At 40.0% G+C, this 72,089-nt stretch overlaps 2 protein-coding genes across 4 annotated transcripts; both read right to left on the minus strand.

Moving 5' to 3' along the window:
- Positions 1-18,557: 18,557 nt before the first annotated feature.
- Positions 18,558-19,922, minus strand: LOC110601492 (peroxidase 5). The gene is made up of 4 exons (XM_021738645.2): positions 19,695-19,922; positions 19,378-19,569; positions 19,134-19,299; positions 18,558-18,990 (listed from the first exon to the last, which is right to left on the minus strand). Exons 1-4 carry the CDS (start codon positions 19,914-19,916, stop codon positions 18,575-18,577), a joined length of 996 nt encoding a protein of 331 aa, XP_021594337.2. The 5' UTR covers positions 19,917-19,922; the 3' UTR covers positions 18,558-18,574.
- A 24,489-nt stretch (positions 19,923-44,411) lies between these two features.
- On the minus strand, positions 44,412-50,868 carry LOC110625913. 3 transcript variants are annotated; one of them, XM_021771620.2, is made up of 6 exons: positions 50,766-50,868; positions 49,860-50,513; positions 46,742-48,312; positions 45,843-46,028; positions 45,528-45,705; positions 44,412-45,420 (listed from the first exon to the last, which is right to left on the minus strand). In XM_021771620.2, the coding sequence occupies exons 2-6, from the start codon at positions 50,500-50,502 to the stop codon at positions 44,645-44,647; spliced, it is 3,354 nt and encodes a 1,117-aa protein (XP_021627312.1). In that variant the 5' UTR covers positions 50,503-50,513; positions 50,766-50,868; the 3' UTR covers positions 44,412-44,644. The 3 variants fall into 3 exon arrangements, with proteins under 3 accessions (XP_021627312.1, XP_021627317.1, XP_021627304.1); XM_021771625.2 differs by lacking the exon at positions 50,766-50,868 and having other exon boundaries at positions 45,843-46,004; positions 49,860-50,536; XM_021771612.2 differs by lacking the exon at positions 50,766-50,868 and having other exon boundaries at positions 49,860-50,536.
- Between the last annotated feature and the right edge of the window lie 21,221 nt (positions 50,869-72,089).

Raw genomic sequence — 72,089 nt, forward strand, 5'->3', positions numbered from 1 at the left:
AAAACTTATTTAAAACATACAATGAGCTTAAGATCGGCTCTTACCTCTTAAAGATCGAGAGAGAGACGACCTAAAACTCGAAGGTGGGAGAGGTTGGATTCTTGAACCTCCAAGCTCCAAAACTTTGCTCAAAAGCTCAAATCTTCAAAACAAAGTTAAAACAATTGAAAAACTTGAAAGATCTAGAGGAAAAACATCAAAGATCGGTGAGGGACGGCGGAGAGCTCACCTTGGCTGAAAATGGAGAAAAAGCTCGCCCGTTTTCGGCTAAAGGACCCTTTTATAGTGGCTGGCCAGGCCACGTTCGGGGGCCGAATGTGCCTCCGCATGCATGCCATGTTCGGCGGCCGAACTTGAGGTTCGGCGGCCGAACCTGGACTTCCCTCACTTATGCTTTCGGGGGCCTAAAGCACACCCGCAACGCATGCATGTTCGGCGGCCGAACTTGAGGTTCGGCGGCCGAACCTGAGCTTTCCTCCAAGGTTGTTTTTGTTCAAAAACTCATTTTCTTTTCATTCAAAAATCATCAAAAACATTAAAACATTTCATGAAAACATAGTTTTACCCTTCTAGAGGTCTCCGACATCCGAGATTCCACCGGTCAGTAGGAATTCCGATACCGGAGTCTAGCCGGGTATTACAAATGGAGTTTCGATTTAACATTATATAATACACATTTTAAAATAAAAAAAATAAACTATTAAAAATTGAAAATAATAACAACTAATTACATACATTATAAATTAACTATTTTTTTTTATATTTTCCGAATCTAAGTCCTTCGCTTGATCATTTAGCGGATTTAAATATTCTTCACCTCTTCCTGATATCAATATGTCAGTCAATATACTCTTAAAACTATACAATAAACAATTCAATATTAAATTAAACTGTATACGTACCTCTTAATTTTCTATTTTCTCTCTTACAGTATTCTTCTTGCGAAATGGAAAGATATTTTTGCAGGTGCATCCAAGATGCATAATCCAATTTTTCATAAATATGAAAATAAAAATTTACTACATTAGAATAATTTCCTACTTTGCTTTTTACCCAAATAGTACCTGAAATTTTAAAATAACACAACGGAACTGTTTCAATCAAAACATCAACAATTTCTATGTCCCGCATGTTATAGCCAGAACAAATTATTTCTTGCAAACAATAGTTGAGCCATACAACGTATTAGAAAAAATTGCTCTGACAATCCATTCTTAATTTAAAGATTCCTTCCCACATTTTTTTCACTATATCTTTAGCTAATTTATCTCGTAAAACTTTTGGAACAACGTAAACATATGCCGTGAAGCTAAAAAATTTTGAGTAGGCTTTTTAAGGAGAAGGAAGAAGAGAGAAAAGTATTAGATAAAAAGAAAAAGAGTAGGGAGAAATGGGAGAGGAGTCGGTTTAAATAAGAAAGCCTGGCTTTAGGCGCTAGGACTGAGGCCTAGCGCCCCTTAAAGAGGCGCCAGGTGTAACAGCCCGGAAATCCGGACCGCTACCGGCGCTAGGATCCAGATCGACGTAAGGCCGCCGGGACCCGTAGCAAGCCTAACATAACCTGTAATCCTGTTTAATCCCATACATGATCAACAATACTCATAAACCTGTAAACAATCTCATATAACAACCAAGCTCAACCTGTACATAAACATAAACATAACATAAACCTCCACTGGAGCCCTCATCAAAATGCTCCAATGGGGTATCTCATCATACATAAGCTTGGCTGAAACATAAACTCATATTTCATATCATAAAGACCATGTACATACAAGTGGGATTAACAATCTGTATTGGTCAAGCACAACTCTATCCTCAATATTCAAATTACATAACATAACTTAAAACACTTTTACATTATATCATAATACAATTGTCATGTCCACAATCTAACTATTTCATAAACATGTCTTCCATACTCTGGCTAACCTCCTGATCTACCCTGCGCCTGCACATCTGGGGTTAGGGGAGAGGGGTGAGCTATAAAGCCCAGTGAGCAGAATAGAGAAAACATATATTAAATATTTCATGCTTCCATGAAATGCAACACATCACAAACATATCACATAAGGATGGTATTGTCCCCTATAGTCCTCAACATAGTCCAATCGTGCCAGGGGCGTAGAATGGGCCTCACTGGTCTTTCTCTTGCATACATAACATAACATAACATTCCAATATGCCAGGGGCGTAGAATGGGCCTCACTGGTCTTTCTCTTAACATAGTCCAGGGGCGTAGAATGGGCCTCACTGGCGATCCATACCGTATCATCATCATATCATACCATAGGAGGACTAGAGGATCATCCAATAGCCAATCCGCATCCACATCATATTATGCAATGCAACATATTCGTGAATACTAATGCAAACAACCTAAAATATCGCATGGCATATATGATGCATGAACATGCTCCAAAAAGTTATATTTCATTTATTTAAAAACTTAAGGTTCATTCCACTCACCTCTGGCTGAAGCTCTACAGACTTTGAAGCAGCTATCTCACTGCTGAGGTCCTCGGTTCCTCGGGTCCGAACCTACACAGGTGGACTCCAATGAGGGACCAATCATACATAAACATAACTCTAATAAACTCCCCAAAAACCCCTAAAACATCAGGAAAACATCACATAGAAATATGCATGAAATGGCTGAACAGGGCACTTTCGGCGGCACCTTCGGCGGCCGAAAGTCCTGGACAGATCCGAAAGTCGGGCACTTTCGGCGGCACCTTCGGCGGCCGAAAGTCCCAGACAGAGACGAAAGTCTCTTTTCGGGGGCAACTTCGGCAGCCGAATGCTGCCTCCACAAAGGGGGTTCGGCGGCCGAAACTCCCTTCGGCTGCCGAACCTGGTTTCTGCAAAAGGGCAGAAACTTGGTTCAAACGAACCTCTTGCCTCCCAAAACCTCTAATCATGCATAAACTTGCTCTACAACATGCATACATCACATACATCACACCTAGGGGTCTCAAACCATCATATACCCCATCTACAACACTTCCAACAACACATAAACAAGCTACATTGTTCATCAAAGCATCAAAACCCATAAACTCATCAATAAGCCTAAACATGCATCTCTACCCATAAATCAACTTAATGCTTGTTTAAAACATACAATGAGCTTAAGATCGGCTCTTACCTCTTGAAGATCGAGAGAGAGACGACCTAAACTCGGAGATCTAAGCAAATGGGCTCCTGAGTTCCCAAAGCTCCAAAACTTAGTTTAAATGCTCAAAACTTGCAATGTGAGTTTAAAACTCAAGAAAAATGGAAGAGATTTGGAAGAAGAACACAAGAGTTGCAAAGGGAAGGTCGGAAGCTCACTGTGGCCGAAAATGGGAGAAAGCTCGCCCATTTCGGCTAAGTGCCCCTTTTATAGGTGGCTGGCCAGGCCACGTTCGGGGGCCGAATGTGCCTCTGCATCCATGCAATGTTCGGCGGCCGAACTTGGCTTTCGGCGGCCGAACCTGGACTTCCCTAACTCATGCTTTCGGGGGCCTAACGTGCCTCCAAAACGCATGCATGTTCGGTGGCCGAACTTGACCTTTGGCGGCCGAACCTGAGTTTTCCTCCAATGACTTTTCATGCAAAAACTCATTTAATTTCATACTTAAAACCATTAAAAACATAAAAACATTTTATAAAAACCTGATTTTTCCCTTCTAGAGGTTTTCGACATCCGAGATTCCACCGGACGGTTGGAATTCCGATACCGGAGTCTAGCCGGGTATTACATTCTCCCCCCCTTAAGAACATTCGTCCCCGAATGTTCCTCAACTAGTACATGCATAGTAAAATAACATAACACACATACAAAACACATAGGGACAAACCTTAAAAGAGGTGGGGATATTGCTGGAGCATGGACTCCCGTGTCTCCCAGGTACATTCCTCCAAATTGTGGTGGTTCCACAGGACTTTCACCATCGGGATTTCCTTGTTTCTTAACTTCCTGATCTGGGTGTCTATGATCCGCACTGGCTGTTCAACATAGGTGAGATCCTCTTAGATCTCTACATCAGGCTCACTAAGAACCTTGCTCGGATCTGACACGTACCTTCTTAACATGGAAACATGGAAAACCGGATGGATTCTTTCCATAGATGCAGGCAAGTCCAGCTTATACGATACACTCCCAATCTTTTGCAAGACTTCAAAGGGTCCGATGTACCGTGGAGCTAGCTTACCCTTTTTACCAAACCGAACCACCCCTTTCATTGGAGACACCTTGAGCAATACTAGATCCCCCTCCTGAAAGTCTACCTGTTTCCTGTGGAGGTCTGCATAACTCTTCTGCCTGCTTGTAGCAGTTTTGATTCTCTCTCTGATGATGGGTACCACCCTGCTGGTGATCTCTACTAACTCAGGCCCTGCCAAGGCCTTCTCTCCTACTTCCTCCCAACAGACGGGTGATCTGCACTTCCTCCCATACAAAGCTTCATATGGAGCCATCCCGATGCTAGCATGATGGCTGTTATTGTAGGCAAACTCTACCAAAGGTAGATGCTGCCTCCAAGAACCGTCAAAATCCAGCACACACATTCTGAGCATATCTTCTATTGTCTGGATGGTCCTTTCTGACTGTCCATCGGTCTGGGGATGGAAGGCAGTACTGAAATCCAACCTGGTACCCATAGCACTCTGCAGACTCCGCCAAAACCTGGAGGTGAACTGGGGCCCTCTATCTGACACTATAGATACCGGGACCCCATGCAGTCTGACAATCTCATCAACATACACCTGCGCTAACTTATCCACAGAGTAGTTGCTCCTAACTGGAATGAAGTGAGCAGATTTAGTAAGTCTGTCCACAATCACCCATATGGAGTCTAACCTGTTGGACGCCGCCGGTAGCCCCACTACTAAATCCATAGCTATATTTTCCCATTTCCATTCTGGAATAGGTAGCGGGTTAAGCATTCCAGCCGGCTTTTGATGTTCCAGCTTCACCCTCTGACATACCTCGCAGGCTGACACAAACTGTGCCACTTCCCTCTTCATAGCTGGCCACCAATATACTCTTTTCAGATCTTGATACATTTTGGTGGCTCTAGGGTGAACGCTGTATCTTGCATTATGAGCCTCTCTCATAATGTCTCCCTTAAGCCCTATGTCATCTGGTACACATAATCTGTTCCCATAGCGGAGGATCCCCTTATTGTCAAATCTGAACTCACTATCTTTGCCTGACTGAACAGTCCTGGCAATCTTCACTAACTCTGGGTCCTCATGCTGTTTCTGAGCCACCTGCTCCAGAAACACGGGTGTCACTTGCATCTGTGCAATCAAAGCACCTTTACCAGACAACTCTAACTGTAGACCTTCATTCATGAGCTTGTAAAACTCCTTCACCACCGGTCTCCTCTCTGCCGTGATGTGGGATAAACTGCCTAGTGACTTCCGGCTTAGGGCGTCTGCCACAACATTCGCCTTACCCGGATGATACTGGATCTTGCAATCATAGTCACTCAGCAGCTCTACCCATCTCCTCTGCCTCAAGTTCAAATCCCTCTGACTCAAGATGTACTGCAAGCTTTTATGATCTGTGAAGATCTCACATTTTACCCCATAGAGGTAATGCCTCCACATCTTGAGTGCAAAGATTACTGCTGCCATCTCAAGGTCATGTGTGGGGTAATTCAACTCATGCCTCTTCAGTTGTCTAGAGGCGTAAGCGATCACCCTGTCATTCTGCATCAACACACAACCCAAGCCTACTCTGGATGCATCACAGAACACTGTGAAGTCATCATTACTAGTCGGCAGAGCTAACACTGGTGCTGAAGTTAACCTCTTCTTGAGCTCCTCAAAACTTTCTTCACACTGATCGATCCATACGAACCTCTGGTTCTTTCTGGTCAATCTGGTTAGAGGAGCTGCAATCTTTGAGAAGTCCTGAACGAACCTCCTGTAATAACCAGCCAAACCCAAGAAACTTCTAATCTCTGTCACTGAGGTGGGTCTAGGCCAGTTAGTCACAGTCTCTGTCTTCTTGGGGTCTACCTCAATCCCATTCTCTGACACTACATGCCCCAAGAACGAAATGCTCCTCAGCCAGAACTCACATTTAGAGAACTTGGCATACAAGCCATGCTCCCTCAAGGTCTGCAAAACTGTCCTCAGATGATGGGCATGCTCCTCTGCATTCCTGGAATACACTAAGATATCATCTATGAAGACAATAACAAAGTGATCCAGGTACTGTCTAAACACTCTGTTCATGAGGTCCATGAATGCTGCAGGGGCGTTGGTCAGCCCGAACGGCATCACAAGGAACTCATAGTGCCCATATCTGGTCCTGAAAGCTGTCTTTGGCACATCCTCTTCTCTGATCCTCAGCTGATGATACCCAGATCTCAGATCTATTTTGGAGAAACAACCCGCTCCTGCTAGCTGGTCGAATAGATCGTCGATCCTTGGCAATGGGTACTTGTTCTTGGTAGTGACTTTGTTCAACTGCCTGTAGTCGATACAAAGTCTAAGGGATCCATCCTTCTTTCTTACAAACAGCACTGGAGCACCCCAAGGTGAGGTACTCGGTCGGATGAAGCCCTTGTCTACCAATTCCTACAACTGTTCTTTCAATTCCTTCAACTCGGCTGGAGCCATCCTGTAGGGAGGGATAGAGATCGGTCTAGTTCCAGGCATCAATTCAATCTCGAACTCTATCTCCCTAACAGGTGGTAAACCTGGCAACTCGTCTGGGAACACATCTAAAAACTCATTGACCACTGGCACTGCGGCGGGCTCTCTAATCTGACTGTCTAGCTCTCTCACATGAGCCAAATACCCCTGACATCCCCTCCTAAGCAACCTACGAGCCTGAAGAGATGAGATCAAACCTCTAGGTGTACCCCTCCTGTCTCCTCTGAAGACGACCTCTGATCCATCCTGACCTCTGAACCTGACTACCTTGTCCCTGCAGTCCAAGGTAGCGCCATGGGTAGATAACCAGTCCATCCCTAGAATGACGTCAAAATCTGTCAACTCTAGAACCACAAGGTCGGCGGACATGCATCTCCCCTCAACAAAAACTGGACTACACTGACAGACTAACTCTGCCACTGATGGATCACACTTGGGTCCACTGACCCAGAGAGGACACTCTAACCCAGAGACCATTAATCCCAACCTCTCTACGGCCCTCGGAGCAATAAAAGAATGAGATGCACCAGGGTCCATTAATGCATACACATCAGAACACCCAATGACTAAATTACCTGCCACCACGGTGTTAGATGCATCTGCCTCCTGCTGTGTCATGGTGAAGATCCTTGCTGGAGCTGACGGACCCTCACCTCTGAACCCTGCTGAAGAAGAGGCTGACCCTCTCCCTCTGCCTCTACCACTGGCCTGTGTCATGGCTGGAGCTACTGGCTGTGCCACACTACCAGAAGCTGTCTGCTGAGACTGTGTCACAAAAGCTGCTCTAGGACATTCTCGTGCCATGTGTCCCTCCTGCCCACATCTGAAGCAGGCTGACGTCCCAACCAGACATACTCCTCTGTGCGGTCTCCCACATTTCTTACATACTGCATTATCTGCACCTGAGCTCGAGCCACTTCCTAATCCCAGACCTGACTTGATCTTGTTCCAGAACTTATTCTTCTTAAACTTCTTGGTGGTACTGCCCCACCTCTTGCTACCTGAGCTTAAGGAAGAAGGATCCACTTTTCCCTTTCCTGGGGTTCTGGAACCAGAAGGCTGTGCTGCTGACTATTTGACTTTTCCCTCGATGATAGCACTAGCCTCCATCCTCCTAGCCATGTCTACTATGGCGTGAAAACTCTCTCTATCTGCTGCCTGTATCAAGGAGGAATACCTAGAATGGAGCTTCATGATATACCTCCTTGACTTCTTCTGGTCTGTATTAAGGTCCTGCCCAGCAAATGGCAGCAACTCCATAAACCTGTCAGTATATTCGTCTACACTCATGTCATCAGTTTGCCTCAACTGCTCGAATTCTATCATCTTCAATTCCCTTGAACTATCAGGGAAAGCCCACCCTGCAAATTCATTAGCAAACTCCGCCCATGATAGACCATCCACCCTCGATTTCACATAGTTCTTGAACCACTCACGGGCCTTCTTGCATTTTAGTGTGAACCCAGCCATCTGAATGGCTCTACTGTCATCCGCCCCTATCTCATCCGTTATCGCCTTGACCCTCTCAAGGTACACAAACGGGTCATCACCGGTTTCAAACTGGGGAGCACCCAACTTCATATAATCAGTCATTCTGACCTTGCTCCCTCCAGATGAGCTAGGTTGAGGTATTTGGGTTTTTGGGACAGTAGGTGCTGCTGGTGGTGGAGGAGGTGCAGCATCCCCTGAGATAGGGTTTGCTGGATTTGGGTGATAGGGTGGGGGTGGATACATAGGGTACTGTGGGTATGGTGGGTAATATGGTGGGTATGGCATCTGTGTGGGGTAAGGGCTAAAACTAGGGTAATCCGATGTACCTCCCATCGAATACCCGGGATTCTGTGAGAAAGGTGGGTAATGAGGTGGCTGAACAAAACCCGAGGCCTGAGTGCCTCCTTGGGACTCTCCCATGCCTTCCTCTGACATACTCATCCCCAAACTGCCATCCCTCCTCTGGTCCACATCCATGTCATCTCCCACATCTTCTGACATACCACCTTGAACTGTTCCTCGTACTGATCTGCTTCTTCCCAGATCTAAAGACCTTCTAGGGTCTCTCGCTGCTCTTTCTCGATTAGACCTACTAGACATTGCCCTAGGCAATGCTGGAGGACGGGCGCTCATGCCCTCATCCTCAGGTGGTACTCCAGTCAATCTTGCTGATCGACGAGTTCCTCTCATCCTGTTTTCTGAAACACAGTACACATCAAGCAAGCATTAGCATCATATGGTTCATGTGGGCACACATGAACCCTCATCACATACATAGCATACATAACATATCATTTATGCACATGCATATAATCATGGCATATCACATCATCATGCAAGATAGGACTCCATATCCTATCCTAGTGGACATGACTTTTCCTACTGTGCTTGACCTGCTAAAACCTCTATGAGCCCGACACTCTAGGTCCGACCATATGAACCTAGGGCTCTGATACCACTCTGTAACAGTCCGGAAATTCGGACCGCTACCGGCGCTAGGATCCAGATCGACGTAAGGCCGCCGGGACCCGTAGCAAGCCTAACATAACCTGTAATCCTGTTTAATCCCATACATGATCAACAATACTCATAAACCTATAAACAATCTCATATAACAACCAAGCTCAACCTGTACATAAACATAAACATAACATAAACCTCCACTGGAGCCCTCATCAAAATGCTCCAATGGGGTATCTCATCATACATAAGCTTGGCTGAAACATAACCTCATATTTCATATCATAAAGACCATGTACATACAAGTGGGATTAACAATCTGTATTGGTCAAGCACAACTCTATCCTCAATATTCAAATTACATAACATAACTTAAAACACTTTTACATTATATCATAATACAATTGTCATGTCCACAATCTAACTATTTCATAAACATGTCTTCCATACTCTGGCTAACCTCCTGATCTACCCTGCGCCTGCACATCTGGGGTTAGGGGAGAGGGGTGAGCTATAAAGCCCAGTGAGCAGAATAGAGAAAACATATATTAAATATTTCATGCTTCCATGAAATGCAACACATCACAAACATATCACATAAGGATGGTATTGTCCCCTATAGTCCTCAACATAGTCCAATCGTGCCAGGGGCGTAGAATGGGCCTCACTGGTCTTTCTCTTGCATACATAACATAACATAACATTCCAATATGCCAGGGGCGTAGAATGGGCCTCACTGGTCTTTCTCTTAACATAGTCCAGGGGCGTAGAATGGGCCTCACTGGCGATCCATACCGTATCATCATCATATCATACCATAGGAGGACTAGAGGATCATCCAATAGCCAATCCGCATCCACATCATATTATGCAATGCAACATATTCGTGAATACTAATGCAAACAACCTAAAATATCGCATGGCATATATGATGCATGAACATGCTCCAAAAAGTTATATTTCATTTATTTAAAAACTTAAGGTTCATTCCACTCACCTCTGGCTGAAGCTCTACAGACTCTGAAGCAGCTATCTCACTGCTGAGGTCCTCGGTTCCTCGGGTCCGAACCTACACAGGTGGACTCCAATGAGGGACCAATCATACATAAACATAACTCTAATAAACTCCCCAAAAACCCCCTAAAATATCAGGAAAACATCACATAGAAATATGCATGAAATGGCTGAACAGGGCACTTTCGGCGGCACCTTCGGCGGCCGAAAGTCCTGGACAGATCCGAAAGTCGGGCACTTTCGGCGGCACCTTCGGCGGTCGAAAGTCCCAGACAGAGACGAAAGTCTCTTTTCGGGGGCAACTTCGGCAGCCGAATGCTGCCTCCACAAAGGGGGTTCGGCGGCCGAAACTCCCTTCGGCTGCCGAACCTGGTTTCTGCCAAAGGGCAGAAACTTGGTTCAAACGAACCTCTTGCCTCCCAAAACCTCTAATCATGCATAAACTTGCTCTACAACATGCATACATCACATACATCACACCTAGGGGTCTCAAACCATCATATACCCCATCTACAACACTTCCAACAACACATAAACAAGCTACATTGTTCATCAAAGCATCAAAACCCATAAACTCATCAATAAGCCTAAACATGCATTTCTACCCATAAATCAACTTAATGCTTGTTTAAAACATACAATGAGCTTAAGATCGGCTCTTACCTCTTGAAGATCGAGAGAGAGACGACCTAAACTCGGAGATCCAAGCAAATGGGCTCCTGAGTTCCCAAAGCTCCAAAACTTAGTTTAAATGCTCAAAACTTGCAATGTGAGTTTAAAACTCAAGAAAAATGGAAGAGATTTGGAAGAAGAACACAAGAGTTGCAAAGGGAAGGTCGGAAGCTCACTGTGGTCGAAAATGGGAGAAAGCTCGCCCATTTCGGCTAAGTGCCCCTTTTATAGGTGGCTGGCCAGGCCACGTTCGGGGGCCGAATGTGCCTCCGCATCCATGCAATGTTCGGCGGCCGAACTTGGCTTTCGGCGGCCGAACCTGGACTTCCCTAACTCATGCTTTCGGGGGCCTAACGTGCCTCCAAAACGCATGCATGTTCGGCGGCCGAACTTGACCTTCGGCGGCCGAACCTGGGTTTTCCTCCAATGACTTTTCATGCAAAAACTCATTTAATTTCATACTTAAAACCATTAAAAACATAAAAACATTTTATAAAAACCTAATTTTTCCCTTCTAGAGGTTTCCGACATCCGAGATTCCACCGGACGGTTGGAATTCCGATACCGGAGTCTAGCCGGGTATTACATCAGGCCTCAACACTAAGAGGCGCCAGGATTAAGGCCTGGCGCCTCTTAAAGAGGCATCAGGCCTCAACACTAAGAGGCGCTAGGATTGAGGCCTGGCACCTCTTACGCTTGGCGCCCCTTAAAGAGGCGCTAGGCCCTGGCGCCTACTTAACTGGCACCACACAGCCTTTCTGGCTGCCACTGGGCACCCCAACCCCAAATCCCCAATTTTCTTTCTCCCAACCCCAAATTTACAAATAAATTTTCTTATAACCCCAAATTGGCAAAAAGCCCACGTTTAGCTTTATCGAAAAGATCATTTAGTGCTTATTGTAATATGAATTTCAGTAACCGGTATAGTCAGATTTTGAAGTTCTCCCAACTTTTAGATTTCCCTTCACATAATAGAAACCAATGAGCCGATAACAAAAAAATTAATGGAAGTTCTCACTTGGCAAAGTTGGTTCTAAACAGGCTATGCTACATCTGACCCAGAAAAGGTATGTAGAAAATATATCACAAGACATGCAAGGTTTGGTTAATCAATCATCAAAAAGCAAATCAGCCAAGAGGCTGAGCAAGATGCTCAAAAGCTAAAACTAAGCCTATTGGCTTATGTAAATACTTACCACCTTCTTGAATGGGATTCAGAAAGGCAATAGCCAAACTTAAAATCCTACTCCTTGAGGGGAAAATTGACAACTCCTTAAGAATCAAAGAAGCGCAATCAAAGTCTCGAAAGGCCAACTTGATAGAAAAAAATGTACGTCAACAGGATCAACTTCAAGATTATTTGTTGACAGGGATTTTTTCTGGTTCAATTTGTTCCCTCTGTTTTAACAACAAAACCCATTTCTTTAAAGCTAAGGAAACCAAGTTAAACGACGGAGAAAGAGAGATATATAGGGAGAGGCATTATATATAATACCAGTTAGTAGCGAAAGCCAAACCAACGTCCTCGAGCTTGTAAGCAGAGAGTAGGTGAAATGTGCCTTTACTATGCTTAATCAACTTGAGTACCACTAAGTCAACTTGATTGATGGAGCGATACCGACTCCTACACCATTGTTGGATGTCGATTCGGGACCAACAGTAGGGTCCAACAATGCATTCGAACCAGGACTTGCACACCAAGGAGGCGTTTGACACCCTTTTGGTTAGGTGGGAGTCGAACTAGTATCAAAGCAAGTATTTCAGGGTTGAGGTCCTCCCAATGGTCACTATTCTTCTTAGCCATTATTTCTTCTTTCATTTTTTGAGATTTTTTTTAAATCATGCATAATTAAAAATCTATTTGTAATACCCGGCTAGACCCCCGGCATCGGAATTCCTATTTTCTGGTGAAATCTCGGATATTGGAAACCTCTAGAAGGGTAAAATATGTTTTTCTAAAATATTTTCATGTGTTTTAAGGTTTTAAGTAAGAAAGAAATTGAGTTTTTGAAAGAAAAGCACCAAGGGAGGAAAGCCAGGTTCGGCCGCCGAACCTCATGTTCGGCCGCCGAACATGGTGGAGTTTAGGGAGCACCTTTGGCCCCCGAAGGTGGTTTGGCTAGCCACCTATAAAAGGCCCCATGTCCGAAAATGGACGAGTTTTCTTCTCCATTTTTGGGCAAAGGTGAGTCCAAACCCTTCCATGGTTAGTTTTGATGTTTTCCTTCAAATCGTTCATGTTTTTGATGAGTTTTAACTTGGTTTTGAAGATTTTTGAGCAAAAATCGAAGTTGTGAAGCTTGGAGACCTTCGGAACTCGTTTTCCCCAAATCTCCAAGTTGGGTCACGCCTTCTCTAGATCTTCAAGAGGTAAGCGCTGATCCTCACCTTCTTTGATGTTTTGAGTAAGTTTTGAGAGGTTTTAAGGGGGTTTTATGCATGATTAGAGTAGTTGTTAAAGGTTAGGGTTTATGTGAGTTAAATGAAAAATGTATGTTTATTGTATACTATGTATTGATGTGGTTGGGGTATAGACTAGTTTTATGCCCCTAAATGCTTAAAAATGTGTTTATGCATGTTTTTGCATGGTTTGGTTTGAGTTTGGAGGGTTTGGGAGGCAAAATATGCATGAGAGGCTTGAGTTCTCCCATTCTGGAAGAACTCAGGTTCGGCTGCCGAAGCCATGTTCGGCCGCCGAACCTGCCTGTGGAGGCAGTTTGGCCGCCTAAACTCGCCCCCGAAAGTTTGGACTTTCGGCTCTGGGGTGGAGTTTCGGCCCCTGAACCTGCCGCCGAAGGTTGGTGACTTTCGGCTCTGGACAGACTTTCGGCCGCCAAACCCTGCCCCCGAAAGTGCATGACTTTCGGCTCTGGAGGGACTTTCGGCCGCCGAACCTGCCGCCGAAAGTGCCCTGTTCAGCCTTCCTTTGCATGTTTTCTATGACTGTTTTATGGCCTTTTAGGGGGGATTTTTGGGGAGATGTTTAGAGTCATGTTAGTGTATGTTTGGTCCCTCATTTGAGTCCACCTGTGTAGGTTCGGACCTGAGGAACCGAGGACCCCCAGCAGTGAGATAGCTGCTTCAGAGTCTGTTCAGAGCCAGCCTAAGGTGAGTAGAATGGATCTTTATGTTTCAAAGTAAATAAATTTTGAGCATGTTCATGCATCACGAATGCCATGATATAAATTAGGTTGTTTGCATTAGAATTCACGAATATATTGCATTGCATACTATGATGTTGATGTGGATGGATATTGGATGACCCATTAGCCCTTGATATGATATGATATGATATGGTATGGAAGTCCAGGTCGAGGCCCATTCTACGCCCCTGGCACAGAGTAAGAGAAAGTCCAGGTCGATGCCCATTCTACGCCCCTGGCACATTGGTTATATTATGTATGTTATCTTATGTTAAGAGAAAGTCCAGGTCGAGGCCCATTCTATGCCCCTGGCACCATTGGAATGTGTAGAGGGCTATTGGTGACAAGTCCATCCTTGATGTGATTTGTTTGTGATGTGATGGATTTCATGAAAGCATAAGTTTTAATACATTGTTTCACTATTCTGCTCACTGGGCTCTAGTAGCTTACCCCTTTCCCTTAACCTCCAGGTTTGCAGGTTCGGGATAGACTAGGAAGTCGGCAAGAGTAAAAGTTTATGTATGTAATAGTTAGCTGTGGATATGAAAGACATTGTAATGTAAAATATTGTACAAAATATAATGAGTATTAGTATTGTGCTTGACCCTAGTGTGTATAGTTAATCCCTTTTGTTCATGATCATTATGAAATATTTTGTATGTTGAGATATGTAAACCAAGCTTGATTTATGTAATGTTGACCCAACTAGAGCATTTGATGAGGGCTCTATTGTGGGGTTTTTATGTATTCAATTTCAGTGCATACACAGGTCGAGCTTGGTAGATGAAAAGTTTAAAAGTTTTATGTAATTGTGTGATCATGAATGGGATTTATCAGGTATGACAGGTTGTATGCTAGGCTTGCTACGGGTCCCGGCGACCTTAAGTCGATCTGGATCCTAGCGCCGGTAGCTGTCCGATTTCGGGTCGTTACACTATTTATCAAATCATGCAGAATTCGAAAATATTTTCGGATTATGTGTGTCAAAGAAGCATGTTCGACAGTCATACTGCCGAGCATGCATGTTCAACACCATTGTTGTTCTTGAACATTATTGTTCGACACCTGCCACAAGACCAGATTGTTCGACACTATTGGTGTCGAATAATGAGGTCCCTACCACGGGAGCTCACTGAATTGCTCCCGTGGTGGTATACATGGCATGTTCGGCACCTAAGGTGCCGAACATGCCTGTCCAACACTTTAAGTGCTGGACGAGCTATCACCTTAGGGGTGCAGAGAGTCTCTGCATCTCTGACGAAGAGGTGAAGGTCATTGACCCTTAGGGTCAATCACCTCAAAAAGTGCCGAACGCTTTTCATACGTGCAGGCCCGCGTGGCGCCTGCATACACACACAACCCCCTTACTCTGCTTAGCGAACAGAGTAAGGGTGGAGACTTTGGCTTTAAAGCCAAAGTCTCTTTCCCTATCTCCCCATTTCCCTATTTCCCTATTTCTTCCTTTCTCTCCATCTCCCTCCTCAGCACACTTCTTCCTCTCTATTATCTCCCTCTCCACCATCTCCCTTCATCTCCCTCAGCACCTCCCTCTCTCTTTAATAGGTTTGTCTATGACTCAATTTTTTTTAAATGTGTATTTATATTTTTTGTTTGATATATAAAAATAAAATTATAAGTTGTAAATTTGTATGTAGTTATAATTATTATTATTATATATATTGAAAATTTATACAATTATGATTTAGTTGAAAAAATTAGTTTAGTGTTAATTATGTTAATTTTAGGATAGAATGAATTAATAACATTTATTGTGATTTTTGAATAAAATAATTGTAGTAAATGTATATTATTGTAGTGTTAAATTTTTTATGGTTATTTAGTGAAAAAATTTAATGTTGATAATTTATTTAGTTTTAAAATATATAATATGATTTAGTTATAATGAATTAATAATTTATTTTTAGTTTAGTAAAAAAATTAAGTGTGATTAAGTGTATTAGAAATTTATAATTGATAATATAATATGGTAATTGAATATGTATTGTGGTTTTGGATAGAAAAAATTTAGTAAATGTATATTAATGTAGTGATAAATAATTTTTATTGTAATTTAGTGAAAAAATTAATATTGATAATTAATTTAGTTTTAAAATATATAATATGATTCAGGTATAATGAATTAATAATTTTTATTTAGTTTAGTTTAAAAAAATTAAGTGTGATTAAGTGTAGTAGAAATTTATAATTGATAATGTAGTATGGTGATTGAAAATTATATAATTTTTGGATAGAATAAATTTAGTAAAAGTATATTAGTGTAGTGATAATTTTTTTATTGTGATTTAGTGAGAAAAATTAATTGTGATTAAGTTTGATAAAAATTTATAAATGATAACTTAATATGGTTATTGAATATTTTTTGTGATTTTGAATAGAATAAATTTAGTAAATGTGTATTAGTATAGTATTTGATTGTGATGTGATATTGTATATTATTCTGTATAATTGGATATAGAGGAAATACGCAATCGCTGTGACTATTGTGATTATATTTTACCGAGTCTTAATGACTCATCGTTGCTATATGCGCAATCAGAACATCGGTCTAAGGGTATATGATAACAAACTATAGAAATTGGAGCGATAGGCTGCAAAAGAACGAGTACAATTTTGCATTTAGACGATATTTCAGAGCAAATTATATCTCACCTACGGCGTACGGATTTTTATGGCGTAATACGTTTAGATTTTTTTGCTTTGAATTAACATCTAATTACTACCCTTGTTGAGTGGTGGCGACCAGAAACCCATATATTTATGTTTTTGAAAGGGAAAATGACTATTACTCTTGAAGATGTGGAGCTAATTACTAGGTTGCCGGTTAATAGTGCAGCTGTTACAGGCTGATCATGTCATCATTGGCCAACAGTATGTGAGACATTATTAGGTGTCGTTCCACCTAATAATACCATAAGATGGTGATATTTGAAAATGATCTGGCTAGCTGAGGAGTTTAGTCAACTTCCGGATGATGCTAATGAGGAAGTTGTTCAGAGATTCGCACGAGCATATATTATGAGGATCATTGGATCTATTTTCAGTGATACATCTACTTCTCGTGTGAATCTCATGTTTTCATCGTTGCTGATCGATCTGAAAAAAGCCGATAATTATAGTTGGGACGGAGCATGTCTGGCATGATTGTTCAGACAATTGTGTAAGGCGATAAATCCTGACATTATGCAGATATCTGGTCCATTATTCATACTTCAAATATTGGCATGAGACCGTATTATAGCAGTATTGCCGATACTAACTAACTGAGTACCACATCATAATGCTCCCTTAGGCAGTAGATATGTGATATTATAATATTTTTTACTTATTTTTTTAAATTTAATATTTAAAAAAACATTTGATAATATAATGTATTCTACAGGTGGAGTAATGCCAGACAGATTACTGTGGTTTTCATCCACGTACTAGTGAAGTTGTGTTATCAGTTAGATCCACTATTATCCGAGCAGATAATATTGTAAAATAAAATTTATATTTTAATGCTACATTAATTTGTATATAACACTTAAATATTAATTTCAGGTAATTTGAGAGCCATACACTGAAATCCTGATTGAGTCGCTCCTCGAATGCTATCGCGAAGTACGAGAAATTTGGAGAGTTGTTGTTCCACTAGTATGCTTTCACACTATAGAGTGACATCAGTCAGATCGTGTCATGCGACAATTTGGTATGCAGCAGTATATTCTAACTGAACCTCTACAATCTGCTGTACTGCATGATTTTGATTTGCAGAAGAGCGACACTAAGTGGGCAGAAGTGTATTCACATTGGATCGCGCGCTAGAACACTTGAGATCGAAGAATAATTACTCGACCGTCAGCAACAGAGCCACTCCATTTTCATTCGGAGTATATGGAGTGGTACCGTAGAATGTCAAGACGTTGGATTTATATTAAAAGACCGGCAATGAGATTAGAGTAAAAAATTTAAAATTTTTATGTCATTTTAAATAATACATTTTCTTATATCTATTGTAGGAGGATGGTCTTGAACATATGTATTCTATTGCTACCAACTCAACCACTAAGAGCATGAAGGGTATTTGCGACTTAATACCGTCCATATATTTTTATATGTAAAAAGAGAGGCAATAAAAACAGTTGTCAGCTTTATATCTAGCACTCGTTGAACCGGCTAGCACAACTGATTTAGATGACTTACTATTCAAAATGGATATCGGAAAGGTCTGAAGCTCCGAGGGTTCTGTTACAGCCAGCCTGTCCGTCCGTCACCCGTTGGCATTAGGAAATGAGTTGACACGTGTTATCCTATTTCTCGAGGAATTTTATTATACACCCATTTATATACAACGGTGGTATAACCATTAATATCACAGATTTCATAATATTCTATCATAATCAATAATTAACATATAATAATTATATATATATATAAATACATACAGTTTTTATTATTATTTTATTTATTAATAATATTAATATTTTTATTAATAATATTTAATTATTATAATATTTTATGTAATTTTAATTTTGTTTAATCATATCATTGGACAGAACAAGAAGATCAACGATGATTTTTTTTTTAACTATTATTTTTAATCATTCTGGAGTAGTGCGACAATTTGCCATGTAAAAAGGTTAGGTGTTGACGACCCTACAGTTTGTTCGAATCTCTCCAGAATCTGCACCTGTCAAAACATCAATTTGACCCATCTTCACCATGGCTGTAGCAAATTTACTTCTCCAAAGATTGACATTTCTTGCATTTAGATTCACTTGGTTTGCTGTTGCTGGGTTTGTCATGAGAGTCTGGTCTGAAGTGAACAACCCTCGGTTTGCTTGGACATCTATGTAATAACCTACGTCTGTTGTGCTTGGACTAGAAGGGTCCATTGGCACCACCAAGCTAGGATCAGTGTTCCCTTGTGGGCACTGCTGCTTCAACCTGGCTGCATACGTTCCATCTAAGCTTGGATCCTGGCTATTTGTTCCATTGAATTTGTATAATCTGTTACTGAAGGAAGTGCAGTGGGAACGACCTATGGTGTGTGCTCCTGCATAATTCATGCACATGTATTATCTTACATACTGTTTGATATGAAAATAACAACTTCCAGCTGCTAGTTGTTGATTAATCTGAATTGTTTTAAAAGAAAAGTTGTAGTATATATCTAGGTAGAAATAGTAATAATAATACCAGAAAGTGTAACCATTTCATCTTGCGACAAACCCTTGTCTGCAAATGATTGAGTAAGCTGGTTGACATTGAATGTTGGACCAGGTAAGTTTGTTAAAGTTTCTGAGGCTAATGAAATTTTGCCATCTCTTCTTCCTGCAGGAACATCATAGCCAAGCCCTCCAGTCTGCACAAATAATAATAATACTATATGTAATAATTTTGATTTGTTATGATTTAGTCAATGGTAATATTATATACTTACTAACTCAACGCTATCTCTTGCTGCAAATGCGAGTACATCAGCACAGGAAACAATTCCTTCACAAAGAGCTTCTAGTCTAGACTTTGCTTTGTCAATGACTTCAAATCCCCTCAGGCTTGGGTTATTGACTGCCGAGTCTTTCTCTGCTGTGTTTGAGGGTGTGGAGTCAATAAGAACAGAAGCGTCACACCCCTATATGTAATAATGAGTGTTTAATTGTCATTATCTCTTACAGAAATTCAATCTCATTTAAGAACTTTCCATGTAGCTTAAAAAAGAAAACATCCTCGGTAGCTATCAACATATGTAGTTCTTACCCTAACAAAGCAATCGTGAAAGTGCATTCTTACAAGACCAGCAGCGACTCCTTTATCCTTAGCGAAAGCAGCCCTAACCTCGTCTTTCACAATGAACTCAGCTAAACCACATGAGTTAGTATAAAAACCAACTTCAAGCTGAGAAAGAACACCAACTTGACACAAAAAAGTAATCGCTAAAACTACACATAGTTGATCAGCTAGATTCTTTGGATGAGTCATTGTCTCCCAAAGTCTCAACTCAATGTATAGATGATCCAAGCTCGTACATTAAATGTCTATTTATAGTCGAAGAAACTAAAACAAAACAACATGTTAGAATCCATGTCATAATAATCGTACGCACTAAGAAGGCACTAGATATACAGAGTAATGTGGCTGTTAAGAAATCAGCAGAAAGATTACAAAAAGGGTTTTGAAAAAGGAGAAGAAAAGACAAGAGGAGTGGGTTTCAGCACAATTGGAAATTGGTTGTGTAAGAATTATAATATAGCCCACTAGCAAATTTAGTGAAGAACCAAACAAAAGTTATCCATTTTAGTTGACTTAATTGAGAGAAATTTCAGGGAGAGTTGTTAAACACACAGAAAATTTAGTCTTTTTTTTTTTTCCAATTATTGTAGGAATAATTTATGGTCCTTAAATTTGTTTATTGAAATATGTCTTCTGTGTCTTGATCCTTATTTGTTCAAATGATCAAGAATTTATATTTAAATTTTAATTCATTTTGATATTAGTTGCTAGTGAAAAAATAAGATTACCTAATTTAAAATCTCTAACACTGAATCTATATTTTCAACATTGTTAGAGTGTGAATATAATCTGTACATAATTAAAAAAGATTAAATAATTATAGGCTAATTGATTGATAGAGGATTTTTAGAAGTTCTCTTAATAAGACCTTGTAATCTATATATATACACACACTTCTTCAATAGAGAAAATATACTAAAATTGCCCAATTATTCATTGTCTTGTTATATGGTATGAGAGCCTTTGAGCTAATTTTGGGTGTCTGTTTTCTTTGGATTTTTCGGATTGAGAAACTGGTTGTTGGATCACCAAGTTTATGTATCCGTTTGATCTCATCCCTGGCATAGGGAGAGCCGCAACATCATTTCCGGCTGCTCCTCAAAAAACAGTGACCAATGTAACGACCCGGAAACCGGTACCCCTCTGTAACGGCCCGAACCATCACTGGCACTAGGATCCAGATCGGCTTAAGGCCGCCGGGACCCGTAGTAAGCCGACTATACTCTCTGTGTACCTGATACATCCCATACATGATATAAAACGACTCAACAATCCTGTAAAACTCTGTAGGCTTAACTACTGCTCCTCAGATATGTCAATCTGAAAGGGCCCTCAGGGCCTATACCAGGGACTACCATCTCTGTGGTTCAAGGGATTGAAACCCTTTTAATCTATAACACATCCCATTGGTATCTCATCAAAGCCATACGTTAAGCCCAACTCACACATTTCTCATCAAGAAACGTAAAACAGGATTCATGTACAAAGGGATTAATCATACATTACACTATAGCAGTGACACTAGGGAAAGCACAAGTCTATCCAGTATATGACAGTACATATCTATACATTACAATTACTCTTTTAATTACATCATGTCCACTATTCTATTACAAACATACATTCATGCATATCCTTCCTCTTTACTCTTGCTGACTTTGACTTCTCACAGCTAATCTCAGAACCTGCAAAACTGGGGTTAAGGGAGTGGGATGAGCTACTACAGCCCAGTGAGGAGGAACAATAAAACAATTCATTAATTACATGTTCTCATGAAATGCATCACATCACAAACATATCATCTCAAGGATGAACTTGTTACCAATAGCCCTCTACTACATGTCATAATATGTCCTGCTGTGCCAAGGAGACTAGGTCATCACCTGGACTTCTCTTATTTCTCTCATATCATAACATGTCCCACTGTGCCAAGGAGACTACGTCATCACCTGGACTTCTCTTATCTAATCTGACAGCCCAGCTGTCTAACTCATAGTACCAGGAGCGACCTGGACTATCCAGGGGCGACCTGGTATGGCTATCTCATGCCATATCTCATATGCTCTCATGGTGTCTCAACTGATATCAAGGGCTATGGATCATTCAACATTCATCCACACAAATATCATCTTATGCAATGCAGCATATTCGTGGATTCTAATGCAACACAACCTAATACATAACATGGCATTTTATGATGCATGGATCATGCTAGAATCGTGTCATTTCTCAAAATAACATATTCAGTTTAGTTCCACTCACCTCTGCTATTCTGGCAGATACTGTACTGACTCTGATATCTCTAACTCTGATGACCTCCTCGAACTCTCGGGTCCAATCCTACATAAATGGACTCGAATGAGGTGTCACACATACTTTGAATAACTTTTAAACAAATCCCCATAATCCCTTCTAACCTCTGAAAATAATCACATAACTCATGCAAAAGAAGGCTGGACAGAACACATTCGGCAGCAGGTTCGGCGGCCGAATGTCCTCTCCAGAGCCGAAACTCATGCATGTTCGGCGGCACCTTCGGCGGCCGAATGTGCATGACAGATCCGAAAGTCCATTCTTTCGGAGGCAACCTTAGGCAGCCGAAACTACCTCCACAAGGGGTTCGGCGACCGAATCCTCCCTTCGGCGGCCGAAGCTGGGTTCTCCAGAAGGCAGAACCTTGCTTCCTCTCATGCACAACGTCTCCAACACACTCTAACATGCATAACTCAGCATCTTCACTCACACATACTCTGGTATATGCACAAAGGGGTCCCAAACTACCTATTAACCCCAACAAAACAACTAACACAACACATAATCATGCTTTCACCATTAACACATCAAAAACTAAACTCTAAACCCTAAACATGCAACTCTACCCTTAACCTCTAAAAGCTGTTAAAAAAACATTAAAACAAACTTAAAGACTTCCCTTACCTCCTAAAATCAGAAGAGGGACAACCAAACTCAGCAACTCCTCCTCCAAAGCTTCAAACCCTCACAACTCTTCTTTTCTCTCAAAAACGTTCAAAACCTTTTGCAAATGATCAACTCTCTGCATGAGCTGCTTAAAAGCTTGCAGATGAGTCAAGGGAGACGTGGCCTAACCTCTGGTCATGAACTGGAGGTGAACACCTGGCCAAGTCACGGACTGAGGAGCATGCACAACTAACCGACCACCTCAGCTTCGGCTGCCGAAACTGCATGCAAAACCATGCAACTTTCGGGGGCCGAACATAACCTTCGGGGGCCGAACATTGGGCACTTTCGGCGGCCGAACTTAACCTTTGGGGGCCGAACATGACAGAAACTCCTTTGGCCAATTCTCCACAAAACTCAACTCGTTTTCTACCCTAAACCTGTAAAATACTTGAAAATATGTTAGAAAACCTGTCTCTTACCCTTCTAGAAACCGCTGACATCCTTGAATTCCACCGGACGGTAGAAATTCCGATGTCTGAGTCTAGCCGGGTATTACATTCTTCCCCCCTTAAGAACATTCGTCCTCGAATGTTCACACAATAACCACACATGCAAAGAAGCAAGTAAGGAAAACCTAACACCTTCCTCTGCAATGAGGCACAGAGATGACTGACGGGAACCCTCTCGGGTTATCTATACTTCCTACCTCTGTTGACCCTTAACTGCTTAATCTGTGTTCGTACTCTATACGGATTACTGATCACTTCTGTCTATACACAGTCCATTTGCCGCTCTTTGCTACCTACTGACTTTCCTTTCTTTTTACCTTTTCTCAGCGCTATTGCTTCTTTTTACTCAACCCGGTCAGAGGAGTAATAATTCTAAGGAAATGCTACATGCCTTGCCTATCGCCTTAACTCTCTACTTACTGAAGAAATCGTCTTGTGACACTTCACAATTCATACAGACATGCCCCGAAATCGAACTCATATTACAGAACGTGGCCTCTATGCCGTATTCTCTTATCTACCACACTTAGTAGATACTGGGCATGCTTCTCTATGTTTCTAAACTATTCTACGCTTTTGCTGCACACTTTGATCCTTGCCCGCTTTTCTTCTTCTTTACTATCCTGACTTCTTCTCTTTTAACTACACTGGACTATCTCTAGCGCTCTAGCTCTCTAGCTATCTATTTCTGTAGGATAACTTGAAAAGCAACTTCTGACTGAGGGCAGCTAACATCTCATCTGCCTCACCTAGGACATACTGTCTTGTATACTCAGAGTCGCTGAGCAGTTTTACCCCTTACCTCTGGTTTAGACTCTTTACTATCATAAAGATCTTACCTCTACGCAACTGCTAAATTGACTTTTCTCTAACTGACCTTAGCCATATAGTTCCCAACTCTTAGATCTATTATGGCAAACAACCAGCTTCTACTAGCTGGTCCTATAGATCATCCATTCTGCATGGGAACACCTGTCCTTGGTAGTGATTTTGTGCAACTAGTCACAGTTGTAACAAAATCTCAAGGTTTCATCCTTCGTTTCTCACAACGATACTGGAACATAGAAACCTTATCTACCAAGTTCACAACTGCTTTACTATCTTTTACATGCTATAGGTACCATTTCAAAAGAAGAGATGAAGATGAATCTCGTCTCCATTCTCACTTAACTTTCAAACTCTACTGGGATAACATATAACACTCTTTCTCTTTTCCTGTCTATGAATACTGAGGCTGGTTCCCTGACCTGGCTATGCGCTCAAACAAGAGCAAGAAAACTCCTGACTAACTTCCCTAACGAATGCACGAGCCTGTAGGGTTGATATCAAACTTCTGGGTATGCTATGTTGTCCCCTCTAAGGACTAACTCTGATCCATCCGAGCCTCTGAACTCTGAACTCTCCTACCTTGTCTTTGCAGACTTAGGTAGTACCTCGAGTAGCTAGCCAATCCGCCCTAGATTGACATCACTAGTCAACTCTAGAACCATAAGGTCAGCTGGATTGCATCCACTACTCTCACCATACGCAACAGACTCTGAACTGAACCGACAGACTGACTCTGCCACAGATGGATCACACTCGGGTCTACCAACCCAAAGAAAACTCTCTAAGCCCAGAAGTTATCAAACCCTCCTCTATCTATGGCTCTCAAAACAACAAGGAAAGAAACATCAGGGTCCACTATATCTTACACATCTGAACATCCTCAAGTGAACGTATCTGACGTCACCGTGTTCGATGTGTTAGCCGCCTACTGAGTCAGGATGAAGATCCAGGCTTAAGCTACTGAATCTTCCCTCGGGAACCGACCAAAGAAAAGGAGAACTCTCTTCTCCTGCCTCACCCACTGTCCTGAAATATGGCTAGAGCTATAGGCTGAGTGACACTACTAGAAGTCATCTGCTGGGACTGTGCCAATCAGGGCCGCAGTAGGACACTCACATAACATGAGTCCTTCCTGCTCGCATCTATACATGCCGTAGTCCCATACTAACAGACCACTTTCGTGTAAACTCCACGCCTCACCGATCCAGAACTATCTGAACTAGAGCTCAATCGCCATCTACTCCCAGACTAACCTACAATCTCTTTCTAACCTTTCTTACTTTACATTTATTCTATTCTATTCTTTCTTTGCTCTATCTTTCTCATGTTCTCATTTACTCTTTTCTTTGCTTACTTTTCTCTTCCTTACTTTTATTCTTTTTCTTACTCTTCACTTTCTTACGCTATTCTCTACCTTATTTCTTTACTTGAGGTCTACACTCAGAGATGAGAGATCTCTCTCTACCTGGATTTCAAATCCACGGCTATAGCTCTCGAGTTTTTCCTGGCTGACTAACCTTTCACGACTCACTGACCTTTTGTCTCTGCACATCTAACTCTATTACACTTTACTATTCTCACATCAACTGCTATTCTAGTAAGATCCAGAAAACCATACACATCAGAACACGCAAAAGTGAGTTTACCTGGCACCACTGTGTTCCGTGTGTCTGTCTCTGGCTGATCCTGGGTGAAAATCCGAGCCGAAACTAACGGACTTCCACTTAAGGAACCTCCTGAAGAAGGGACTACTTCTCTTTTTCTATCTCTGGTTGGAGCTTCTGGTGGAATGATATGGTCTGAGGATGTCTGTGGGCACTGTGCTGACACGCTGATAGTGGGACACTCTCGTGCCATGTGCCCCTCCTGTCCGCACCTGAAACATGCTGTTGTCCCAGCCCGACAGACTCCTTTATGCCTCCTATCGCACCTCGTACAGCTAGAACTACCCCAACCAGAACTCGAACCCTCGCGACAACCTATGCCAAACTGTACCCTATTCCAGAACTCTCTTTTCTTTGACCCTTTCAGGCCTCTCACTTTCTTTTTCTTCGTTGCAGCAGCCCTACCCAAAGGGAAACGATCACTACTCTCTGGGTCATTTTCTATACTCATGTTTTCTGTCTGCCCTGGCTGCTCACAGTCACTCTCTTTATGCTCCCTTGAGCTATCTGAACAAACCCATCCTGCAAACTCTATAGCAAACTGTTCCCAGGATAAGCTTTCTACCCTCGGGTTCACATACTGGGTGAACCATGCCCTTGTCTTCTCACATTTCACTGTGACCCCTGCCATCTGAATGGCTCTACTCTCACTGGCTCCCAACTCATCAGTTATCATCTTGACCATTCTAAGATACTCCAACGGGTCATCACCAGTCTCAAACTTAGGGCCATCTAACCTCAAATAATCTATCATCTTTACCTCACTTCCTCCAGGTGAACTAGGCTTAGGTGTTTGAACAATTGGGGCTACTGGTTCTCCTGGTAGTGGAGGAGGTGCAACATTCCCTGAGGTAGGATTTACTAAACTTGGATAACCAAAGAAGGGTGGAAACATGGTATACTGTGGATGTGGCGGTAGATATGGCGGATAAAAGGAAGGATAGGGCATAAAGGTGGGATATGGGTGATACCTAGGAAAATCTGATGTACCTCTCATCGGGTACTCTGCCCCCCACTGGTAGGGTGGATACTGAGGTGGAACAAATCTCGAGGCCTGAGTGCCTCCATGAGACTCACCCATATCTCCTCCTAACCTGCTCATGCTAAAGCTACCCTCTCTACTCTGCTCATCCTCCTCTATTTCTCTCATAAACCCTGACATACCACTCTGAACAACTCCCCTTCTACTCTCATCAACAGACCTTCCAGGGTCCCATGATGTACCTTCTCTGCTTAAACTATCTGACATTGCCCTTTGCAGAATAGGGAGATGAGCATCCATGCTCTCACTCTCTGGCGGAGCTCCTGTCAATCTAGCAGATCGACTAGTTCCTCTCATCCTGCCTTTCTGAAAAGCATAACATCACACAAAATATCAAATGATCCATGTGAGAACACATGAATCCTCAACACATATAGCTAACATATCAATAATGCACATGCATCTTATCATGGCATTTCACATCATCATGCAAGACAGGACTCCACATCCTATCCTAGTGGACATGATTTTACCTATTGTGCTTCCCTTCCTATAACAAACAACACCTCTTTCCGATGTGGGATTTCTCTAATCCTTGAACAAAACTGCTCAACACACCGTACTCGTGAGGCCCTATGCTCTGATACCAATCTGTAACGACCCGGAAACCGGTACCCCTCTGTAACGGCCCGAACCATCACTGGCACTAGGATCCAGATCGGCTTAAGGCCGCCGGGACCCGTAGTAAGCCGACTATACTCTCTGTGTACCTGATACATCCCATACATGATATAAAACGACTCAACAATCCTGTAAAACTCTGTAGGCTTAACTACTGCTCCTCAGATATGTCAATCTGAAAGGGCCCTCAGGGCCTATACCAGGGACTACCATCTCTGTGGTTCAAGGGATTGAAACCCTTTTAATCTATAACACATCCCATTGGTATCTCATCAAAGCCATACGTTAAGCCCAACTCACACATTTCTCATCAAGAAACGTAAAACAGGATTCATGTACAAAGGGATTAATCATACATTACACTATAGCAGTGACACTAGGGAAAGCACAAGTCTATCCAGTATATGACAGTACATATCTATACATTACAATTACTCTTTTAATTACATCATGTCCACTATTCTATTACAAACATACATTCATGCATATCCTTCCTCTTTACTCTTGCTGACTTTGACTTCTCACAGCTAATCTCAGAACCTGCAAAACTGGAGTTAAGGGAGTGGGATGAGCTACTACAGCCCAGTGAGGAGGAACAATAAAACAATTCATTAATTACATGTTCTCATGAAATGCATCACATCACAAACATATCATCTCAAGGATGAACTTGTCACCAATAGCCCTCTACTACATGTCATAATATGTCCTGCTGTGCCAAGGAGACTAGGTCATCACCTGGACTTCTCTTATTTCTCTCATATCATAACATGTCCCACTGTGCCAAGGAGACTACGTCATCACCTGGACTTCTCTTATCTAATCTGACAGCCCAGCTGTCTAACTCATAGTACCAGGAGCGACCTGGACTATCCAGGGGCGACCTGGTATGGCTATCTCATGCCATATCTCATATGCTCTCATGGTGTCTCAACTGATATCAAGGGCTATGGATCATTCAACATTCATCCACACAAATATCATCTTATGCAATGCAGCATATTCGTGGATTCTAATGCAACACAACCTAATACATAACATGACATTTTATGATGCATGGATCATGCTAGAATCGTGTCATTTCTCAAAATAACATATTCAGTTTAGTTCCACTCACCTCTGCTATTCTGGCAGATACTGTACTGACTCTGATATCTCTAACTCTGATGACCTCCTCGAACTCTCGGGTCCAATCCTACATAAATGGACTCGAATGAGGTGTCACACATACTTTGAATAACTTTTAAACAAATCCCCATAATCCCTTCTAACCTCTGAAAATAATCACATAACTCATCCAAAAGAAGGCTGGACAGAACACATTCGGCAGCAGGTTCGGCGGCCGAATGTCCTCTCCAGAGCCGAAACTCATGCATGTTCGGCGGCACCTTCGGCGGCCGAATGTGCATGACAGATCCGAAAGTCCATTCTTTCGGAGGCAACCTTAGGCAGCCGAAACTACCTCCACAAGGGGTTCGGCGACCGAATCCTCCCTTCGGCGGCCGAAGCTGGGTTCTCCAGAAGGCAGAACCTTGCTTCCTCTCATGCACAACGTCTCCAACACACTCTAACATGCATAACTCAGCATCTTCACTCACACATACTCTGGTATATGCACAAAGGGGTCCCAAACTACCTATTAACCCCAACAAAACAACTAACACAACACATAATCATGCTTTCACCATTAACACATCAAAAACTAAACTCTAAACCCTAAACATGCAACTCTACCCTTAACCTCTAAAAGCTGTTAAAAAAACATTAAAACAAACTTAAAGACTTCCCTTACCTCCTGAAATCAGAAGAGGGACAACCAAACTCAGCAACTCCTCCTCCAAAGCTTCAAACCCTCACAACTCTTCTTTTCTCTCAAAAACGTTCAAAACCTTTTGCAAATGATCAACTCTCTGCATGAGCTGCTTAAAAGCTTGCAGATGAGTCAAGGGAGACGTGGCCTAACCTCTGGTCATGAACTGGAGGTGAACACCTGGCCAAGTCACGGACTGAGGAGCATGCACAACTAACCGACCACCTCAGCTTCGGCTGCCGAAACTGCATGCAAAACCATGCAACTTTCGGGGGCCGAACATAACCTTCGGGGGCCGAACATTGGGCACTTTCGGCGGCCGAACTTAACCTTTGGGGGCCGAACATGACAGAAACTCCTTTGGCCAATTCTCCACAAAACTCAACTCGTTTTCTACCCTAAACCTGTAAAATACTTGAAAATATGTTAGAAAACCTGTCTCTTACCCTTCTAGAAACCGCTGACATCCTTGAATTCCACCGGACGGTAGAAATTCCGATGTCTGAGTCTAGCCGGGTATTACAGCTTTCGCGAGTGGTGCTCATGAGCCGATCCAAGTTTCAGCCCCAGTTTCACCCGACAGCGCGTGGGAGCGCGTGTGGCGTTCGTTTGACTTTCGGTTTCTCCCCAGATAGTTGCTCGGTCATTTCCGACATGTCTTCGATGGAACTCCAACCATCCGACATTGATTGGGAAATGTTCTTCAATGGTAGCCTATTGTTTATTGAGTTACTATTGACTGGGTTAGGTTCTATTGTCTTCCTTTAATTCGTTTGAAGGTATAGGAGTATAGGGTTTTGGTATGGTTGAAATGATTTCTGACAGTAAGACACATATTATTAAAATTATCCCAACGTTTCCAGTAACAGCTGAGATAGGTAAAACTTGTCTTATTTTCTCTTCAAATAAATGGGTCATTGATTCTGGTGTCACGAATCACATGACAGGTAATCCTCAGTTTTACCAGCTTTCGATATCATAAAGTACCTTATCCTTTTAATATAGTTGATGGATCAATCTATAATATTGAGAGTTCTGGGACTATTAAATCTACTCCTTCTATTACCCTATCATCTGTGCTAAGTTTACCTAATCTTACCAAATACCTAAATTATTGTGTTCCCTTTTTTCCTTATCCTTGTCTCATTCAGGATCTTTTGACGAAGTAGATTATTAGTAAAGGACATGTATCTGAGAGTCTCTACATTTTGGATGCATGGGTGCTTCAGTCTGTTGCCTGCTTCAGTATTATGTCTCCATTCGAATCATATTGTCGGTTGGGACATCCTTCTTTACTGGTTTTGAAAAAGCTACGTCCTTAATTTTATGAGGTATCTTCACTAGAATGTGAGTCATGTCATTTTGCAAAACATCATCGAAGCTCTTTAAGTCCTAGAGTCAGTAAACGAGATGAGTCTACTTTTGAATTAGTTCATTCAGATGTTTGCGACCCATGTCTGGTTGGATATAAGACTAGATTCATATATTTTATTACTTTTATGGATGATTACTCTAGAATTACTTGGATTTATTTTATGAAGCATTGTTCGGAAGTGTTTTCTCATTTTTCTGCCTTTTGTGCTGAAATCAAGACTCAATTTAATATTTCTGTGCAAATTTTGCGAAGTGACAATACTAAAGAATATATGTCATAATCATGCCAAGCTTATATGACTCAACATGATATTCTTCACTAATCGTCATGTGTTGATACACCTGCTCAAAATGGAGTAGCTGAAAAGAAGAATCGACATCTCTTTGAGACTGCTCGAGCTTTGTTGTTTCAAATGCAAGTTCCAAAGCAATTTTGGGTCGATGCTATCTCTACCGCATACTTTCTCATTAATCATATACCCTCCACAGTACTAAATGGTAATACTTCTTATAATGTCCTCTTTCCTAAAAAGTTATTATTTCCTCTAGAACTACGACTTTTTGATAGCACTTACTATGTTCGGGATATTAAACCTCATGTGACTAAATTTGACCCTAAAACTTTGAAGTGTATTTTTTTAGGATATTCTCGCCTTCGAAAGGAGTATCCGTGTTACTCTCCAGACCTCAACAAATATCTAGTCTCAATAGATGTAGCCTTTTCCAAGCAAATTCCTTTTTATCTTATTATACAAACCTCTACTGGTCAAGAGGAGGACGATGAGTGGCTCATCTATAGAATCATATCTAATGGTGGGAACTCTTTGAGTGTGCCTTCTGCTGTACAATTTGATGGTAACATTCCTCATAGTACTCAGTCTCCTGTTGAATCGTCAGTTGATCAAGTTTACTCTCAGAGACCAATACCTTATGATACATGTCCTGCACCAGAATTTTCTTCGCCACCGGATCCACCATCGAGTGACCTTGACCTCTCCATTAGTATTTGTAAAGGTAAACGATAGTATAAGTCTACCTATTCTGTTGCTAAGTTTTTATTTTATGTATTAGGAAACCCAGAGATTACTGCAACCCAAACATGCAGCGAAAAAAATTAAAATCTCTGTTTTCCTTACCGGGATCCGTGTGCTTCGTTTATTTCGAAAGGAATGATAAGAGACTAACTTGTTAGACTCGACGAGAAGATACAATTCTGGACTCAAGGTGCTGCTTTTTCAATAAACACCCTCTATGGTATCCATATGAACGTCTTTTATCCTTCTAGAGTACTAGCTCTCTCAAGATGGATAAAACTATGTGCTCCTCCAATCTGCAGCTCAAAACGATTTTTCCAAAAACATTAACTTCCACATTCGCAGTAAGAGTTTTATACGTTTTAAGTCGTTTTGTTTTCCCACAATTCTTTTCATAAAAGAGTTGTATTTATCACCCACTATCACAATCTCGCAGATACTCAAATATCTTATGTGATAGAGTCATGTTCATAACCAACTATCACAATCTCGCAGATACTCAAATATCTTATTGATAGAGTCGTGTTCATAATCAACTATCACAATTTTGCAGATACTCAAATATCTTATGTGATAGAGTTGTGTTCATAACCAACTATCACAATCTCGCAGATACTCAAATATCTATGTGATAGAGTCATTTATCTGTAACAGTTACAGATAGACTGTAAATTCTTTTAAATATTATTATCTTATAATAATAAATAATTAATATTAATAATAATAACAACTTTATTATTATTAACAATCTCGCAGATACTCAAATATCTTATGTGATAGAGTCGTGTTCATAATCAACTATCACAATCTCGCAGATACTCAAATATCTTATGTGATAGAGTTGTGTTCATAACCAACTATCACAATCTCGCAGATACTCAAATATCTTTGTGATAGAGTCATTTATCTGTAACAGTTACAGATAGACTGCAGATTCTTTTAAATATTATTATCTTATAATAATAAATAATTAATATTAATAATAATAACATCTTTATTATTATTAATTATACTAATGGGCTTTTAGCCCATTAATATGACATAGCACATCAATAACGTTCTTTTGTGTGTGACCCAATAGGCTCATATTAATTGGCAATAGGCCCAGTCCCACAAAACCCATAAATCATAAGCGGCCTCTAGCAAGACATTATGACTACCTAACTAATATGAGGATCGATAGTTCGATAAAACCTAATAAATAGAACATGTATCTCTTCGTCACACGATATCTAGTTTGAACATAAGTCATAGTAAATGTCAAACTTATAATGTTCAAACTTATGATTTCTCGATCTCTAAGTAGACTGATAAAATCGAATGATATTGATTACACTATCAATTCATTTGAGCACGACCATGCATTTCTCAGTCTCACTTATCGAGGAGCCCAGAAGATATATCTCTCAAAGAGAGGGGCAAATTCTATCAATATCCTCTACATAATTTCTATCATGCTCAATCATAACCTTTATGATTGTCCGATTAAAGACAATGTTTGGTTATGTCAAAACATAACAGTTCTTATGTTGAAAACTATAATAATCTCAAGTCAAAGAATTAAGATATAACTACTTTGAGATTCACTTATGACAATAACCTATGTAGTGATCTCAATGTGGGTCCATCCAATACTTTGTTCTCTAACAAGTATCTATGGTTATTGAATTATATCAACATATACATAATCATCTCATGATTATCAATCAATAATCATACTAGTTATATTTTATTATTATCAATATAATAATAAGTAACCAGGGATGGTAATTATTATTATATAACATGCAAATAAATAATAATGATAATAAAAACCTCTTTTATTAATAACCAAAATGACACACAAAAAAGTCCAAGATAATGGTTTAGGGAAAATATACTAACATTATGATCACCTGTATCTTTCTTCTATCTCCTTAATTGTCTGTCTAAATGTCATTTCTTTACTTAAGACAGTTAAAGAGGCCCTGGCCCATTCTAGATGGTGTGATGCAATGTTTGAAGAGATCAAGGCTCTAGATGAAAATTATACTTGTGAACTAATTGATTTACTCTCTGGCAAGAAGGTTGTGGGCTATAAATGGGTTTTTGTCATCAAAGTCAATCCAGATGGTTCCGTGGTGAGACTTAAGGTCCGTCTTGTCGCTAAAGGTTATGTATAAATCTATGGCATTGACTATTCTGACACTTTTTCTCCTGTACAAAAATGACCTTGATTCGCTTGTTCATCTCCCTAGTTGCTTTTCAGCATTGGTCTTTACACCATTTAGATATGAAGAATGCATTTTTATATGGTGACCTTCAAGAAGAAGTTTATATGGAGCAACCACCAAAGTTTATTACTTAAGGGGAGTATGGAAAAGTTTGCCATTTAAAGAAATCTTTGTATGATTTGAAGCAGAGTCCCTGTGCATGGTTTTACAAGTTCAGTGAAATTGTTCAAAATTTTGGATTGAAAAAAGCAAGTGTGACCTTCAGTCTTCTATAGAAATTCAGATACTGGTATTATTCTCCTTGTTGTGTATGTTAATAACATTGTTATTACAGGGAATGATAGTACAAGGATCTCTTTTCTCAAAAACTACGTGCATGCGAGTTCATACCAAAAACTTAAGTCAGCTTAAATATTTCTTGGGAGCCGAAGTCTTGAGGAGTAAAAAGGGAATTCCTTGACTTGCAGAAACTGGGAAGATGGGAGCTAAATCCTGTAGCACACCAATGATTCCTAATATATGTCTCACAAAGGATGACGGAGACTCTTACGATGATCCAGAGAGGTACAGGAGGTTGGTTGAAAAACTGAACTACCTTATGGTGATGACTCAGCCGGATATTGCTTTTGTAGTAAGCGTTGTAAGTCAGTTCATGTTTGCACCTACGGTGAAATATTGGGCCGCTTTAAAACAAATTCTATGTTATCTAAAAGGGACCCTGATACGGATCTAATAGGGCAAATTTCTAACAATGGTGTGGAGCAAACTTATGTAATTCAAATGGATCTAAAAGGAGTTCAAAATCATATTCATATGATCCATATATATTTGGGGCGTGTTCAACTCATATGGACAGATTTGGTACAACACTTGCAATCATAGGCTTAGGGAGCCTAATCAAACCTATGGGCTAAAACTACATAAAGAGAAGCCTAAAGTGAAGATCAAGTAAGGCTTTTGTGAATATTCAGCTTTGTTATGATGGGCTTGCTATATTTTTTATTATTTAACACTTGTTTTATTTTAGCTTTGTTTGGGCTTGTATTCTGGCCATACTTTATCTTTTAAGTTTTAGAGTGTTGGGCCATGTTTTGGGCTTATGTTTTAATACTTATGTGTTATGTTAGTGTGTGATTGGGCTTGGGCCTTATGTGTTTAAGTCAGGTCCAAGAAGAGTGTCTTAGGGTTTTATTTGTTTTCTCCTTACTATATAAGGATAAGAAATAATTGTAAGAGGCAGCTTTTAAATCAAAATTTCAGAATTCTTTTCATGCCTTTGGCATGTATTGCTTTGAGTGAGAGTGAGAATTTGCTTTCATCAATTGCACCAGGAATCTTGGCTAACTTATCAACTATTCGTTGTGGCGTTTGTCAGATTCTTATCTAAATTCTTCGATCATTGGTGTTTCAACTTCTCTAAGTTTGGGGTGCCATAGGAGGTGAGTTTATCAAATCTTTGGATTCCATATCTACTTGTGCGTGTGGGTTTGAGGCTTGTGCCATAGGGTTCCGCGTCAGTCCCCGGACTCGGTATACTCTATGGTGATTATAGGCATACTGTACTTGAGTGTTTTTCTAATACTAATTGGGTGGGATTCAAAAGTGATAGAAGGTCGACTACAGGCTACTATGTATTTATTGAAGGAAACATAGTGTCTTGAAAAAATAAGAAGCAAAATGTGGTATCTAGATCTAGTGCCGAGTCAGAATACAGGGTCATAGCTTAATCCACTTGTGAGATTCTATGGATAAATCATTTGCTGAAAGAAGTTGGTATGAATATTGCGTCACCTGCGAAACTTTAGTGTTATAATAAGGCTGCTCTTCATATTACTTCCAATCTAGTATACCACAAACGAACTAAATATATTGAAATTGATTGTCATTTCATCCATGAGAAGATTCAAGAAAATTTAATCTCCACTAGTTATGTGAAACAGGAGAGTAATTGGGTGATCTGCTCACTAAAACTTAGGGCTGTAAATGAACCAAGCTATTCGTGACCTACTCGAGACTCGGCTCGATAAAAGCTCGACCGAGTTCGGCTCGATAAAAGCTCGACCGAGTTCGGCTCATTTTTTAAATGAGATGAGGTTGAGCTCAATTTTGAGGCTCGTCACCTAAACGAGCCGAGCTTGAGCTCAATAGTATTCGATTCGTTAAGACTCGCGAGCTGGCTCATTTTTAGGCTCGCGAGCTGGCTCTTTTTTAGACTCGCGAGCTGGCTCGTTGAGAAGGCTCACAAGCTGGCTCGTTGAGCAGGCTCGCGAGCAGACTTGTTAAATAGACTCGTGAGTAATATTGTTTAAATAAACTGGTGAACTAATTCGTTAAGTAAATTCATGAACAAGTTCATACATTATTAAAAAAATAAAAATAACTATAAGGTTATAAAATCTAAACTATTATAAATACTTGAAAATTACAAATAACTAAGATTAATTATTATAATTAGTATTCTTTAAAATTAAATTATAAAAATATTTTGTATATAACTATTATAATATTTCAATATAACTAAGATTAATTATTATAATTAATATTCTTTAAAATTAAATTATAAAAATCTTTTGTATATAAATATTATAATAAGATTCCATAAAATTAATGTATAATCACAAATAACTAATATTAATTATTATAATAAGTATTCCTTAAAATTATAGTATTACATTATAAATTGAGTTATGAAAATTATATACTTTTTAAAATTAAAGTATAATTATAAAAAAAATTTATATATAATTAAGCATATAATATAAAAATGATAATAATTATCAAAGTATATTAATAATAATTAATTAATTAGATAATGTATATTAATCAAGCATTATTAGTTAAAAGTTTTAACTAAGTATTATTGGTTAAAGTATCAAAGCATTATTGGTTAAACATAATAGTTATCTACAAGAGTTTTAAGTTTTTAGCATTTTGTTTTTAAATTTCGTCTTAACCAAATATTATTGGTTAAAAGTTTTAACTTAAAAGAATCTAATCAGTCTTATATCAATATTATAAATAATTGAAAATTATATTTTTAAAAATTATAAATAATAATAAATACTCTTTAATATTATTATTCAAGTAGTATTACCTGATAAATTGAATTGTAAAACTAGATACTTTTTAAAATTAAAATATAATTATAAAAATTTTTTTAAACTAGATACTACTATAAATATTTAATTAATCATTATTAATATATTTATATCATTATTACTAAAAATTTATAATTTTAATTAAAATAATGTAATTTTAAATGAAATACTCTAATTATATAAAAAAATATTTTTATAACCCATTAATTAAATTATATAATTAATTAATTATAAATAAATACATTTTCATTAAAATTGAATTAAAACTACGTAGTTTTAATCAAAATTACGTAGTTTTGTGTAATTAATAATAACCTAACTAATCATATAACCTAATAATAATATTAGTTTTAATCAAAACTAATATTATTATTTAATCAATTCAAACCTCTATTGCTGCCGCATGCCAGCACCATCCCATCACTCACCTTCTGCCGCATACCAGCATTTCACCATTCTTCATCGCCTTCTAAGATCCATCACATCTCTGGAGGACATCGTTGAATCCATAGCTCCACCACCAATCGTGCATTTCGACGATGGTTCGCCATCGTTGTGAGCCACGCCCCGCCATTCCGCCGATCGGGTCTAATGTAAATATAATTTATTATCTTTATTGTTATAATTTGTATTTGATTTTTTTAATTTATGACCATTACTATTAGTATTTGACTTTTTAATTTCTTACAAATTTAATATAACATATTAATTGCAATAGAATAAAAACTTTTAATAAATAATCTCCATACTTTTATCTTGTTAGGATAGGAGCTCCTATAACAATAAAATAAGCAGTGCATATATGAAGTTATTCTCAAGACCCTTTTTTTTTTACAAAAAAATAATAAATCCATTAGAAAAATATTTTCTTAATGCCCTATAGGAAGAGAGAGATTGAAATACTCTATAGTAACTTTTCCTAAAATTGGAAATTTTGGGTAGGGTTTGTTTCTTTTTTTTTTTTGTCGTGTTGATTATCCTGAATAAGGCTCACAGGCATGTGTATTTTTTATATTATATATATTAAAGTATTTTGTTTTCAAGGTTCCTACTGTCCTTCTATTAACTTGTTTGTATACCATTGGATAAAATTATTTCTATTAATTTGAATCATCTATATTTATTGTATGTTCATTAATTATGAATACATGATTGATATGATATATTATTGTAAAATGGACTTGTGTATTTAATAAAATTAACATGTAGTTTTTTTTTTAACAGAATGTCAAACGCAAATTCGAATGAATTAAGTACTCCTATTGTTCAAGTGCCTTCTGTTATTTTTCTTTCTACTCAAGATTCATCTACAAGTCCAGTCATGGATGATGCCACTACAAATGTTGATGAATCAAATCAAAATAAAGAAAAAGATGATGAGGAAAATCCATTTTGTCCGAAGAAAAGGAAGTGGATTTCGAAAGTGTGGACTGAGTTTAAGGAAATTTGACTTTTTAATGGAACAGTGAAGGCAAAATGTATTCATTGCAAGCACCAACTTGGAGTGTGCAAAACTGGTGCCACAACACACTTGCTTAGATATTTAAATAGTTGCCTAAGAAGGAAAGTGAATTTGAAAGGGCAACAACAACTCAACATCACAACAATCATAGCTGAGACAGAAAGTGTGACTTTTGTGCAAAATTTTAAATATGACCATGCAAAAGTAAGAGAAGTCATTGCTCATATGATTCTTGTTCATGTGTTGTCATTCAGCTTTGTAGAGTATGAGGTCTTCAATTTGTTAATGAGAACTGCAACTCCATATTATCATAAGGTTAGTCGTGCAACTGCACGGAAAGATTGTTTTTCTGTGTATGAAATTGAGAAGAAGAAAGTGAAAGCATTACTGAAGGACACTGACAAGGTTAGTGTGACCACAGATTTATGGAAGTCTGGGCAGCACATTTCATACATGGTTGTTACTGCCCATTTTGTGGACTCTGAATGGAAGTTACAAAAACGTACTTTAATTTTTGTGATGTCCCACCACCTCATACAGATGTTGTTATATGTGATGTGCTACAAAAATACTTAGTTGAATGGGGCATCGAAGATAAGGTATGTACTATTAGTGTTGATAATGCTAGTTATAATGATATTGCTGTTAGGATGTTGAAGGATAATCTTACTTACAAGAATAGTCTTACACTTCATGGTAAATTATTTCATGTGAGATGTGCGCATATTTTGAATTTATCGGTACAAGGTGGAATGCAACTTATTTCATGCTATCAGCTGCTTTGGAGTTTAAAGATGTCTTCCCTCGATATCAGCAAAGATATTCAAGTTATACATATTTGCCTAGTGAGGATGATTGGCAAAAGGTTCAGGAATTGTGCTCTTTTCTTGAAGAATTTAATGAAGTTACCAATGTCATTTCAGGTATTGAATATCCAACTTTAAATTTATTTCTTCTTGAACTTCATTCAATAAAAAAATTATTAGAAGAAGCATATGAAAATGGGAATATTTATATAAAAGCCATGGTTGGTAAGATGAAATGTAAATTTGATAAGTATTGGGGTGATTGTAATTTGTTGATTTCTCTAGCAGCTATATTAGATCCAAGGAATAAGATGAAATTGATTGAATGGAGTTTTTCATAAATATATTCTGAGTTTGATTCTGATGAGCATATTACAACTGTGATGGAGACATTGCGCATGCTTTATAATGAGTATGTAGATACTCATAAAATAAAAAGTATTGGATCAAAAATTAGTAGTTGTGAAACTCAAAAAGAAGGATCTAGTTGTACTATAAGTGGAAAAGGGAAAATCAGAGAAAGATCACAATTTTATAACAATATTAGGAATGTTGATTGTGTGATTGAGTAAGCAAAGTCTGAATTAGATGTATATTTGTCAAGATGATTCTAACTTTGATGCCTTAGAATGGTGAAAGATGAACAACATGAAATTTAGGATATTATCAAAGATGGCTCGTGACATACTATCAATTCTTATAACAACTGTTGCTTCAGAATCTGCTTTTAGTGCTGGAGGTAGAATTATTGATCCACATAGAGCATCATTGGGAGCAGAAACTGTTCAAGTTTTAACTTGTGGAGTTGATTGGTTGCGAGCCTTTTATAGCATCAAGAGAAAAAAGAAGGTAAGTTCAATAACACATTATTAATTTTATTTCCAAATAATAATATGTAATTAACCTTTTTTATTCTTTTATTATCATTAAAGGATAAAGAGGATATTCAAGAGGTCATACTACCATAGTGGTTTGATCCTTAACATTCAACTTTGTTGTTATAATTATTTTTCATGTACAAATTAATTTATTTTTTTAATTTTTTAATTTATAGTACTAATTAGATAATGACACATTTATTTATGTTGCTAATAGAGTTATTTTTTTGTATTATTTTGAAGGTTATATGGACGTTGAAGTTGAAATTCAAGTTAACTAGTTGAACAAGCATGAAGATGATTAAATTATATTAGCTTGTTTTAACTGTTGGAAGTTGGAATCAATTTTATTCGTTTGATATTAAACTTTGTGTAATTTTATTATGTTGTTGAATTTGTATTTATTTGTGTTATTTTAGTTATGAATTGTGTTATGTAATTTTTTTTTATGTGCACTCTTTTTTTTATATATTATTTATATTAATGATGATTAAAAACTGATTAAAGTGTAACTATTAATTCGAGCTCGAGTCTGAATTCGAGCTCGAGCCTGAACTCGAGCTCAAATCGAACTTTTTAATTTCGAGTTCGGTCTCGAGTTTTTATAACAAGTTTCTTAATCGAGCTTTTCGAGTTCGAGCTCGAGTTTTATTAACGAGTTTCTTAATCGAACTTTTTGAGCTCGAGCTCGAATTAGGCTCGTTATTAAACTGAATAAGCCTTTCACGAGTCGAGCTCGAATCGAGCTCGATTATAATATTTAATTCTCGAACTGAGCTCGAATCAAATATTAGAGCTCGAGTTGAGCTCGAGCTTCCAAACTTTTTTAATAAATGAGCCTGAGCTTTAAAAAACTCGGCTCGGCTCGGTTCGATTACACCCTATTAAAACTTTAAATGAGTTTCGAATAGAATATATTTCTAATAAGTTGAACATAATAAATATTTATGGTTCAACTTGAAGGAGAGTGTACATAATTAAAGAAAATTACATAATAACAGGTCAATTGACTGATAGAAGATTTTTAGAAGTTGTTTTAATAAAACCTTATATTTTGTATATATATAAATTTACTTTAATATATAAATGGAGAAAATATATTAAAATTATCCAATTATTCCTCGCCTTTTACTAGCATTACCATTGTTTGTGCACCAACTATTAAGATTTTGCGTGGAAAGAGTATCTTCTCGCTAAAACCTAAATATCAAGTTTATCAGTGTGTCCAATGAGTGAGGCTTTTATTTTATTTGGTAAGTTGTGGTTCAGGGCTGTTTGCATGCGATTGCTTTTGTCTGGATGGCCGATCGATCTGCCATTCTCCTGCCGTAGCTAGCAATAAGGGGTGCTTAGAGCTTTGCCTCCCCGTTATTCTATTCTCAGTTTCTCTTGTACTGATACAGTTTTCCTTCCTGACCTTGGAATTGGGCGTAGCAAGCAAAAGTGTTCTACTGCATTGTGTTTTTGTCAGACGGAATTATGGATGCTGAGAGGCTTCAAGCATGGGTTGATGGAAATTTGATTTGCGGTTGGATCTGTTTAGTTTGATTAATCTGAAGCCTTGTAATCTGTTTTTTTTAATATTTTTTTCTAATAATAATAAAAATAATAATAAAAGCAATAGCCCCATATTTAAATCTACTCATCAATCCACCGCTCCCACCTTCCCACATAAGAATATGGATGGTGTTTGTGAATCCACCCATATCACCCTCTAGCTAAGGCTAAGGGCCCATTTAAAGTCAAAATAAAATCAGAATCAAATAGATGAAATTTGAAATCAGAATTCATCAACTTAATTCTGAATTATAAGAACCGAATCTATTGGAATTCGGTTCCACCCATGAGCTATTAATTCAAAAATAAATATTTAATTCAATTCTATAGCTTTTGTTAAATAAATGGAAAAGTTGAGGTAAGTTTCATGTAAAATGAATTTACATAGTTTTTTTTTTCCTTTCCTTTTTTTCGAGGTTGAAAATAAATTTTATATAGAAAATAATTTTGTTAATAAAAGATTCATACCTGACCCAAGCCCAACACCCAAGGCCTATGTAAAACCCACAGGCCAACAAGCCGAGCTCTAAGGTATAAACGATGGTAATGGCCTCAGCAGTCAGCGCCGCCATCACTGCTCCATGCAAGGCAGTAATTAGATAACAAGGGCACCACTTAATTGCAACAGATATGAGGAGCAAGCCTTTCCAGAAAGAAGAATTGAACGTCAAAAGCAGCACCTTCCTCTTATAGAATATGTATATAAAGTTATTTAACAATATAGTTCATTTACTCAATTAGTGCAACTAGGTGTAATCGAATTGAGCCAGACTGAATTTTATAAAGTTCAGTTTCGTTTACTAAAAAATTTTGTAAGTTCGAGATCGAGTTTGAATTCGACTCGAACTCTAATATTTAATTCAAGTTCGATTCAAAAATTAAATATTATAATCGAGTTTGATTCGAATTCGATTCGTGAAAAACTCATTTAAATTAATAATGAGTCTAATTTAAATTCGAGTTTAAAAACTCGATTAAAAAACTTATTTAAACTAATAACGAGACTAATTCAAATTTGAATTTGAAAACTCGATTAAAAAATTCAATTAGAAAACTCGTTAATAAAATTTAAATTAATTTAAATTTTTAAATATTAAAATTTTAAATTAAAAGATTAAAAGAGAATTTAATAAAATTAAATATAATTTAATTAAAATTTATTGTGAATAAATCTTTAATTTAAAATATAATAAAAAGTGAAATTTTCAGATGTTTCGATGCAGAACATGTAATATTGTTTCAATAACCTTAATATCTCATATGTTAGTGAAAGTAATCTTAATATCTCATATGTGAAATAACGCTCGATGATTTTATTAAAGTGAATTTGTGATGTAATTGGTAATGAAAAGTGATTTTTCAAAGGTTTTGAGTTTTTTTATTATTTAGATTTTAATATTTTAATATTTTAATATTTTATTATTTAAGTTTTAATATTTAAATATTTATTTATTTATTTATAACATCAAATAATATTTATTATTTAAATATTAATTATAAATTTTAATTAATTATATAAAATATATTTAATATAAGATTAATAATATAATATTAAATTTAATAATTATTTATTTAAATATTTATATTACATGAAAAATTAATTAAAATATATATATAATAAATATATAAATTTATATACAAACAATTTATACAGGGGTTGAGGAAGTTTTTATTATTTAAATTTTAATATTTTAATATTTATTGATTTATTTATAACATCAAATAATATTTATTATTCAAATATTAATTATAAACTTTTAATTAATTATATAAAATATATTTAATATAAAATTAATAATATAATACTAAATTTAATAATTATTTATTTAAATATTTATATTACATAAAAAATTAATTAAAATATATATTATAAATATAAAAATTTATATATAAACAGTTTATACAAATGAGAGAGATTCTTTTTAAATTATATAATTTTAGTTAAATCTGTATAATTTTATTATTAGTATTAATAAATATTTTTATATAAAATTTATTAATATATTATTATTGATTATTCATATCTTATAATTTTATTATTCATATTATTATTTATTTAAATATATAATTTATATTAAATGATTTTATATTATATAAAAAATACTATATATATAATATAAATATAAAATATTATATAAAATAAATATATTAAATAAATTTAAATTATATAATTATATATATATATATTATACTCAAATTTTATCAATAAAATCATATTGATTTATATTTAAATTATATAAAAATTTTAATTTATAAAATTAAACGAATAATATTAAGTAAAAAACATAATCATACAAATACATATATAAATATATAAAAATAATAATAATAATAATAAATTATTAAGATATTTAATAATTTAAAAAGAGTATTTATTTAAAAAGATATATAGTAAAAAATAAATATATAAATTAATAATATAGCTATATAATTAAGGAATAGAAATATAAAAATTAATAATATATATAATAAATAGATAAGTGACTTAATTTAGGAGTATAATCGAATCAAATTGAGTCGCTTAACGAGCCTACTCGACGATTAGTTTAACGAATCTGTTCACGAGTCTTTTAACGAGACTATTTACGAGTATCTTAATGAGTCTGTTCACGAATCTTTTAACGAATCAATTCGCGAACATTAATGAATCGAATACTACTAAACTCAAATTTGATTCGTTTAGTAAACAAGTCTAAAAATTAAGATCGAACTCGACTCGTTTAGAAATCGAATCAAACCTGATCAAACTTTTATCAAATCGAATTTCGAATAACTCACAAATAGTTTGATTAGTTTGATTCGTTTACAGCCTAGCTCCAACTACAACACAATATTAGAGATTTGTCTCCAACCCATATACATTATAGAAAGAAAAAGGTATTCAGTTAAAGCCATTTTTGTCTGCGGCCAGAGCACGTAGATACACAAAATTCACGGTCTTAACAGCATTTTTACATGGTCAGAAAGCAGTCCAAAGCAAGCAACCCAAAAAAAAAAAAAAAAAAACACAGCATGTCCAATCACATTATATACATGCTATTCATCAACAGAGAATATACCATCCACCATTGAATTCTATTTAAGGACCTAATTCACGGTTCAACTGTTCTGCTCCACCAGCTCCTCTAACAATACATGTTCCCAATCTGATGAGCCCTCAGGAAAGCTTGCATGAGAATGATCCCCTAGCCTATTGATCCTGCGAGACTGGGTCACTGGATCATCCTTGACAAATAGCTGAAATTCCTTGATAGTCGATTTGTCTTCGCTGGAGCTACAGGCATTATTTTGTGACTGAGGTTCCATATTTACATCCAGAATTCTGTCCATTGATCCACCTCGATCAACTGCCCACCGCCTTCCCAAACCTGCATATCCAAGACCAAGATCATCACTTGCTCTCTCGTGCTCTCCTCTATCCACAGTATTCAGATTGTCGACCCGACATTTGAGTATGTGGAATCTTGCCATAACAGAAGCTTCAACATCATCCACAGGATTGATAATACTTGATAAAGAGGAATCCTGGATGGATACATCTGGCTTTTGGCCATCTGTGTCTTCACATTCTAATTTGTCAACATCTTCTGAATTGGGAGAAACTACATGATCAGACTTCTCTGCAGAACCTAATGTTTTATCCACACCTGAAGTATTCAAAGTATTAGAGCTGTTAACTTGGCTTTTTAAGATATGAAATCTGGCAGTAACATCATCTGCATGGCTGCTTGTGCTTAAGATAGATGACTCCGAAACAGAAGTATCTGGGAGAGGGCTATCCTTCGTATCAGATGACAACATCTTGTTTGTGAATGGCTTCAAAGAAACCTTGGACTCTGATGGTTTCTCCATAACCACAGTATTTTCTGGTAAACCTGGAGCAGCAGAAAATTTATTTAAACAAGATGAACAAGAAATTTAGGCAAACACAAGGTCTTAATTGAACAAACATTACAAACAGAAATTTCATATAGAGGCTTACCACTAACTTTTTGCGAGTTCAGTTTATCCATCTCACTCTTCATGTGATGAAAGCGTGCCATACAACTAGCTGAACACAGTGAAGCTTCTGCCTCAAGCCACAGATTCTTGTACAAAATAACTTGCGGATCGCTTTCTTCCTTGCCATGAAAATTCTCACTAAGAGCCTTCTTAATAGCCTGCAAATTAATGTTTGTTCAAAGAAATTCATTTTTCCTGTCTTCCTCCTCTAAAGGAGAAGTAATTTCCTGTCTTCTTTCTTTATAGATTGATAACCAGTTTATCATAAAATAAAAGAAAAAAGGGAGAAGTATACCCGGGTCATGTTTTCACTTTTCAATATGTCTGCAGCAGTCCTTGTAGACTCAAAATATGGCAATTTCCCATCATTCTTTCCAGAATTGATTTTATACTCCCCCTCCTGGACTTGATGATACTTGACTGGGCTTTCAGAATTAAGAGGATCAATTCCAGATATCTGAGAACCATTCACATTTGAATCCTGAACAATTCAGCTTAGAGATAAATATTGAGACATTTTCAAGCAAGATTTATTAGCACGTATGTTGATCAAATGACAATGTTCACTAGAACTAATGGATTTCACAGACTTGCTGCGAAAGGAGGAACTAGAAAAAGATTACGGAATTGGAACATAGAATGATCTTGCTATTATTTCCGCTGATAGAAATAAATGACATCATGCACCAAAGAGAAAAATAGACATAAAAATGTTCAGACATCCAATGTATTTGCAATGGGCTCTGAATCTTACACTTCTAAGCTTGCATCTTGCTTCAAACAATTCCATGATTTGTTAGTTTCTCTTTCTAAGCTTTTTCCTTGTTTTAAATATGTTCTCAGCAATCAGCATATATCTAACATGCAGCTCACAAGAGAAGTAGAAAAATATCAATTTTGGTGGCTTGAAAGGAATTTGAAGAGGATAGACCAAAAACTACTTGCAAAGTACTTTCACTAGGAACAGGTCAGCTTTTGAAAGAGCTCTAAACTTTGAAATTTTTTCTTCCTGTGTGATGCAGTTGTTGCTTCTTATGCATTCTCTTTTATTTTTCATGAGTACATATTTAGGGAGAAAGATCTAGTAGGCCTTCAATTTCTAAATTTAGAAGATACAGCTTCTTCCAAATTTACCAACAAAGAAAATGTTGTTGTAAAAGAGTTTTAACACTTAAACAGATGGTTATGAAATACCTTCCGAAGCTTAGATGACTTTCCAAGTTGAGAACTGACTTTCTGATGAATCAAAGAGTCTTGTGTTGAAGTCATTCTCTCCACATTCTTCAGAACACACAGATTAAGATTATCAATCACATCTTTAAGAGCCTCATAATCATTTTCCTTCACTTCACATGTGTCATTTGAAAAGTGAAATACAAGCAACTCTGACAAGTTCATGATGGTTTCAATCAGTGTTCTAACATACATCTTCTGTGTTGATTCTCCTTCATGTGATTTGAGCTTAGTAGGAACATCATCTGCAGAAGGTGGTGAACATAATACATGTTCTATAGCATGGAATGGCACATGAGAGGAACAATCATCAGCATCATCATTCATATTCATCCCAAAGTCAGCAACACCAACCCCTGGTACACAATTTTTTTCAGATGCCCATTTAAGTTCACAACTTTTTTTGTCATTGCAAGGACGTTTATGATTAGAACTATCAATTGCTTTGCTTGACAAGGCATCCTCAGAAATTTTAAGACCATGGAAACTGCTAGGATTTGTAGTATGGGGTCCAGATTTCACAGTATCATCAATTCCTTCCCTAAGCTGCATATTAGCTACCAACGGCCTCTTCAGAGAATCAACTAAACGACTTTCCATACCCCAACCATCATGTTGTACAGAGCTTTCACTTGAATTTTCAGGAGATATTTTTGAAGAATCATTGGCATTCAGACTGAAAATTTGACGGCCTTGAATATTTGAGCCGCAGCAAGCCTCTAACTTTTTCATATTCTGTGGAGGAACAGCCTCAGAAACTTCAAACTCAGAAAAATGAGAAACTGGGGCCCCTTTCCAGCATGGAGAGTCTACTGCTGAGTTGTAATGATCAAAACTCTCAGAATAATTCTTTATAGGATTCATGGGTTCATTTATATCAAGTACTATATTGGAGCCATCTGGACTTCTATGATGAACTTGAATTCCAGATTTTTCCCTGGAAAGATGATCCAAAGCTTCCATGGAAACACTTCCATAGCTTGACAGCTCTTCTTTTTTTGCTGAGGAAAGTTCTGAAATGACCTGATCACTTTGTTCGAGGTGGAAGCTAACTGGGCTAGCATCAAATTGAACATTGCATCCAGAGCTTATAAATGGATGAGGTTCCTTCATAAAATAGAGTTTGCTACCAGCAAAATCTTTATTATCTTCATCACGGCTAGTATTCATATTTTTAAATGAACTTGTATCTGGAGGTCTAATGACAACAGTGTAGGAAGAATTCTTGACTTTTGAAATATCACTTGAACTAGCATCATGCTTTCTGAAGCATTTTTCATGTGAAGCACTGTATGGCAGTTGATGGTTCCAAGAACCAACAGCTTTTAGGGATGGTGCCTTAAGAGGACAGGTTTCTGGAACTAGCAAAGTAGATGCTGAGCTTGAAGTCATTGGATAGTCAGTAGGCTTGAACTTGGCAGAATAATCCAACAGTCCTATGCCTGCAGACTCACAGTGATTTTCCCCACCAACTGTATCAATGCTACAAGAAGCTTCTTCATACTTGCTCATACCATCAGATGCATATAACCCTGCAGATAATATCACAAAGAAAATGCGTACAAACAGATAACTCTCCGCAATCAAGGACTGCCAAGTAACACTGAGAACATAAGGCCACTTCCACTCCCAAAGGTACCAATTTCCGGTAAATAAAAGAGTTCATCCAATAATAGTTACAGTAAAGTGGTTAAATAGAACTTTTGCATCTTCTCATTACTAAAATAACTCCTGAATCATGAACACATAGATGAAACCTCTGGTACTTTGACTCTTCATTTTCCCATGCCCTATCCATGCGACGCAACACTTCATGGGATACAACATGGAATATGTGTCGAACATATGCATCCTTGAGTGACATATTCATGCATAGTTAAGAGCAATTTTTTTCTCTCAAGATGAGGAGCATGTATTTAGATTAAAAATAGTTGGTTACATTTTAAATGATGTATTTGGTTCTATTTGATAATTTATTTAGACTATAATTATTACTATATAACTTTATATTATTTTATTCTAACTTATTTTATATACCATAATGTATCCAAGTACCCAAATCTAAATTTAGATACATATCCCCATATTTTCTATTTAGAAAGTTGACAAATCAGACATAGGGATATGCACTCATGTCTAACACCCATTTTTGTGTTGAAGACCCATATTAGAGGCATGCGACTCACCTAGCAGCACTGAGCTGATTATAAAGAAACATCATTTAAAAGAATAATTCAAAAACTGATCAAACAACATTAAGCTATAAATGAGTAAAACAAAAACAAACCACACATCTGAAATAATGTTTTCTTGGGGTTTATTGCCAATAATCATTTATTAACAAGTGGCCACGCTTTTGTTGACTCATTGAACTTTCTATTACATTCTCTCATCATGCTCAGTTGCAACTACATGTTAAGCTTCCTGCATCTCTGATGCTATGAATATGTGCCAACAAGATTTACCTAGCAATTACTTTTACATATCATGAGTAGTTGATGGCCATAACCATAACATCAAAATGGTATTTTCTCCTGTATACTCTCTCTTGGTTTTATTTTTATTTCTGTCCATTCTTATAATCACAACAGAATATATAAAATCAGGATGCCATACAGATAAGCAAAGAAGAGGAAGCTGAAAGTAGTTAAAATTCATTGAAGTATAGAGGTAGCCTGCAGGTGAAAAAATTACTGAAATCTCAACTAAGTCCCTTTTGGAAAACAACCTTAATCTAGTTTGCATTCTTCCGCTTATATTTTTTTCACTGGACTGGGACTATGGGAGGCAAGCATATGCCACACAATGCAACAACTAAAGATGAATATGCAGTGAGTGCAACACAGAAAAAGACTGTCAAACTAGCATTCTTTATTATGTGTAGATGCAAAGACAATTAGCTTCAAAGGCCTACAAGGATGATGAAAAATAATCATATTAAAACAATAAACATTACAAGGATAAGAATGAAAGTGAATAAGAAACAAAATCATATATGAATAAAAATTATTACTATGCCCATTTGAACTTCTAAGCTAGGCCCTCAATAATAACAACAACAACAAATAGGCAAACATACCTTGATTAATAAATTTCTCCTTAGAGCAGAAACTTCCATCAAGTTGCACCTGTTCACTCTGCTGCCAATCAGGGAGTCCCTCCCACAAGCCACCCCACTGGGCCACATGCTCCAAACCAGACAAATTTTGGGTGTAATCGTCATGAGAGGAACCATTGGATGTAGTAACATGAGAAGTAGACAATAAATCATAACCAGAATGGTGGGAGAGCCCCAAGGGACCATCACTGCCAATTGTTGGTGAAACATAGGAAGAATAATATGGTTCTGCTTCAAGAAGACTAGTTGATCCTTGGCCATAAGGAAAAGTATCAGTTGAGCCCGAGGCAGAAGGGTTCAAAGGAGGCACATGGGTATTGGATGAAGAATACCTATATGCATTTGAGGAAGGCACTGAATCAAATTCTGGGCTTGAAATAGAAAAATAATTGGGTCTGGAATTTGGGGGGTTAGGGCCAAGCCAATTATGCAAAGAGGGATTGAAGGAAACAGCATAAGCTGGTTCAGTCAAATCAACAAGTGGGTTCGATCCCAATTTTGGTACAGACCGATCAACCGTGAAAGGAGGAGCTAAAGCGGATAAATTGGAAGGTGAAGGCGAAGATCCTCCTCCATAACCATAAGAACCATGATCCATCATCATCTCATTAATTTCTACTAATAGAAAATTGAGTCAACTGATCAAAACCCAAAAAAAAACATATCAAATTGAATTCAATTTTAAGTGATAATCATTACTTTTAATAGCAGAAACAGAAAAGATACATCGATTGTAAGAGATGAAGATGATCAAGAACAATAATAGTGATCATACAGCGAATACAGAATAATCAATATACAAAGTAATGCGGTGAATCGCATGGGCAAGTGAAAAGGAAATAATTAGAGAAAGAAAGAAGGTTTTACCCAAAGAAGACTGACGCCAGGAGACGAGAGGAGAGAACTGTCCTATCCTTCTTCGCCTTCAGACGAAAGGAAAGAAGTGCTCAACAAGTTTGGTCATCCATATGTAGTTGAATCCATATATTTTAATAGGACTACTAATAATAAAAGGTAAGTTTTATGGATATTTTATTTAAAATATAATAAAATTATTTTCTATTACTATGATGAATTTTTTTAGTTATAGTAAATATTTAATTATTTTAATAGAAAAATAATTTATTGTTTATTAATTAAGATATTATGTATTATTTATTCACAAAATTTATATAAATGTATTACTTATACTTTTATAAAAATGTCATTATTTTTTGTTGGTATGATAAATTTTCTGATAATTATTTTATAAAATGAATGGCTTTACATAAATCTATAAATGTGATTCTCATAATTTAGATTTTTAACTGAACTTATAAAAAATTTGTGTAATTTTTCTATTAAAGAGACGAAGAAGGATAAAGCATTACAGTTTGTGTAAAAAGATAAGAAATAATTGGATAATTTTTTTATATTTTTCCATTGAACTAAGTGTGTATATATATAAATTATAAATTCTTATTAAGACAACTTTTAAAAATTTTTTATTAATTAATTAGCCTATAATTATATAATCTCTTATAATTATATACATATTATGTTCACATTCTAGCACTCCTCCTCAAGTTAGATCATAGATGTTTATCATGCCCAACTTATTAGAAAGATATTCTATTTGAGACCCATTTAAAGTTTTGGTGAATAGATCACCCAGTTGCTCTTCTGTCTTTGTCATACCCGGCTAGAGTCTAGTATCGAAATTCCTGTAGTCCAGTGGAATCTCGAATGTCGGCACCCTCTAGAAGGGTATAGACATGTTTTTCTAAAGTGTTTTGATATGTTTTAATGATTTAAGTATAAAGGAAATGAGTTTTGTTGAAAGAAAAGAGCCAAGAAAGAAATGCAAGGTTCGGCCGCCGAAGGTGAAAGTTCGGCCGTCGAACATGCATGAGTTTGGTTTCACGTTTGGCCGCCGAAAGTGGTCTGGCCAGCCACCTATAAAAGGCCCTAGGTTGGTGAAATGGATAAGTTTCTTCCATTTTCACAAACCTAGGTGAGACCATGAGCTTCCTTGGGTGATTTTTGTATTTGCTTTAAATCTTTCAAAGTTTTGATGAGTTTTTATGATTGTTTGAAGGTTTTGAGCTTTAAACCAAAGTTTTGAAGTTTGGAGGCTTTGGGAGTGTTTTGCTCCATATCTCCACATTGGGATCGTTTATCTCCTTGTTTGTGTGAGGTAAGTGAAGATCCTGAACTTCTTTCCATGGTTTATGAAGGTTTTATGAAGTTTTTTGGTAGAGATGTATGTTTAGGGTAAGTTGAGGTTTTGGTTGATTTTTGGTCAAAGCATGTATTTGTGTTGTGTTGTGTTGTTTGTTGGGGTTTTAAGGTAGTTTTGGACCCCTTTGTGCTTATACTTGAGTATATGCAGGTTGTGGAATGGTGGTTGCATGTTTGAGTGAAGTTTGGGTGAGTTTGGCATGAAGCAGAACAAGTGTCTGCCTAACTGGAAAATCCAGTTTCGGCCGCCGAAAGAGGGTTCGGCCGCCGAACATGTAAGGAGGTGGTTTCGGCTGTCTAAGCTTGTCCAAGCTTGCCCCCGAAAGTTTGGACTTTCGACTCTAGAGGAGGGTTTCGGCCGCCGAAGGTGCCGCCGAAGGTTGGGGACTTTCGTCTCTGGAGAGGACTTTCGGCAGCCGAAGTGCCGCCGAAAGTGCTTGCGTTTCGTCTCTGGAAGGGACTTTCGGCCGCCGAACCTGCCGCCGAAAGTGCCCTGTCCAACCTTCTTTTGCATGTTTTATGTGATTGTTGTAGGATGTTTTAAGGGGGTTTTGGGGAGTTTTATAGAGTTGATCTTGAGCTAGTTTGGTCCCTCATTTGAGTCCACCTGTGTAGGAACGGACCAGAGGAACCGAAGAGAGCAGCAGTGAGCACTGCTTCAGAGTATTCAGAGTCAGTTCAGAGTCAGCCAGAGGTGAGTGGAACTAAACTTAATGTTTTAAATTGAGAAAGTAAATTCTTTGAACATGTTCCATGCATTGTAATATCCGGCTAGACTCCGGTATCGGAATTCCTACCGTCCAGTGGGATCTCGGATGTCGGAGACCTCTAGAAGGGTAAAATCATGTTTTCACAAATGTTTTCATGTTTTAATGATTTTTAAGTAAGAATGAATTTGAGTTTTCAAATGAAAAAGACCATGAAACCTTTACCAAGTTCGGCCGCCGAAAGTCATGTTCGGCCGCCGAACGTGGATAGGTTTTGGGAGCACTTTTGGCCTCCAAAAGTTTGGTTTGAAAGAAACCAGGTTCGGCCGCCGAACCTCATGTTCGGCCGCCGAACATGCATGAGATGTGGGGGCACGTTCGGCCCCCGAACGTGAACTGGCCAGCCCCTATATAAGGGCTCCATGGCCGAAACGGGTGAGTTTTCTCCCCATTTTCGGCCACGATGAGTTCTTGCTCCTCCATGGTTCATTTTTTATGATTTTCCTTCAATCCCTTATGTTTTAACAAGGTTTATGTCGTTTTGAAGAGATTTGAACAAGTTTCGGAGCTTTGAGGTTCAAGAACTCAAAATCTCCCACCTCCGAGTTTAGGACGTCTCTCTCTCTCGATCTTCAAGAGGTAAGAGCCGATCTTAAGCTCATTTTATGTTTAAAGTAAGTTTTATGCAAGATCTATGGGGTAGAATGCATGTTTAGCTCATAGTTAGTTTTTTTGAGTTAATGTTATGTTTTGAGCAATGTATATTGGATTGTGTTGTTGTTGTGTGTTGTAGTTGGGGTTTTAGGTAGTTTGAAACCCCTAGGAGCCAATGTGTGTATTTTTGCATGATTTGGTGAGTTATATGCATGTTGGAATGGAAGGGAGATGAGTTTTGTGCAAGGGAGCCAAGTTTCTGCCCTTTGGCAGAAACCAGGTTCGGCAGCCGAAGGAACTTTCGGCCGCCGAACATGGCTTGGGAGGCAGGCCTTTCGGCTGCCGAAGTTGCCCCCGAAAAGAGACTTTCGTCTCTGTCTGGGACTTTCGGCCGCCGAAGGTGCCGCCGAACCTGCCTAGGTTTCGGCTCTGGAGGGACTTTCGGCCGCCGAATGTGCCGCCGAACCTGCCCTGTCCAGCCTTCCTTTACATGTTTTTGCATGATTGTTTTGAAGTATTCTAGGGGGTTTTTGGGGGATGTTTTAGAGTTATGTTCATGTATGTTTAGTCCCTCATTTGAGTCCACCTGTGTAGGTTCGGACCCGAGGAACTGAGGACCCCAGCAGTGAGTCAGTCACTTCAGAGTCAGTAGAGCTTCAGCCAGAGGTGAGTGGAATAACTCTTATGCTTTTAAATAAATAAATCAGTTTTAGCATGATTCACGCATCATGAATGCCATGAAATAATAGGGTGTTGCATTAGACTCACGAATATGTTGCATTGCATATTATGTTTGATGATGTGGATGGATGTTGAATGATCCATTAGTCCCCCTATGCTATGATGATGATGATACGGTACGGAAGACCAGTGAGGCCCATTCTACGCCCCTGGCACTATGTAAGAGAAAGACCAGTGAGGCCCATTCTACGCCCCTGGCACAGTTGGACCATGTTATGTTATGTAATGTTATGTAAGAGAAAGACCAGTGAGGCCCATTCTATGCCCCTGGCACAGTTGGTCCATGTAGGGGACTATTGGTGACAAATTCATCCTTGATGTGATTAGCTGTGATGTGATGCATTTCATGTTATCATATGTTTTAAATGTTTTACTATTCTGCTCACTGGGCTCTTGTAGCTCACCCCTCTCCCTTAACCCCCAGGCTTGTAGGTATAGGGTAGTCCAGAAGGTCAGCAAGAGTAAAGAAGTCTTATGTTGTAATAGATAGATAGTGGACACGGTAAATTGTAAAATGATGTAAAGTTAAATAGTTATGTTATGTATAATGACATTGAGGTTTAGAAGTGTGCTTGACCATAGTTCATTATAATCCCTTGTTGATACATGATCTTAATGACTATTGATGTTTATGCCTAACCAACTCAACTTATGATGTATCGCCCAGTGGGGCATTGATGAGATCCCACAGAGGGATAAATGTTTAAGTTATGCTATGTTTAGTGCATGCACAGGTTGAGTTTGGTGTATGATGAAAAGGAAAGTTTTAATTTTTATGTATGATTGTTGATCATGTATGGGATTAAACAGGTTTACAGGTTATATGTCAGGCTTGCTACGGGTCCCGGCGGCCTTAAGCCGATTTGGATCCTAGCGCCGGTAGCGGTCCGATTTTCGGGTCGTTACATGCATCATGATATGTAATAGGGTGAGTGCACTAGAATACACTAATGTGACGCATTGCATTATTCTATGCTTGTACGGATCGGACATAGTGGATTCATTAGCCCTCGTAGTAAAGTCCTGAGGAGCCCTGAGAGGGCCGGGCACAGGGCACCCTAGGGTGCGTAATAAAGTCCTGAGGAGCTCCTTCGCGGGCCGGGCACAGATTGAGGGAATTTTGAATCAGTCCGTCTGAGATGATGTGATTTACTTCTGATGTGATGCATTCCATGTGAGCATGTTTTATTTGTAATACCCGGCTAGATTCCGGCATCAGAATGCCTACCTTCCGGCATCAGAATGCCTACCTTCCGGCGGAATCTCCGTTGGAATCTGGAATTCTGAAGATGCCAGAGACTTTTAGAGGGGTAAATATATGTGAGGATTTGGGTGGTTTTGTTGGTTTTGGCTTATGTGGGTCATAAGCCATTTAAGTATGCTTTTTTATGTTCTTTGTTGGAGTTTAAGCTTGTTTAAACTTCTTTGTGCATGGTTAAGTTGGGTGCTTGTTTGGGGTGTTTGGAAGGTTTGGGAGGCTTGTATGCATAAGAGGCTGAGTTCTGGATGAACTCAGGTTCGGCCGCCGAAGGTGGTTTCGGCCGCCGAACCTGCCTATGGATGCATGGATTGGCCACCTAACCTTTCCCCCGAAAGTTGAGTTTTGGCTTGAAAGCAGACTTTCGGCCGCCGAAGGAAGGTTCGGCCGCCGAAAGTGCCTGACTTTCATCTTTGGAGAGGGACTTTCGGCCGCCGAAGGTGCCGCCGAAAGTGCCCTGTCCAGCCTTTTTATGGTTGTTTTCTATGCATGTTTAAGTGATGTTTTAGAGGGTTTTTGGGTAGTTGTTTGTGAGTTGTTAAAGTGTGTTTGGCACCTCATTCGAGTCCACCTGTGTAGGATCGAACCCGAGGGACCGAGGAGGCCATCAGTGTTAGCAGTTGCAGAGTCAGTTCAGCGTCTGCCAGAGGTGAGTAGAACTAAACTTAATCTTTTACTTTAAGAAAGCAAATGCCTAAAGCATGTTCATGCATCATGTTTATATGTACTAGGTTGATTGCACTAGTTACACGAATATGACGTATTGCATTATTTACTGTTGATGTGGATGGACCAAGGCGACCCCAATAGCCCTAGCTATGTTATGTTAATGAAGTCCTGAGGAGCCCCTTGAGGGCCGGGCATAATGAAGTCCTGAGGAGCCCGAAGGGCCGGGCACCATGTTATGTTACAGACAGAGGGAGTTTTGGTGGTCATGTCCAATCCGTTATGTGAAATGTTTGTGCTGTGACGCATTTCATGAAAGCATGTAATTAATGAATTGTTTTCCTTATTTCTACTCACTGGGCTTTTTAGCTCACCCCTCTCCCCTAACCCCAGTTTTGCAGGTCAGAGGTAGTCCAGGAAGATGTCAAGGGTAAAAGTCTTACTATTGTAATAGATTAGTACTTTTAGTGTGGACATGTATTATAAATTGATATAATGATTTGTAAGAGATTGTAATGTAAGTAAAGTAGAGATTGGTTTATGTAGTAGTACTGTGCTTGACCCTAAGACTTGGTTAGTCCCTGTTTAATACATGATGTATGTTATGTTTAGTGTTGAGTTGAGTTTGAACCAAACTGGTGGCATGTATTGTTTACCACTTTAGAGTTTGATGAGGACCCTAGTAGAGGTCTTATGTTTGTGGTTTGATGCATGCACAGGTTAGGTTCTAGTTCTTTAGATGTGACTACGGCTTGATGTATGTTATGTTGACCCAGCTAGAGTTTTGATGAGGGCTCTAGTAGGGGGTTCTTTATGTTTCCAGTTATGTCGCATACAGGTCAGGCTCGGTATATACATCAGATGTTTAAGTTTTTATGTTAAAGTTTTGATCATGTATGGGATTTGACCAGGTGATAGGATGTATGTTTGGCTTGCTACGGGTCCCGGCGGCCTTAAGCCGATCTGGATCCTAGCGCCGGTAGCGGTTTGGGCCATTACAGAGGGGTATCGATTTCCGGGTCGTTACATTATTGTAATACCCGGCTAGACTCCGGTATCGGAATCCCTACCGCTCGGTGGGATCTCGGATGTCGGAAACCTCTAGAAGGGTAAAGTCATGTTTTCATAAAATGTTTTAATGTATTTTATGGTTTTACTCGAGTAAGAAATGAGTTTTTGCATGAAAATAATTTTGGAGGAAGACCCAGGTTCGGCCGCCAAACGTGCATGCGCTTCGGGTGTGCCTTAGGCCCCCAAAACCATGAGTGAGGGAAGTCCAGGTTCGGCCGCCGAACCTTATGTTCGGCCGCCGAACATGGCATGCATGCGGAGGCACGTTCGGCTCCCGAATGTGGCCTGGCCAGCCACCTATAAAGGGGTCCCTTAGCCGAAATGGGTGAGCGTTCCTCCCCATTTTCGGCCAAGGTGAGCTCTCCACCGTCCCTCACCGATCTTGAGTTTCTTCCTTCAAATCTTTCACGATTTTCACAAGTTTTCACTTTGTTTTGAAGATTTTGAGCATTTGAGCAAGTTTTGAAGCTTGGAAGACACAGGAGCTCTTTTCCTTTGGTTTCCAAGTTTAGGTCGTTTTCCTCTCGATCTCCAAGAGGTAAGGGCCGATCTTGAGCTCACTGTATGTTTTAAACAAGTTTTAAGTTGATCTATGGGGTAGAAATGCATGTTTAGGTTTTGGTTGGTTTTATGGGTTATGTTAAGTTTTTTGAGCAATGTATGATTTTTGTGGTTGCTTGATGTGTTGTAGTTGGGGTTTAAGATAGTTTGAAGCCCCTAGGAGCTTGTTGCTTGAGTATGCATGTTGTAGATCAGGTTTATGCATGTTTGAAAAGTTTGGGAGGCGTATGTGCATGTTGGAGTTGAGTTTCTGCCACTTTGGAGAAACTCAGGTTCGGCCGCCGAATGGACTTTCGGCCGCCGAACCCGCTTGTGGAGGCAGCCTTCGGCTGCTGAAGCCTGCCCCCGAAAGAGGACTTTCGTCTTTGGAGGGCAGTTTCGGTCGCCGAAACTGCCGCCGAACATGCATGAGTTTCGTCTCTGTCTGGGAGTTTCGGCCGCCGAACCTGCCTGACTTTCGGCTCTGGAGGGACTTTCGGCCGCCGAACCTGCCGCCGAAAGTGCCCTGTTCAGCCATTTCTTGCATGTTTTCTATGATTGTTTTGAGGTGTTTTAGGGGTTTTTGGGGGATGTTTTAGGGTTATGTTTATGTATGTTTGGTCCCTCATCTAAGTCCACCTGTGTAGGTTCGGACCCGAGGAACCGAGGAGGTCAGCAGTGCTAGCTGCTTCAGAGTCCTTAGAGCATCAGCCAGAGGTGAGTGGAACAGAACTATGTTTTAAATTTAATAAAATGTTTAGCATGATCCATGCATCATAAATGCCATGTTTATGTAGGTTGTATTATATTAGTAATCACGAATATGATGCATTGCATTTTTACTATTGATGTGGATGGATGTTGGATGACCCACTAGCTCTCAGTATGTAACCTATGAAGTCCAGGGCTGCCCATGCCACGCGTCCTAGCACCATGTTATGAAGTCCTGGGCTGCCCATGCCACGCGTCCGGGCAAATGTATGATTGTTTATGGAAATGAGAGTTATTGGTGACAAGTCCGTCCTTGATGTGAAATGTCTATGCTATGATGCATTCCATGAAAGCATGAATAATTAAAATATTTTATGGTTCTACTCACTGGGCTTTTTAGCTCACCTCGTTCCCTTAACCCCCAGGTTTGCAGGTACAGGATAGAGTAGGAGGTCGGATAGAGTAAAGTTTTGGTTATGTAATAGCTAGTAGTGGACATGATGGATGTTGTAATTTAATGTTGAGTTATGTAATGTAATAACGGTATTGAGGTTTAGAAGTGTGCTTGACCCTAGCTGTGTAATCCCTTTATGAATGCATGATCTTTTATTGATGTTTATGTTTTACCAAACTTAATGCATGATCATGGTACCCCATTGGAGCATTGATGAGGACTCCATGGTGGGGTTAATGTTAATGTCTACGTTAATGCATGCACAGGTTGAGTTTGGTTCATGAATGAAAAGAAAAGTTTTAATTTTTATGTATGTTGTTGATCATGTATGGGATTAAACAGATTCACAGGATGTATGTTAGGCTTGCTACGGATCCCGGCGGCCTTAAGCCGATCTGGATCCTAGCGCCGGTAGCGGTCCAATTTTCGGGCTGTTACAATTATTGACATGTTTGATTTGTTCTACTCACTGGGCTAGTATAGCTCATCCCTCTCCTTTAACCCCAGTCTTGCAGGATCAAAATCAGAGGGAAGTCAGTAGGGTACATGTAACAGCCCGGAAACCGAACTGCCACCGGCACTAGGATCCAGATCGACTTAAGGTCGCCGGGACCCGTAGTAAGCCTGCTATCCTGTCTGTATACCTGTGAAATCCCATACATGATCATACATTGGCTGTAAAAACATAAAACTTTTCTTCATTCCAAGGCTTAACCTGTGCATGCACTCTTTCTGTTCTCTACCAATCCCTACTAGAGCTCCTCATGGCTCTAAGCGGATCAATCTCATAATGTTAAGCCTGGTTTTGCTCATAAACATACAACAATAAAGAAACATACATAAACTGATCATGTGACTCCACAAAGGGATTACAATTCTTATAGTCAAGCACCATTCTATACACTATACATAAACCTTATCTCTTTACATTTACATGTCCACACTAGCTATTACAAGACTCTGTACTCTTCCTGTACCCTGCTGAGTTCTCTCTGATCTCTGAACCTGCACAACTGGAGTTAGGGGAGAGGGATGAGCTACGATAGCCTAGTGAGTAGAATAGGCAAATACAGGTGATAAAACATGTGCTCATGGAATGCAACACATAATCACATAACCTCGGCCAGACGGATCAAAACTCCCTCTATCTCATCTGGGGTACCTAAGTACCATGTGCCTGGTCCCCGTAGGGCTGTTCCAGGTCTTTATGCCTGGTCCTCGTAAGGCTGTTCCAGGTCTTTCCTCTGAGGGCTAATGAATCCTCACGAAGTCCGTGCCGTCTCACATAAGCAATGTACAAGGAGCAGTGCCAAGTACAAGGATAAATGCAATGCATCATCTTTGTGTACACTAATGCACTCACCCTAGAGCATATTCATGATGCATGAAGCATGATAAAATATTCAGTTGTCAGATTAAAACATTAAGTTAAGTTCCACTCACCTGGTTATCTCTGAACTGACTCTGCAGGTTCAGACACTGGACTCACTGCTGACTTCCCTGATTCCTCTGGTCCGTACCTACACAGGTGGACTCAAATGAGGGACTAAACTCACTCAAGAACATCTCTACGAAACTCCCCAAAACCCCTCTAAACAATCCTCAAACCATCACATAAAACATGCAAAGGAAAGCTGGACAGGGCACTTTCGGCGGCAGGTTCGGCGGCCGAAACCCCACTCCAGAGACGAAACTCACACACTTTCGGCGGCCGAACTCCCTCTTTCGGAGGCCGAAAGTCCCTTTCTAAACCGAAAGCCTAGCTTTCGGGGGCAACCTTTGGCAGCCAAACTGCCTCCACAAGGGGTTCGGCGGCCGAACCTTCCTTCGGCGGCCGAACCTGGTTTTGCCCGAAGGGCAGAACCCTGCTCTGTTTCATGCAAACTTTGCCCAAAAACCTACAAACATGCATCTCAACTACTCCCAACTAGCATATACACATATATATGCACAAAGGGGTCTAAAACTACCCTAAAACCCCAAACAACCATAGCACATAACACTTAATCATGCTGGAACACCACAAATCACCAAAAACCTCACCTAAACCTAAACATGCAAACTACCCATACAAACTTCATAAAACCTTTCAAAATCAACAAAGAAGCTCAGGATCTTCACTTACCTCTTACACAACTTGAGGATGAAGGATCCTAACGTGGAGATATGAAGAAAAACTCTTCCAAAGCTCCAAGCTTCAAAACTTGGTTCTTTTGCTCAAAACCTTCATAAGTCACCAAAACTCTTAAAACTCTTGAAAGATTTGATGAAAATTATGGAAAACATGAAAGTCAACGTAGGAGAGGCTGAAACTCACCTCTGGTTGCAAGTGGAGGAGAACTAACCTCCTTCCACCGACCCTTGGCCCTTTTATAGGTGGCTGGCCAAACCACCTTCGGCAGCCGAACGTGAAGCCGCAACCATGCAATGTTCGGCGGCCGAAATTGACCTTCGGCGGCCGAACCTCTGCATTTCTCCCTTGTTGCTTTTCTTTCAAAACTCAAGTCTTTGGAACATGAAAACAAGTGAAAATACCTTGAAAATACCTTGAAAAACATATGCATTACCCTTCTCGAGGGTTCCGACACCCGAGATTCCACCGGACTATAGGAATTCCGATGTCGGACTCGAGCCGGGTATTACATTCTCCCCCCTTTAAGAACATTCGTCCCCGAATGTCCCTAACACAACATAAACACATAGAAAAGGGGAAAAACTAACCTTAAAACAGATATGGGTATTGCTGGAGCATGGACTCCCGAGTCTCCCAAGTGCACTCTTCTAGGTTGTGGTGGTTCCACAAAACTTTCACCATTGGTATCTCCTTGTTTCTCAGCTTTCTGATCTAGGTGTCAAGGATCCGCACTGGCTGCTCTATATAGGTGAGATCACTTAAGATTTCCACCTCAGGTTCACTAAGAACCTTCTCTGGATCTGACACAAACCTTCGCAACATAGAAACATGGAATACCGGGTGAATTCGTTCCATAGAAGCCGGTAAATCTAGCTTATACGATACAGGCCCGATCTTCTGCAAGATCTCAAAGGGACCAATGTACCGTGGGGCCAGTTTACCCTTCTTTCCAAACCGAACCACTCCCTTCATCGGAGACACCTTAAGCAATACCATATCCCCCTCCTGGAACTCTATCTGCTTCCTACGGATGTCTGCATAACTTTTCTGTCTGCTTACAGCTGTTCTGATCCTCTCTCTAATGATAGGCACTAACTTGCTGGTTATCTCAACTAACTCTGGCCCTGCAAGAGTTTTCTCTCCTACCTCTTCCCAGCAAACAGGTGTTCGGCACTTCCTCCCATACAAAGCTTCATAAGGAGCCATCCCTATGCTAGCATGATGGCTGTTGTTGTAGGCAAACTCCACCAGAGGTAGATGCTGCCTCCAAGAACCGCCAAAGTCTAACACACACATTCTCAGCATATCTTCAATGGTCTGGATGGTTCTCTCAGACTGACCGTCTGTCTGTGGATGGAAAGCAGTGCTGAAATCCAACCTTGTGCCCATTTCCGTTTGCAGACTCCGCCAAAACCTGGAGGTGAACTGAGGTCCTCGATCTGATACTATCGACACTGGAACTCCATGCAACCTTACTATCTCGTCTACATACACCTGCGCCAACTTGTCCACAGAGTAGTTACTTCTGACTGGAATGAAGTGAGCAGATTTAGTGAGTCTATCCACAATCACCCAGATGGAGTCTAGTCTGTTAGACGTCGCCGGTAAGCCCACTACAAAATCCATCGCTATGTTCTCCCATTTCCATTCTGGAATCGGCAGTGGGTTAAGCATTCCAGCCGGCTTCTGGTGCTCTAACTTCACCCTTTGACATGTCTCGCAGGCTGACACGAATTGTGCCACTTCTCTCTTCATTGCTGGCCACCAATACACCCTTCTCAGATCTTGATACATCTTGGTGGCTCCCGGGTGAATACTATACCGCGTATTATGAGCTTCCCTCATAATGTCTGCCTTCAAACTGCTATCATCTGGTACACATAACCTCTTACCGTGCCGAAGAATCCCCTCACTATCAAATCTGAACTCTGTACTGTTGCCCGACTGAACAGTCCTGGCAATCTTCACTAACTCGGGGTCTTCGTGCTGTTTCAGAGCCACTTGCTCTAGAAACACTGGTGTCACTCTCATCTGTGCGAGCAAAACACCTGTACCAGATAACTGCAACTGTAACCCGTCTTCCACGAGCTTGTAGAAATCCTTCACCACCGGTCTTCTCTCTACTGCAATGTGGGATAAACTGCCAAGTGACTTTCGGCTTAAGGCATCAGCTACAACATTAGCCTTGCCCGGATGATACTGGATCTTACAATCGTAATCACTGAGCAATTCTACCCACCGTCTCTGCCTCAAGTTTAATTCTCTCTGACTTAAGATGTGCTGCAGGCTCTTATGATCCGTATAGATCTCACATTTTACCCCATAGAGGTAATGCCTCCACATCTTAAGTGCAAAGATAACAGCTGCCATCTCAAGATCGTGTGTCGGGTAATTCAGCTCGTGCTTCTTCAGCTGTCTAGAAGCATAAGCTATCACTTTGTCCTTCTGCATCAACACACAACCTAATCCCACTCGGGATGCATCACAGAACACTGTGAACTCTTCATCACTAATCGGCAGAGCTAACACCGGTGCTGAAGTTAATCGTCTCTTCAACTCTGCAAAACTCTCCTCACAATCCTCTGACCATACAAACTTCTGATTCTTTCTGGTCAGTCTGGTCATAGGAGCAGCTATCTTCGAGAAGTCCTGAACAAACCTCCGATAGTAGCCTGCCAAACCCAGAAAACTCTTGATCTCAGTCACTGTAGTGGGTGTAGGCCAGTTGGCTACTGCCTCTACCTTTTTGGGATCTACTGCTATACCGTCCTCTGATACAACATGGCCCAAAAAGGAAATGCTCCTTAGCCAGAACTCGCACTTGGAGAACTTGGCATACAAGCCATGCTCTCTCAAGGTTTGCAGCACTATCCGAAGATGCTGGGCATGGTCCTCTGCATTCCTGGAGTACACCAAGATATCATCAATAAAGACGATCACAAAACGATCCAAGTACTCCCTGAAAACCCTGTTCATGAGATCCATGAATGCTGCAGGGGCGTTAGTCAACCCGAACGGCATCACAAGGAACTCATAATGCCCATATCTGGTTCGGAAAGCAGTCTTGGATACATCTCCTTCCCTGATCTTCAACTGATGGTATCCGGATCTCAGATCTATTTTAGAAAAACAACCTGCTCCTGCCAGCTGGTCGAATAGATCATCGATCCTGGGTAAAGGATACTTGTTTTTGATAGTGACTTTGTTCAACTGTCTGTAGTCGACACAAAGTCTAAGAGGTCCATCCTTCTTTCTGACAAATAATACTGGAGCACCCCAGGGTGAGGTACTCGGGCGGATGAAACCCTTAGCTACCAAATCCTGTAACTGCTCTTTTAACTCTTTCAACTCTGCTGGTGCCATCCTGTAGGGAGGAATAGAGATCGGTCTGGCATTGGGCATCAATTCAATCTCGAACTCTATTTCCCTATCCGGTGGTAGTCCTGGAAGCTCTTCAGGAAACAAATCTGGGAAGTCTCTAACAACTGGTACTGAGGATGGTTCCCTAACCTGACTGTCTAGCTCTCTCACATAAGCTAGGAACCCCTGACACCCTTTCCTTAACATTCTACGAGCCTGGAGGGCTGATATCAAACCCCTAGGTGTCCCTCTCCTGTCTCCTCTGAAGACACACTCTGACCCATCCTGGTCTCTGACACTGACTACCTTGTCTCTACAGTTCAGGGTAGCATCATACGTAGATAACCAGTCCATCCCTAGAATGACATCAAAATCTGTCAACTCTAGAACCACCAGGTCAGCTGGAAGGTATCTACTTTCTATGCACACTGGACTGAACCGACAGACTGACTCTGCCAAAGATGGATCACATTTGGGTCCACTGACCCATAGAGGACACTCTAACTCAGACACCATCAGACCCAACCTCTCTGCAGCTCTATAAGAAATGAAAGAGTGAGAAGCACCGGGGTCCATTAAAGCATACACCTCTGAACACCCAATGATGAGATTACCTGACACCACCGTGTTCGACGTGTCTGCCTCCTGCTGAGTCAGGGTGAAAATCCGTGCTGGGGCTGACGGACCTGCACCTCGGGAACCCATTCCTGATGAAGAGGCTGCCCCTCTTCCTCTTCCTCTGCCACTGCTTGGTGGTATGGCTGAAGCTACTGGCTGTACTACACTGCCCGTACTCATCTGCTGGGATGGTGCAACCAAAGTCGCCTGAGGACATTCCCGTGCATAATGTCCCTCCTGCCCACATCTATAGCAGGCTGTGGATCCCAACTGACAAGCTCCTCTATGCTGTTTGCCACACCTCTTGCACACTGGAAAATCTGCGCCAGAACTGGAGCCACTACTCATTCCCAGACCCGACTTAAGCCTGTTCCAGAACTTGCCTCTCTTTCCTCTGAATTTCTCCCATCTCTTCTTACTTGCACTTACTGTACCCTGTGAGGAGGAACCTGGTTTAACACCAGAAAACTGTGCCTTGACTACACCTTGACTTATAGCACTGGCCTCCATCTTTCTAGCAGCATCCACAATAGAGTGGAAACTTTCCTTCTCCGCATGAAGAATCAAAGAGAAATACCTGGCATGAAGCCTTGTGGCATATCTCTTTGCCTTCTTCTGATCTGTATCATATGCCTGACCGACATATGGCAACAATTCCAGGAACTTATCTGTATAGTCATCAACACTCATCTCCTCCGTCTGTCGCAACTGTTCAAACTCCACAACTTTTAGTTCCCTGGAACTGTCAGGAAAAGCCCATCCAGCAAATTCGTTGGCGAACTCTTCCCATGTCATACTCTCAAGTCTCGGGTCCACATAGTTCTTGAACCATTCTCTAGCTTTCTTACACTTTAACGTGAACCCTGCCATCTCAATAGCTCTACCGTCATCAGCTCCCAACTCACTTGTTATCATTCTGACTGCACTGAGATACTCAAAGGGATCATCTCCTGTATTGAATTTCGGAGCATCCAACTTTAAGTACTCGGTCATCTTCACCTTACTTCCCCCTGAAGAACTGGGTTGCTGTGCTTCCACAACAGGGGCTACTGGTTCAGGAGGTGGTGGTGGAGGAACTGGTTCCCTTACTTCAGGTTGTACTGGACTTGGATGAACAGGTGGGGGTGGATACATGTGATATGGTGGATAAAAGGAAGGATAGGGCATATATGGCATGTAGGGTGGATATGGGGCAAAACTGGAGTAATCCGACGTGCCTCCCATCGGATACTCTGAGCCCTGTGGAAAGGGTGGATAGCCAAACCCAGAGGCCTGAACGCCTCCCTGGGACTCCCCCATACCTTCTTCTGACCTTCCTACACCCATGCTTACATCTCTACTCTGATCCTCTTCCCTCACACCTCTGTCTTCTACTGACCTTCCCCCTCTGCTTACTCCTCTCCTGCTCTCGTCAGAAGACCTTCTCGGGTCTCGTGACGTTCCTTCCCTGCTTGACCTGTGCGATCTTGCCCTTGGCAAGGCAGGTGGACGAGCAGCTGTACCCTCACTTACAGGTGGGACTCCAGTCAATCTCGCGGATCGACGAGTTCCTCGCATCTTCACTCTCTGGGAAACAACAAATCACATAACACATCAGCAACACATAAAAAACATGCACATGCATAACTCAGGGCATTGCACATCAGCATAACATCCTATCCTCGTGGACATGTTTTTCCTATAGTGCTTGACCTGCTAAACCTCTCTATGAGCCCAACTCTCTCTATAGGTCCGACCATATGAACCTAGGGCTCTGATACCAATCTGTAACAGCCCGGAAACCGAACTGCCACCGGCACTAGGATCCAGATCGACTTAAGGTCGCCGGGACCCGTAGTAAGCCTGCTATCCTGTCTGTATACCTGTGAAATCCCATACATGATCCTACATTGGCTGTAAAAACATAAAACTTTTCTTCATTCCAAGGCTTAACCTGTGCATGCACTCTTTCTGTTCTCTACCAATCCCTACTAGAGCTCCTCATGGCTCTAGGCGGATCAATCTCATAATGTTAAGCCTGGTTTTGCTCATAAACATACAACAATAAAGAAACATACATAAACTGATCATGTGACTCCACAAAGGGATTACAATTCTTATAGTCAAGCACCATTCTATACACTATACATAAACCTTATCTCTTTACATTTACATGTCCACACTAGCTATTACAAGACTCTGTACTCTTCCTGTACCCTGCTGAGTTCTCTCTGATCTCTGAACCTGCACAACTGGAGTTAGGGGAGAGGGATGAGCTACGATAGCCCAGTGAGTAGAATAGGCAAATACAGGTGATAAAACATGCGCTCATGGAATGCAACACATAATCACATAACCTCGGCCGGACGGATCAAAACTCCCTCTATCTCATCTGGGGTACCTAAGTACCATGTGCCTGGTCCCCGTAGGGCTGTTCCAGGTCTTTATGCCTGGTCCTCGTAAGGCTGTTCCAGGTCTTTCCTCTGAGGGCTAATGAATCCTCACGAAGTCCGTGCCGTCTCACATAAGCAATGTACAAGGAGCAGTGCCAAGTACAAGGATAAATGCAATGCATCATCTTTGTGTACACTAATGCACTCACTCTAGAGCATATTCATGATGCATGAAGCATGATAAAATATTCAGTTGTCAGATTAAAACATTAAGTTAAGTTCCACTCACCTGGTTATCTCTGAACTGACTCTGCAGGTTCAGACACTGGACTCACTGCTGACTTCCCTGATTCCTCTGGTCCGTACCTACACAGGTGGACTCAAATGAGGGACTAAACTCACTCAAGAACATCTCTACGAAACTCCCCAAAACCCCTCTAAACAATCCTCAAACCATCACATAAAACATGCAAAGGAAAGCTGGACAGGGCACTTTCGGCGGCAGGTTCGGCGGCCGAAACCCCACTCCAGAGACGAAACTCACACACTTTCGGCGGCCGAACTCCCTCTTTCGGAGGCCGAAAGTCCCTTTCTAAACCGAAAGCCTAGCTTTCGGGGGCAACCTTTGGCAGCCAAACTGCCTCCACAAGGGGTTCGGCGGCCGAACCTTCCTTCGGCGGCCGAACCTGGTTTTGCCCGAAGGGCAGAACCCTGCTCTGTTTCATGCAAACTTTGCCCAAAAACCTACAAACATGCATCTCAACTACTCCCAACTAGCATATACACATATATATGCACAAAGGGGTCTAAAACTACCCTAAAACCCCAAACAACCATAGCACATAACACTTAATCATGCTGGAACACCACAAATCACCAAAAACCTCACCTAAACCTAAACATGCAAACTACCCATACAAACTTCATAAAACCTTTCAAAATCAACAAAGAAGCTCAGGATCTTCACTTACCTCTTACACAACTTGAGGATGAAGGATCCTAACGTGGAGATATGAAGAAAAACTCTTCCAAAGCTCCAAGCTTCAAAACTTGGTTCTTTTGCTCAAAACCTTCATAAGTCACCAAAACTCTTAAAACTCTTGAAAGATTTGATGAAAATCATGGAAAACATGAAAGTCAACGTAGGAGAGGCTGAAACTCACCTCTGGCTGCAAGTGGAGGAGAACTAACCTCCTTCCACCGACCCTTGGCCCTTTTATAGGTGGCTGGCCAGACCACCTTCGGCAGCCGAACGTGAAGCCGCAACCATGCAATGTTCGGCGGCCGAAATTGACCTTCGGCGGCCGAACCTCTGCATTTCTCCCTTGTTGCTTTTCTTTCAAAACTCAAGTCTTTGGAACATGAAAACAAGTGAAAATACCTTGAAAATACCTTGAAAAACATATGCATTACCCTTCTCGAGGGTTCCGACACCCGAGATTCCACCGGACTATAGGAATTCCGATGTCGGACTCGAGCCGGGTATTACAGTACAGGAAGAGGAAAGACTTTTGTAATAGCATAGTGTGGACATGTAATATTGTAAAGAAATGGTTTAGTATTGTATAGTGTAGAGTATTGTGCTTGACCCATGTTGTAAATCCTTTCTATATACATGATCTGTTTATGTGCTGTGAATGTTTTTATCAGTATGTGAAAAACCAGGCTTAACAGAGTATGAGTTGAACCCATCTAGAGCAAGCTTTAGTCAGGGGTTGTAGAGTACAGAGATAGTGCATGCACAGGTTGAGCCTTGGTTCAGAGCATCAGTTTTATGTTTTTACAGAACATCTTTGATCATGTATGGGATTTTACAGGTATGCAGAGAGTATAGCAGGCTTGCTACGGGTCCCGGCGACCTTAAGTCGACCTGGATCCTAGCGCCGGTAGCGGTCCAGTTTTCAGGTCGTTACATATTGGTATCAGAGCCCAAGGTTCATATGGTCGGACCTAGAGAGAGTGTCGAGCTTATAGAGGTTATAGTAGGTCAAGCACAATAGGAAATCATGTCCACTAGGATAGGATGTAGCGTCCTGTCTATCTGATGATGTGTAATGCCATGATTTATGCATGTGCATTGTTGATATGTGATGTATGCTTGAGGGTTCATGTGTTTCCACACGGACCATATGATGCTAATGTGTTGTGTTATGTTTTTCCAGAGAGTTAAGATGCGAGGAACTTGTCGATCTACACGATTGACTGGAGTCCCACTAGTGAGTGAGGGTTTAGATGCTCGTCCTCCTGCGTTGCCAAGGGCAAGGTCTCAGAGATCAAGCAGGGAGGGTACGTCAAGGGACCCTAGAAGGTCTTTTGACGAGAGCAGAAGAGGAGCAGATAGAGGAGGGAGCTCAGAGGACGTGAGGGAGGCTATGGATGTGGACCAGCCAAGGGAGGAAAGCATGGGTATGGGCAGGTCTGAAGAGGGTATGGGAGAGTCTCAGGGAGGCGCTCAGGCCTCGGGGTTCGGTTATCCACCCCATTATCCACCCTTTCCACAGGGCCCAGGGTATCCGATGGGGGGTACGTCGGATTACTCTAGTTTTTCCCCATATCCTACCTACATGCTTTATATGCCTTATCCTCCTTTTTACCCACCATATCCCATGTATCCACCTACACCTTTCCATCCCAGTACAACATACCCAGAGCTAAGTTCAGCACCTTCTGCTCCACCACCAAAACCAGAACCAGTAGCCCCAGTTGTCCAAGTACCTCAACCTAGCTCAGCTGAGGGAAGCAAAGTGAAAATGACAGAGTACCTAAAGTTGGATGCTCCTAAATTCAATACGGGAGATGATCCCTTTGAGTACCTCAGAACAGTTAAGATAATAACCGATGAGTTAGGAGCTGATGATAGCAGAGCCATTGAGATGGCAGGGTTCACATTGAAATGTAAGAAGGCTCGAGAGTGGTTCAAGAATTATGTGGACCCCAGGTTGGACAGCATGTCATGGGGAGAGTTTGCCAATGAGTTTGCAGGGTGGGCTTTTCCTAACAGTTCCAGGGAGCTGAAAGTGATAGAATTTGAGCAACTAAGACAGACTGAAGAAATGAGTGTAGAGGAATACACAGATAAGTTCCTGGATCTGTTACAGTATGTAGGTCAGGCTTATGACACTGACCAGAAGAAGGCAAGGAGATATGGGATCTACAGCCTGCTTTAAGTGTGGGCAGGAGGGACATTTTGCTCGGGAATGTCCTCAGTTGACCTTTATGGCACCATCCCAGCAGATGAGCTTAGACAGTGTGGCACAGCCAGCAGCTCCAGCCATGCCTCAGAGCAGTGGCAGAGGCAGAGGGAGAGGGTCAGCCTCTTCTTCAGCCGCAGGTTCCAGAGGTGAAGGTCCGGTAGCCCCAGCACGGATCTTCACTGTGACTCAAGAGGAGGCAAACACGTCGAACACAGTGGTGTCAGGTAATCTCATAATTGGGTGTTCTGATGTGTATGCTTTGTTGGACCCCGGTGCTTCTCATTCCTTTATTGCTTCTGGAGCCGTTGAGAGGTTGGGTCTGATCATTTCTGAGTTGGAGTGTCCTCTCTGGGTCAGTGGACCCAAATGTGACCCATCAGTGACAGAGTCAGTCTGTCGTTTCAGTCCAGTGTTCATAGAGGGTAGATGCCTTCCAACTGACCTAGTGGTTCTAGATTTGACGGATTTTGATGTCATTCTAGGGATGGATTGGCTATCTACATATGGAGCTACCTTGGACTGCAGAGACAAAGTAGTTAGTCTCAGAGACCAGGATGGGTCAGCGTGTGTCTTCAGAGGAGACAGGAGGGGGACACCTAGAGGTTTGCTCTCAGCCCTTCAGGCTCGTCGTTTGCTTAGGAGGGGTTGTCAGGGGTTTCTAGCTCATGTGAGAGATCTATATAGACAGGTTAGGGAACCAGCCTCAGTTCCTGTAGTTCGAGAGTTTCCAGATGTCTTCCCAGATGAGCTTCCAGGACTACCACCTGATAGGGAGATAGAGTTTGCAATAGAATTGTTGCCTGGTACCAGACCTATCTCTATTCCCCCCTACAGGATGGCGCCAGCAGAGTTAAAAGAGTTGAAAGAGCAGCTGCAGGACTTGGTAGATAAAGGTTTCATTCGCCCTAGTACCTCACCTTGGGGTGCTCCAGTGCTTTTTGTCAGAAAGAAGGATGGATCCCTCAGACTTTGTATCGACTATAGACAGTTGAACAAGGTCACTACCAAGAATAAGTATCCCCTGCCTAGGATCGATGATCTATTCGACCAACTAGCTGGAGCAGGTTGTTTCTCTAAAATAGATCTGAGGTCCGGGTATCATCAGTTGAGAGTCAGAGAAGCAGATGTGTCAAAGACAGCTTTCAGGACCAGATATGGGCATTATGAGTTCTTAGTAATGCCGTTCGGGTTGACTAATGCCCCTGCAGCATTCATGGATCTCATGAACAGAGTTTTCAGCGAGTATCTGGATCACTTTGTGATTGTCTTTATCGATGATATCTTAGTGTACTCCAGAGATGCAGAGGAGCATGCCCAACATCTGAGGACAGTTCTGCAGACACTGAGAGAGCATGGTTTATATGCCAAGTTCTCTAAGAGTGAGTTTGGTTGAGGAGCATTTCCTTCTTGGGGCATGTTGTATCAGCCGAAGGTATTGAGGTAGACCCCAAGAAGATAGAAGCTGTAGCTAACTAGCCTAGACCCACCTCA

Source organism: Manihot esculenta, chromosome 1 (assembly GCF_001659605.2).
Source record: "Manihot esculenta cultivar AM560-2 chromosome 1, M.esculenta_v8, whole genome shotgun sequence".
Lineage (NCBI taxonomy): Eukaryota > Viridiplantae > Streptophyta > Magnoliopsida > Malpighiales > Euphorbiaceae > Manihot > Manihot esculenta.

What these genes read in the sequence shown, in the direction of transcription:
- LOC110601492 (XM_021738645.2), bottom strand. Translation starts at nt 19,916, where the DNA reads ATGACTCATCCAAAGAATCTAGCTGATCAACTATGTGTAGTTTTAGCG. An exon ending in TTCACGATTGCTTTGTTAGG is followed by an intron (nt 19,570 to 19,694) that starts GTAAGAACTACA and finishes TATTACATATAG; the next exon opens with GGGTGTGACGCTTCTGTTCT. An exon ending in CAAGAGATAGCGTTGAGTTA is followed by an intron (nt 19,300 to 19,377) that starts GTAAGTATATAA and finishes TTATTTGTGCAG; the next exon opens with ACTGGAGGGCTTGGCTATGA.
- LOC110625913 (XM_021771620.2), bottom strand. Translation starts at nt 50,502, where the DNA reads ATGATGATGGATCATGGTTCTTATGGTTATGGAGGAGGATCTTCGCCT. An exon ending in AGTCATCTAAGCTTCGGAAG is followed by an intron (nt 46,029 to 46,741) that starts GTATTTCATAAC and finishes TGAATTGTTCAG; the next exon opens with GATTCAAATGTGAATGGTTC. An exon ending in GAACTCGCAAAAAGTTAGTG is followed by an intron (nt 45,421 to 45,527) that starts GTAAGCCTCTAT and finishes CTGCTGCTCCAG; the next exon opens with GTTTACCAGAAAATACTGTG.